The 72,089-nt window shown below is 40.6% G+C and overlaps 1 protein-coding gene and 1 long non-coding RNA gene across 2 annotated transcripts; one reads left to right on the forward strand and one right to left on the reverse strand.

Annotated features, from left to right (window-relative positions):
* Window positions 1-2,576: 2,576 nt before the first annotated feature.
* LOC134072908 (corticotropin-releasing factor receptor 2) lies at window positions 2,577-59,593 on the reverse strand. The gene is made up of 13 exons (XM_062529795.1): window positions 59,562-59,593; window positions 59,346-59,470; window positions 59,134-59,253; window positions 35,082-35,167; window positions 30,927-31,033; window positions 30,429-30,546; window positions 29,555-29,708; window positions 25,757-25,817; window positions 23,887-23,959; window positions 22,977-23,062; window positions 11,221-11,356; window positions 8,323-8,364; window positions 2,577-6,599 (listed from the first exon to the last, which is right to left on the reverse strand). Exons 2-13 carry the CDS (start codon window positions 59,464-59,466, stop codon window positions 6,459-6,461), a joined length of 1,245 nt encoding a protein of 414 aa, XP_062385779.1. The 5' UTR covers window positions 59,467-59,470; window positions 59,562-59,593; the 3' UTR covers window positions 2,577-6,458.
* Window positions 59,594-65,440: 5,847 nt separating this feature from the next.
* LOC134072918 (uncharacterized) lies at window positions 65,441-66,780 on the forward strand. Its single transcript, XR_009937223.1, has 2 exons — window positions 65,441-66,012; window positions 66,630-66,780. It is a non-coding gene; the product is annotated as an uncharacterized LOC134072918 (long non-coding RNA).
* The last annotated feature ends 5,309 nt before the right edge of the window (window positions 66,781-72,089 follow it).

A 72,089-nucleotide genomic window follows, 5' to 3' on the forward strand; every position in this document is an offset into this window, starting at 1 on the left:
CATGTTAGACATCATTAGATCTGACTTTCATAGTCAATATGGCTAGTCTCACATTGCAATCAGTGCTAATTACTCTTGAGCTGTGGGCCAAGCCTCACGAGTCACGCCTGTGTAACCTCTGCTGACTCTAACACGATGTGTCTGAGAAAAGAAAAGTTCCCTAGTGATTTATTATGGACACTTCTGATGAGGATTGGCCTAAAGCTAATTCAGTTATTTTAAACTACTAACTAACAAGGAGCTTGGAATGAGAATTAAAATAAGAGTTCACTGCTTTCCCAAAGTACTTCTAATGACACAAAAAATACTTGCAGCTAAAACCAATTGCAGAATAAGCATGTCACAGCAGCACACGATATGTGCCCATACATTCATCAACTAATGATGTATCATTTTGTCATACCTATCGTTATATACTAAGCTCTTTACAATGTGACATTCTATCAAGGGTAGATTAAAGAACAGCACAAATGATGGCTCCACAGAATCAACAGGGTTATACCGACTATTTTAATGATGATGCTGATTGCTGATGACAAGGGCTAATATTTTATTTTAATAATTGCTTGCTGAAAACAATGATAAAATAAAAAGAAGGTTTTATGTCAATGGCTTCTGTAGATTCTTTGTGACACGGTGCTGAACGAATGAAATGGACAGTATTTATTTAGTAGGATGTCTGGATTCCTGAACAGGATGCTCATGGTTAATGAGATGTGCAGTGCAGATGAGACCTAAGGCACTTGTATGTTCCACCTGAATGACTCTTAAAAAGCGAAACATCTTGACAAGACATGTCAGAGACAGACAGAAATGTTAGAGAGGAACAGCCTAACTACTCTCTTGGATCTTATTGTTCTACGTGTAATACATCTAGCTGCTGAAACACCCTGTCAAAAAACATTATATTCACACAGACACACACACACACACACACACACACACACACACACACACACACACACACACACAGCACGACAGAGTTAGGTTATGGCGTTGGATGTACGGTGAGCCAAAACTGGTGAGGCTGTTGAGGGAAGAGATCAGTATACCAGCTCACAAATCATCCTCACATCATCAACAGGTCATCCTCACAACCTCACGGGTACATTCTATGCGTTGGTTTCCTTCCAGATGATCGCCTGGCTAATTTGCCATGAAAACAACACTGGTCTAAATTTGTCATGTGATTTGGTCTGTTGCTTCCAGAGGTCTGTGGTGTGGAATGCACATGAACAAAGTGCTGTACATGGGTACAGTATGGTATAGTACTGTAAGGCATGGATTCATCTGCATTCTGCAGGGTTTAAGCAGTCAACACATCCAGATCTAAAATGATGGCAAAAATGAGTTGTATTTTCTTTACTGGTTACAGGGATTAGAAACAGCTCAGAGAACAAAAAAAGAAAAAACGGAAACGGAAACGGAAATTACTTAAAACAATTACTTTGTCTTTTTTTGTACTGCTTTCAGTTCTCAGTAAATCCTCTTATAGGAGACCCTACCAAAGGTTCTTGTGAGGACGTACAGTATATTGGTCCATTTCCCCTTAGGAAAAGAGCAAAATGCCTTGAAATGCCTTAGTGTCTTAAAATAAAACCATTATTAAAGTCAGAACACATGCTATCATAGGAGACCATCACATAATCTCCAATCACACACACACACACACACACACACACACACACACACACACACACATACAGTACATATTAGCAAATGTATAGCTTACAATATAAGGAGATGGAAAATGGTATTAACATGCTCACAGAAAAACAACAAGAATATTAGAGGATTAAAATCAGCCATGACAAGTTAGGAGGGAAGCCTGGAGGAGCCTTGCATGCAGTGCGCTGTACACACACACACACACACACACGCACACACAAGCACATGCACACACACACACACACACTCAAACACACAGACACACACACACACACGCACACACACACACACGCACGCGTGCACGCACACACAAACACCCATACACAATCACACCCACACACACAACCTCTTATTGATATGCCCCCAAGATCCTTGTAATTGTTGTGGAAAGTAGATCATTGAGGAGACTAAGTGCACTGAACACTGGGAGCTTTTTCTGCTCCACTTCCTCCTGCCCACAAGAAACGGTCTGAAATCCAATCTACATATGCATTATATAACCTGTCTCTCCTCCCAGGGCCAGCTCAACATACATCAATGACCAACATCTGCACTAATGCCGCAGCGCCGTGTCAGAGCGCTCAGTCCCACCACGGCATTCTCTTCTGATCATATCAGACTTAAGTCTGTACGTCTAGATGTACAGAAACAGCAACATTAATAAATTGGATTAACAACGCTGTTGCACGGCAGAAACCTAATATGTGCAATGATAAGTATGCATATCAAAGAATGTTTTTGTTTTTTTCTGTACCAACATGTCATATTAGTAATCAAAAGGTATCTGTTCACATGATTTCAACAGCAGATCATATCTGGAATTTAATGCTGCAGATTTCACCTGTGGTTAAGTTGACAAAAAAATGGAACTGAAAGCAAAAAACAACACAACAAATTGCTGACCTTATTCATTTATTTGACGCTCAGCTTATATTCTTGTAGAAATTCAACACCATCACATGAATACACAATTTACAAACATTATATTTACAATGTCAAACTTTTGTTTAAGGCAACAATGGCATTTCTATTCAACCTAGATGAGACAAAATTATACACACCTACTCACTGACAAAGACTGACACAGTACATTGTTTCATCTCAGAAAAATGACTGAGACACTTTGTCACAGATACTGTAGTCTATATCATTGTGTGGTACCATTAAAGCAAATGGAACTCTCAATGTGTACAACAGCATACATACAATATTGGACATATTCTAGTATATACAGTATACTGTATACCTAACATCTTTGGTCCAATTACTCCTCCTCAGTGGGAACTCAGTGGTGGCCTTGGGGTGCCCAACACAACAACATCAGAGTAAAAGGCTAGGAGAGTACAAGTGCTTGGTAGTTGTTTATGTGGAGTGACTGTGCATTGCACTAGACTGTCTTCAATATTGCTGTTTTTCTTCTGTTGAAGTTTACATCATGTAGGTCAATGTTTTCTACTTTGTTTACTTGTCTAATGATGTGTTGAGTATCCCTAGGCACCCTTGGGATCCAGACAAACCAAATAGGTGGAATAGTTGATTCTTCATTATCCATAAAAGTGCATTATGTACAGTAACGGTGATCTGAGTCAGCAAGAAAGAAAGTAAGAACAAAAAGAAGTCATCTCATATTGGGGACTCCCATGTCATATCTCTTTAGTTTGATAAATTAAGAAATGTCACACTTCACAGTATTTAGTAATCCATATAAAATAAGAGGTATTATTACATTATGTACAACCTACAGTATTGTCCTGCTGGCAATGAATGGTAGAATGGGCAGAAGGAACATGTTGATCCACTTATCCACAAAGCAGCCCACTGCTGGTAGAACAGTAGGCTACTTACATTTTGATACTACTGTACATGCACCCAAGTGAGGAGAACATTCCATTGTGTCTAAGAGAAGGATTATGGAGGCCCAACACTGCCATCAACTTACATTTGAATTTTATCGTTTTCACGCGATATTTAGTTACTTTATTTTGCTTGAGATCTCAACATTTTCGAAACACTATTTTCCTGAGATAATTCATTTGAAACGCTGAGAAACGTAGAGGCCAACACTACCTGGAAATCCAAAGTTCTTGCAAGAGAACAATTAAACTCTTAGCCAGACCCTAAATCTTTCTAGATTTGGCTCTGGATTTCCAGGATAGGCCAACACTGTTTTCCCAGAAGAAATGAACACTCTAATACTAAAGTTCCAGGCTCAATGGCTCCTGAAATGTATACAGTCTTGCTTGAGAGAAAATCCACACGAGAAACCTTGGGGTATCACAACCTACTGTATTTGGATTGTTTGAAACATCAACCTATATTGGAGGTATTGGGTGATTTCACACGGACCAAGTCAAACACCAAACACATAGCTTTCACTTTCATGATGAGAATAAAGCTAATCAAAGTTTGCTTTAATTCCGCTGTATGACACATTAGAGTAACCTAATCTACTCTCCCAAGGCCTCATTGCCAAACTTATCATCAATATATTCTGTTGCAATGTCAAGCTCAATTTGCTAACAAGCCGTCTTCTTGGCTATACTATACGTCCCTGATATAGGCTACCAAATATAGATATAGAAAACAAAGTTCTTGAGAAACATGTCAAACTCTTGACAAAATGGAGCCATTATATAAGCTTTAACTGATCTCTGAATGGAGCCCTGACAATGTAGGGCTTCCATACACAATGACTTGCACTTGCAATATATTAAATACCAGTAAGTTAGTGGAAATCAGGCAGAGGAAGAATTAAGTTCACTCTTCACTGAGCAGAATCCTTCAGAAATGTTCGCTAGGAGTTTACGGACACTTACACCTTACAATAAAAAAAAAGAAATGATCTAAAAAATCCTAGAGTGATGATGAATTTCTATGTTTACACAATTAGACAAAAGGGCAATGTCTACAAAACTCGTTTGGCTGTTAAGCATTGAATCATATTGGGTTTAAATGAATCTAAACAGTGTGTAGTCTGAGATGGTTCACATGAAACTAGGATTACAAGATCAATACTAATACTGAATACACCAGCTTTTATGCTGGTGTCCATATTCCTTTACTGTCAAATCTGGAATGTAAATGGAATGGAAGACAGGATGATCCATATATACAGTATCTGCTTTACTTGTTGGGAAATACATTAGTAGTATAATTTAAAACTAGAAACATGTTATTTTCCAATCTTCCTTAATCTTAATTGTTCCATTATTGTATTGGGGATGACTACTACTAAAACATAAAGCTTTTTCTGGGATTCCGATATCTGCAAGTGTACTATACTAAATTCACTCTAGTCTGATGAGGACATGCCTTATTGTGATACTGGAGTTCACTTGCATTAAAGCTATCCCCTGTAGTCCACAGCACAGAGCTTAACCTTGACCCCGATTAAAGTCTGAACTATTGGATTTGAAGACTGACAAGACTCTAATCCATCCTTTTTCCTAAATCGCAGACAATCTTGACTTTCTACAAACAAAAAATACTCTTTGTGAGACGAGAGCATTCAGGGCCGTCCCCCGTCAGAAAATCAAAGACACGTTTGTCCAGATAATGGAAACAATACAAATGAAGGGCGGCCTGATTCACGCTGAGCAACTCAGTTAGCCACGTCCGTCTTGCCCAGGGGGCTTTGACAACAAAGAGGAACATCAAATGAGACAGGCAGCGCGGAACTCAGGTAACACTTTACATGAACTCGCACACTCGCCACTGGGCTTACGTAACCCTGCCACGGTCTTGACACGATGACGACAAAAGAGTAATATCAACGGCAGCTGTTAAAAGTTTAGAAGATCTAAGAGCAGCTGGAGGAGACGTTGGCAGTTCTCTTGCTATGTTCCACTGGACCTGGCCTTCCGCCACACCTGTTACACCTCCTGTGTGTGTGTGTGCACACAGACTAATTGGCAGGCAGGTCTTTGAGTCTCTTTGAAGGCTTCCTGTGTGGAGACTGACTGTGTTGGCATTTTAGTTGCTGATAATAGAGCATATGAGAAGGCCAGACACTGGCCTCAGCCAGTGTGCAAAGTCAACTAGCTGAAGTAAAAGAAAGGAAAAGAAAAACGTACACAATATTTTACATGATCAGTGTTTCCTTACAAGAGGAGGAGATGTCATATAATATTCATCTGACGATGGAGCAAAAAGAAAAAAGAAATGGCTATACAGTCCACAACGGCTTTAGTGAAATCCCCTCTAACGTTTCTGTTGCAGTTATCATCGGTTTAAAAAAATGAAGGGATGGAAAAGAATGGAAAAGGATGGATGTTGGGATTCAAACATTTATGGGATGGATGGTCGGCTTGTTGAGAATGACCACAAACACCAAATGGGCACTGATTTCTCAGAACTACATCGGGCAGCATGCCACAGCAGGAATTATACTGGATTGGACAGTCTGAAACAGCACACAGAGACAGAGAACTGTAGGATAAGAAGGCCAATTTGTATTCCTAGTCCTTAATGTTCCGTTCAGCCTTAATCTCAAAAGTCTCGCAGGCAGACACACAGTGCAGAGGCTTTTCCCCCGACCAATCTGCAGTATGGACTCCTGGCATGGACACATTCAGCCGCTCCCTTGCTCGCTCACTCACTCGCTCACTCACTCGCTCTCTCACTCGCTCTCTCACTCGCTCTCTCACTCGCTCTCTCACTCACTCACTCGCTCACTCGCTCGCAAGCGGCGTAATCGCTTTCAGAAAATCTGTGTGAAAGGAGGCAGTCTAGCCGAGCCAAGCGTGGCGAGCGAGCGAGCGAGGTGGGCGAGGCGGGCAGGCTGGCGGAGGTCACACCGCAGTGGTCTGCTTAATACTGTGGAAGCTGATGCGCGTGGGCGACGTGGGGATGGACATGGCACGCGCCACCCGCACCCGCAGCGCGTGGTTGTCTTGCCAACGGTGCCACCGTTTCCGGGCAGCCGAGCGCACCTGTTGGCATGAGAAGACAAAGACAAAAGAGGTGAGAGGTGTTCCATTATAAGAAAAAAAACGTGCCTGATGACCGCCTCCACCCAACACAATGTTGATGGACAGATCCCCGTCTGGGAATACAGCCTCCTCTGCTCCACTCGGGGATTAAAGTGGGCTTGGTCCCTAGATCTGTTTAGTTACTGGATGGCCCTTAGGTCTGTCGCTGGCCCTTTGACCCTCACTAGATTCACTGTCCCTACTTTAGCACGCAACTTTAATACGGCGTGACGAAGCAGCATCTTCCGGAATAATCCACGGCAGAACAGAGCCATCTCCCAGGGACACTCAGAGATGGCTCTAGAGAGATGGCCGCAAGCACCAGGGCTTTAAGAGCAATTTAAAAGACGATTCCGTCTGGATTTAAATAGGGCTACATTAAATAGGCTCCATTCCTCCTCTGCATAGGAGTGTCTTCCATCTTCAAGTCAAATATACTACGATACTTGAATGAGTCCTTAATTGCATTAAACTGCAATCTGTGTAATAATCTAATAGTCTGAAGAGATAAAAATCGAACCTGACAGCTACTTATTATTAATGCCTTATGGCCACAATTAGGGTCAAATAACAACAAAATTCCATCAACATGGTATGTGTACATTAATTTATTTATGCACTACTCTGTTGCAGATTTTCTACCCTAAAGCACTTCTCAGGGGACTCATGCTCTTGCATATCTAATAACATCTGAGTTAGAAACAAAAATGTGAATCCTGCCCCATATACAGTACGATGGCGTACATATAATATTCCTATCACAAGATATTATAATACAATGCACAGTAAGAACAGGCTTTATTGGGGTGGCAACCACGAAGTGAAAACAAGCTGTGATACCAATTTGCTAATATACCAACATAGTACAGGGCACGGAGGAGCATGGTTTCAGTAATATTAGCTTATTAATCAGTGCTTTTTAATATTTAAAAGAGCATGATGGAAGTTGACTTTAAATGAGAGTTTGGTTGTCTTTGAGCAGTTTCACAGAAACGGAATGGCTTTGTAATTTGTAAAAGTCATTTACAGAGAACTTTTTCATTGGACATGGGCACGTCTGAACGTAGGGCAAACCACCCTTGTTTGTGTGTAGGATGATCGTGCACATGGTATCAAATAGCTCGATCATTTTCCTTATCATTAAATTAGCTTTAGTTCATGCGTGACATGCTTTGCCTGCCATGTTGCACATCATACAAAATAGAATCTCAGGTCTCTAATTCAGATGATGATGACTGAACTAGAGTTAACGGATGATAACTTTATTCAGCAATTCAGCTGACACAATGCTTTTTTGTGCCCAAAATGTATCGCTTTTTTGTGCAAATGCATCGCTCTTTGCATGCAACTTGCTGTGGAGGAAAATATCCCAAATGATCCAAAATATATCAAAACAAACAAACAGACAAACAGACAATTAAACACACAAACAAAATATGAAGCCACTTATCTCGGCTAATGTGCCCATAAAGAGGGACAGGACTGGTGAGTGTTTCTCTGCACATTTCTGTTCCAGACTAAATGTCTTCTGGGATAATAATGGGTTGCCCTGCTCCAGCTACAGCAGGTGAGGGATTGTGGGTAAAGGGGCTTTATGTGTTCCACATGTCCTCTTGGCCTTGCTTATTGACAGACCTGCCACCAGGTGAACTCATGCATGAAATTACTCCCACTGTTTACCTACCTCTCCATTAAGGAAGCAGTAAAATACTGACACAAAGAAACCCTGGAAGAAAAACAACAGCAACGGATTATTGCCCATCCAGAGACACTCCACACAGACACCATGTCACCGCAGAGCCCTCATAACCATAGTGGGGGAAGACACACATTAGTGCCCAATCAATCCAGACAATCTAATCACTGTATTGCTCTCACATCATCTAAAGCAATTAAGAAAAAACAATGTGAGATAACACACTTCTCTAGTCATGATTAGATATGGAAATATGACATTTAGATTCATTCATTAAAATCTGTGCAGCTGTAACATCTTATATTATGCATGGGCAGTATTTCAAACAGAACTGGAGCATTCGCGGTGCAGTACAGCATTGACTATCGTAATGTAAGTGGGACACCAGGATGCTAACTTCTGACATGGCACGGCTTAAAAAGGAGAGATTTATTTCTCTCAGCTCTGCTCGGGCGTGTGAGTGAGGCGGAGGCAAACATTCGGACACACGACAACGCCGAGCCGTAAATAATGGGGCCAATCCGGTAAACTGAGGCGTCAGCCCAGCTGGCTGTGGGGGCCTCTCTGCAAACCATCAAACGCAGGTCCGTGAAATGCTTTGAGGGAAAACAAAACTCTTTTCTTTGCACTGAGTAGTATTTTTATTTTTATTTTTCCTTTTTATATGAATGCAGCTTGAACTGAAGAAGGTTTTTGGGGGTTGCTGTGCTGGGAGTGCTGAGTAGCCTATTTAACATATCACATGCCCACTTGAGCAAGGACTGCTCCCACAAAGGAGACCCAGTGAAAATTGGTCTCTTTTACTCATAGGAACAGTCATATAAAAAACAGATGCCTTTAAGGGAGACATTTTTTTTTTAATCTGACAAAAGAAGCAGATAGTGGGCATTGAGCTTAATGGGGTCGGGATCTGCTTTGCAAATAACATATTTCAGTGGAGAATTATGCAAATAACCATGACTGCCAACAACAGTGATGAAAGAGCCCATGCTGCACTGTGGCACCAGCATCAGAACGAGGGGTAGCCTACAGTGTTTCCCCTCCTCTCAGTAAAGAACTGGGATCAGAAATGTTGGAATTCATTCATATTCTCATCAGCGTGACAAGTTCTTTTTCTTTTTCTTTTTCTTTTGGTGGAAAAACGGTCTAAATTTGAAAGAGTGTCACACATCTAGAAAAAAAATGAGCACCAGCGGAGTGAGACAAATTATAGTATTACAGGCCTGAAATATTAACTGAGCTATAAGGGGAAATATTAATGAGGGGTGGTTAATCCTATACGGAAGGGAGAAAATGGACAGCAATGCTTATGCACGGAGCAACAGCTGAATCATTTTGACTTGCTCCACATGAACCAGTCATTTTGTTAAAATATCTCAATTCCTGATCTGAAGGGGAGAATGAGAGACGATATTCACCAATTTAGTCATGAAATGTTGTACAGTCTTCATGTCACACATCAGTAATGTAGCATGATAGATGTGCACAGGCCGTTTCCAGTTCACCAAGAGCATATTTGAAATAGGCTTGTGGCCTTTAGTGTGGCGAACGAGAGCAGATGGCGATCCAAGCACAGGGCTTTAGGGAGAGTAAGATTTAGTTCATGACTGAGTCAAAGACAGTATCAGCATAATGATGCATCATTAAATAGAACTAATCAGAATAGTGTCCCAAGCATCAGAAAAGCATTTGTATTTGTATTTCAAGGCATGTGAAAATCAGGAACAAGATGAGGGTCGTGCATGCTGCTGTGGCCCTATTTTGTTACTAACGTCAGAGAGGGTTAAAGCGGAGCGAAAGGCGCAAACGTTCGAACATTTCCGCGTTCTGTTTTCACAAAGGGGAGGGGGGGGCGCGAAATCTCCCTTTAAGCAGACCTAGAAAGTGACGTTTCATTCGAACTGAACTGCTTGCCAATCTGACAGAGATCGATATCCCACTATGACGACTTGGCGAAACGCCTCTTTAAGCAGACAGGAACTGTTCAAATTTTGCTTCCATAGAGATGCATTATGTTGCTCTATCTTGTCAGTAATGAAGGATCTTTGCTAACGCCTGGGGAACTAGCAAACACCAATATAAGTGCTGGGCACCTTTGAACACTGCTTTGCAGCAAAGATGAATTGTGTCAAGTCATTTTACTCCTATTCTGTCCTCGCAAAATTATGCAGTGCTAACTCTGATGCAGTGCGTTTACATCATAATGGTGCAAACTGTTGTCAATTATTCAGTCTGAATCATCTGTGATGATGTCCTTGAAAGGTGTGTAGGCTATTCAACATGTTGGAGAGTTTTTAAAAGCAATGATGCAATGTACCCTGTACTCGGCACAGACCTTTATCCTACGCATTGTGCATACTGTAAGTGCTCTCTCTCTCTCTCTCTCTCTCTCCCTCTCTCTCTCTCTCTCTTATGCACACATCTTCTCTCTCTCTCTCGCTCTGAAAATAAATAAATAAATAAATAAAGTGAAACTACTGAGCAGTTGCCCTCCCACATGTGTGATGGAAGCTAACTGTAATGTACCCCAGGGTGCGCTGATTAATTCTTACCTGTCACAAGAGTACTAATCACACGCCACTACAGCGCCCCCCTCCCCACCCACGGTTATGATTGGTTCTCTCGGGCAGCATTAACCCTGTGACCACAGCTGGGACATGCATTATGACTGTCTGTGCTTCTCTTTCAATGTGGCACAGTGCAAAGAGCGACAAGCGTTGTGCGCAAGCATCGTACTTCTTAAACAACTTCTTAAACTTCACTGTAACCTGGCATCATTAACTCGTCACAAAAATCATTTGTTTTTTTTTTTACTGTTCACAGTGTTCACTACATAATGATCATACTGTAGGTGGATTCAAGAAGAAAAAAAGGACACAATCTTACCTGAAATGACTGTAAAAATGAATTGAAATAAATAAACACTATTTGAGATATGTCATCTTCTCCTGGATTCACAAAAAACAACATGTAGGTAATTCCAAGTAGGGGCAGGAGAACTAATGTGGCCTTCACAGCTTTCCTGAAAGCAACAGAATGGGGTAAAAGCTTGTTATTTATTAAAGCTGTTTCATTTGAAGTTACACATACAGGCATCCATACATCAGGGGAGTCACAATGATTTGTCTGTCTGCAGTCTCAGTAATAAACATTGAAGGATTGGAAACAAACTGAAGCAAATTGATAAATGGGGGTAAACATAATGCTGTGAAGAAAAATAGCAGTCACAGAGTAAAACTTTCACCAGCCAACAAATGTACCTCTCATAGCAGAGGTGAGGTGGCTGTTAATATCCCAATGGACCTTTTGCACGAAATACTTTTCAGGTAGCTCATTTGTTTCCAGGGGAGCCAGGTGTGTTTGAACCTGCCGCTGTTGTTAATGTAATAAGCGTCTACACAGACCTGGTTGATTGTTGTACCTAGTGAATGTCGCGATGTAAAACGATTTATGCGCTCATTAAATTTTTTATTATTGGGTAAACAATATTTTCATTGTTGGAGTGATTATGTGAGGAGCAGAATACAACAGAAGATGCCACTACAACAAAGTCAACACTCCGCTGGAAACAAATAAGGTACCTTGAAGAGCCGTCCATGCATAAAGGCCATAGGGCTTCAGGATTAAACTAGGAAGGATTTGGAAGATCTGAATCACAACAGCAGAGACTAATGAATATTGTGCATCGAAAAGTGTGTGTTTCTTCATTTCAAGAGGGACTGTGTGAGGTCAAATATCAGGCAAAGCAGCATTTTGAATAAGTCGGTGGTGGCATGGAGCATATCCAACGGATCATGGGCAGCCCTCCTAGAGGATGTCACACTTGCCCTATGCACAGACCACTAATCTCTGGGTGACTAATCACAGTGCCCTCAAAACTGCTAACAGACATAGTTCTGCCTAGCGTGCTACAGGACAGCTCAATGCCACTGCTTGGCATTTACTTGGCAGCTGAAATATGCATTACATGAGGAAGAAGCCCACTCTATTTATATATACAGTACAGTACACGTCGGATCTCGGTTTGTGATGAAAACAAAAATGTTGCTCCACTGAACCCATCTGTTACTATATGCAATTTTGTCAATCAATACAATCACTACTGACACTTACTACCACATGAACTAAAAAAAGCTCCATAAACATCAAGAATTGTGCAGGCCCCAGCTTCCCAGTAACATTGCCTCTTAACATCTTATAAAAATGTATACCTTGCTACTTATCTATTTTACTTAACTTTAAATATTCATTTGTTCTATTTGTTTTTTTATTAAAGAGAGCACAAACACATACTGTATGTAGGCCTTTCTTATCAGTAAGCATATCTCACCTCAACTTCACCGCACTCATGCCTTTTCACACATTCACTTTTTGCCTGTGCTTCCTTTGATGTATAATTTGATTTGATTATTAAATTAGAGTCGGGGGGGGGGGGGCTGTGGTATAACTGGCTACAGTGCCCATATACCACATTCCATGTGAGCCCACGTGTGTGCCCGACCCGGGTAATTTCCCGATCCCACCCCATCACTCTCACCCACTCGCTTCGTGTCGCTCTCGTCATCGCCCTAATGGATTACTGCAAGTCAAGTCAAGTCAATGCTTTATTGCCAGTACGATGGAACATCGTCTGGAATTTGCTTTAGTGCTTGGGCATATTAACCTAATAAATGCAGTAAAAGATAGAGTCGACGGTATGCAGCAATTTTCTAAATGCACAGGTTATACACGCACACATCTATGAACATACCACAATGTTATATTCCTAGCATATAGTGAAAACCAGAGACAGACTGAAATAAAATAACCCAAACAAAGGTAGAACAGTGAAGAGATTTAAAACTGACTTTAGATGAAAATATTGATCATTTCACTATGCATAAATCCAATGATAGGTGGACTCCCTTTTTCATAAAATAACTGATCAAACAACACCAATGGACTTATTTAGACTTATAATTTAACAAGTCAACAGGCAAGACTGGAGAGAGAAAGAAACATGCAGTTTATACTGTGAGAGTTGGAGAGAGAAGAGGGCAACACTAAGAGGAGAGAGACAGAATGTGAGGCTTTCCCAAGTGAGATGTGTGAAATAGAAAAGACTAATGGTCTCTAAGTGACCCTGTTAATCTATTGATCATTTATCCGTAGGCTACGACCTTGATGTTACGCTCTTATAATCTCTCTCAGTCTCCCTGTCACACACTGTGAAAAAGAAGACCTTTTCTTTTCCCCCTTCGACAAACCTCTGCCACATGGAAGAGCTGGAGGTCCAGGAAAAAGAGAAGTTATTTGAAGTCTAAAAAGCTAACCCTTGCTTGCTGTGAGGCAAGGGGAAAGTTGGTCCAGAGTTTTGCAAGGTTGCCTTGTTTGGACCTGTTGCTGAGAAAATTGCCTAGTTTGTTGCCTAGTTTGTTGCCTGGAAGAAGTGTTGCCTGGAGTGTATTGAAGATCCCTGTATATCATGCCTGGACTCTGATCGTGATTCCCTGATCTGCCTGTTAATGGAATAAATGGATTTTTGTATTGAACTGCTATCTGCTGCCACCTCCTTCCCTCAACACCACCACATCCAGTGTCGCACCTCCCACACACACACACACACACACACACACACACACACACACACGTATGCATGCTATCATGTAAACATGCCTATTAGAGGTTTTGTCAGCAATTCTGGATGACGTCATGTCCATTGATATTTGAACAAAACGCCAGAGATCAAACTCATGAATCCCTTCCCCTTCCATTTCCACAGACTCCCCCTCTACCCCTTCTGTGTTGGCAATGCATGGATGGATCATGGATCAGCACTGCAATTTCATGGTTTTGTCCTTGGTCCATTGCTTAACACTGATAACGGAGTGTAACAATTTTTGGAATCTGTGATAACAACAAACCAAAGAAGCTACAGACACAGAGGGGTGAAAACAGCCTCTTTGCGGAGGATTACTTAACCATGATGGCAGCGGAACATCGGTTATTTCACAGAGATTGAAGTTTGACCCAGCAGCCCCACATCTCCAGCAAGAAGGTCACAGTGAGCACATATAAAAATTATGATATTTAATCAAGGGTGGGCTGTCTTATCTGAAAAGGGTTGGAGTAAAAGTTCACATTACATTACAAATCAGATTGCCCAAAACCCCTACACTGTAGCTTTGGACAGCACTACACTATAATGCAAGAGCAAGCCTGTTTGATTTGATCTTAAGACCACCAGTATAATGTTGGTCTAAAGATTGCTATGGCTGAGAGCTGCCGAGAGTGGCAGAGAGCACACTGATGGGGCAGCAGGGGCACTATGTAATCTCCATGCTCCCCAAATCATTATTTGAGCTCACGCAAATACAGAAAGACAAATCATCGGGAGAGGAACATTACAGGAATATTATGGGAATATTGTGCTCTCAGCACAAGTGTGATTGCAGTTCAAGTGAATCGCTTTCCAATGACCAGACAACAACAGAGTGAATGAGTGGGGTGGTGCAGGGGAGTCCAGGATGTGAGTAATCATCATACTGTACCAACGCCTGTGGGTGCTGCCTGGACAACATACAGTGCAGGAGCAAACGCAGGTTGCGGTAACAGACCGACTACTGTGAGTTTACTACATGTGATTGATGTGACACAATAAAGTGATGTTTATTAAACTATGGTTAATGCACGGGTGTGATCAATATATAGTTTGTTTGCTTTTTATTTGCATAAAACACTGTCACACCGTTTATACACAATGCTGATAATACAGGCATTACTGTACCACAGTAGCTGAGCATATCTACTGTATTACGGAATGAGTGAGAGAGTACAGCAGGAGACGCTAGTCACTTTGGTGCTTATCACTGGAGCACAAAGTCAAATAGGAACAGATGGGTCCGTCAGGAGTTCCTTTATCCAGGACAAGCCAGAGACAATACGGAGCACAACCCACTTATTACACCCAGCCAGCCCTGTCTGTGTGCGGCATTGGGCTTGGTGGTGAGACTCAGAACAGTGGAGGATGGACCATGCTGTGCGGCCTAACATTAACTGTGAGCTAAAAAAAAAAAAAACGCACTTTAAGACTCTTTACACAATTAAAGAGGGCTTACCGGTAATTGGCCCGCTTCTCATAATTAAAGTTTCCCAAACTATTCCATGTTAACGTCAAATGCTGTGTGTTTTACGAAATGCTTAGGATTACCTTCACATCCTTAATAGCCATCGTGTATACAGCTCAGCCCCACAGTGGCTTATAATTGCCTTCTTTTACAGTGATTTCTATCTGGGTGCTAACCAACACAACTCTAGCTTTAAAGTCTTTCAGCTTCCCTTGGGCAACCTGATATAGACGCTCTCCGAGGCAGGTGGCCTATTGACTACATGACTACCTGCAGCTTTTGTTTGTATTCCTTGATTAGCTAATACATCTTAATGCTTTCAATATGAGCAATGTCGGTCCACTGCAATTAGTATGAAATTCTACTTCTTCTTCTTCTACTAAAAAACTGTGTTTTCTTACAAACCAAGAGTGTTCAGAATTAGGTCATGGGCTTTAAACGGGATCTGATTATAGACTTGAGCTACTCTTTAATCATATTGCTGTCTCTAAGATGCATGTGTGCGGTCTCATGTTATGTGAGTGAGGCCGGGGACTTTTAAATATCTACCTTTCACATCTAACAGGAGTCCATTAAACACTTGTGATGTATTATACATGGTGGTAATACTAGACCAGAAGCATCTCTGATGTGCTCTATCAAGAGGTCTCACATAAACAGATTAGATCATTAAGACTAATGATAATTAATGCATGACTCAAGAGTACTAAAGATCCATTACCCAGGACAAATATTTTCATTTGCAACACATCACCATGGAAGCATGAGCGTGTATACCAGTAGTGTATGATTATGCAATAAGCACTGAGAGGCGCTCTGCTTCGCGTCGTGCCTAACAACAACCCTTAGCTGTTCGATTATACAGTATAAACCACGGACTCAAGTGGCTTACTGCTTTTCTAAAACGGTTACTGTGTCGATCTAGCAAGATTTCATGAAACAGAATGGTTGCCATGCAACAACGAGACACAGCCACTCTAACTTTTGTGCTAATTTTGTGGTAGCGCATTATAGAACGAATGCGGTCAAGGTGTGAGGTTTGTAGCACCGCATTATGTAATAACACCGCATTATGTAATAATGTAATAAATGTGCACGCCATTATGTAATAATTGCCTCATTTTGTAATAATCTGCCGCATTATGTAATAAACTTCTTGAACGCAATATGTAATACATTTTGCTGCATTATGTAATAAGTTATTACATATTGCGGTTGTTACTACATAATGTGGTTGTTGCGTTTTTTTTTTTTTGCCAAATGTAACAATTGGTGCATTATTTAGTAACCAACCAAAATGTACATTTTCATTGATTAAAAACAGCATGGTAATGTGTATTTTACTCAAAAATGATAAGTAAGGGGACAGTATGTCAACTACTGCTCAGCTTTCATTGTAACAATCCACCTTTTAACTTTGGTTGTGCTCATTTAAAAACACAAGGGGTTCTTTTCAATTAATATTTGCAGTCATATTAGTCATGAGATCAAGTTTGGAGGTAAGTGCTTCTGATAGTTAACCAATTTATAAAATTGTCAAGTAAATCTCTGTCTTTGCTCAAGCAGCAGCAAAGATAAGACATACAGCACCAAATAATTAAACATGGGCTGTGCACAAGATGGATGTGCCATGCATTCTGTTTTCTGTTAACAGATATTATTATATTATTGGCTAAGTTAGCTGGTGTTGATATAGCCAACCATAAGCTAAGCTAACACATATTAACATAAAAGGTTTTCTTTTCAGTTCATTGAGGACAGAGTATCTCAGTCTAAATTCTGATTAGTTTGTAGTACAACAAAGCAAAACAAATTATTATTATTATTATTAATAATGTTATTATTATTATTATTATCAATAATAAATATAGCTGCAAGCGGCGATGGCGGGCCCGGTCATTTCGGAATCTAACAAAGCAATACGTAATTGTTGGTGGGCATGTGCATGAGCAACACACATGCCCACCAAGAAGACACAAAAGGGCTTAGGGCGCTCAGGAGTCTATAAAATTAGTAAGCCTACTCAGGTGCTCTTCTGCTACGGGTGAGGTTAGAATCCAAAGGAAAAAAGGGTTAGCAGAGGCACTCCGAGATTTTTAGAAATATAAAAAGCCTTTAATGATTCATGGCAAGGGTATTTAAAAGCACATGGGCCTACGCGTTACGGCCATATTGGCCTTCATCAGGGCATAGACATATTTCTAAAAATCTCGGAGTGCCTCTGCTAACCCTTTTTTCCTTTGGACACATGCCCACCAAATTTTCATCAATGTATGTGTCAACCACAACAGACAACAGGCTAGGTGGCGCTATAGAGTCCCTAAGCCACACCCTAGGCCAAAGCTCTCTGACTAGCTGCAGCAATAACACAAAAGCCTACCTAATTGTCGTGAATGTATGTGTCAACCATAATAGACAATGTGCTAGGTGGCGCTATAGAGTCGCTAAGCCACACCCTAGGCCAGAGCTCTGTTTCTGACTAGCGGCAGTAATAACACATAAGCTCACCAAAATTGATTCATTTTCGTGAATGTATACGTCAACCACAACAGGTAACACACTAGGTGGCGCTATAGAGTCCCTAAGCCACACCCTCGGCCTGAGCTCTGTCTCTGAATAGCTATAGCAAAACACATGCCCACCAAATTTGGTTCATTTTTCGTGAATGTACGTGTCAACCACAACAGACAACGCGCTAAGTGGCGCTATAGAGTCCCTAGGCCAGAGCCAAGAAGTTCAGTCCAGCCTGCACGAAAACCATGGCGGAAAGTCATTCGCAAGATCAGTGAAAAAGCGTGTAGCCTACGGTAGCCTACTGTTTGATAGGGTAAAGCGGTAACACTTTATATTAAGACACACATATTCACCATTAATTAGCTGCTTACTAACATGTATATTAGTAGCATACTAGCCATTTGGTAGTCATTATAAATCACTAATTAATACCTTATTCTGCAAGACCTTATTCTACCCTTACCAGACCCTTAATTTTGAATTTCCTCTTTGTAAGCTCCTAATTACCCCTTATTCATAGTTATTAAGTAAGTTGTTGCATATGAATTATGACCTAAATATGCATGGCTCAATATGGGGCTTGGAAGGTGGTAGTACCACAAGAACAGATATTCACCCATAATAATACTTATCAAAGATGGTCTATTCAAATGGAAGAAAACACTAAACCACAAGTGCTAATAGTGTGCAAATAACTCATAATTAAGCCGAATATGTTCCCTATTCTAAAGTTATTTCCCTATTCTTATTTATTTTACTTATGTGAAAGACAGACCTGTGAGCACGCCCACTCAAAGTGTTCATGCTCATTCAACATGCAGGTTGATGTTCAGGATGCGTTTAGAGCAGCGGTTCCCAAACTTTTTTCTCCTTGTACCACCCTCTACATCCTGACTTGGCTCGCGTACCCCCCACCATCCAACACATTTCTACAGAAGACAGCAGAGCAGGTGCTTGCTTTGTTCAAGTCATAGGTGAGAGAGATAAAGAGCAAAGTATTGGTGCATATGGTTTGAGAATAATTGAAGACGAAGCATCTCTCTGGGCCCAAGTGCAAGTACAGTACATGCTGGTGATGAGCCATGAAGAATTTGCTGAATGTGAAAGACAGACTCGTGAGCACGACCACACAGTGTTCATGCTCATTCAACATGCTGGTTAATGTTCAGGACACATTTAGAGAGGAAGCAAAACGAGTGTGGTGTGAAAGAAGACACAGCTGTCACAGGTCTCTTCTTTTTTTACCTTGTTCGTCATTTTCATATACTTCTTCAGGCGTATCCACACTTGTGACAGCAGTGTCTTCTTTCTCTAAATGCATCCTGAACATTAACCTGCATGTTGAATGAGCATGAACACTTTGAGCGGTCATGCTCACAAGTCTGTCTTTCTCATAAGTAAACTCTCACCTATGACCTTTGAACAAAGCGAGCACCTGCTGTCTTCTGTAGAATGAATCTATGTGGATCTATGATGGCAATATTGGTTGAAAGGAACATTTTGTGCAGAAATGAATGTTGATTAAAATATTTTTTAAATAACTTTATTCTATTTTACTATTACTGTTTACTATTATATGCTATTTATTATTACTAAATTCAGTGGACAATTGGTGGGGAAGATCAGTTACAATACAGTCTCAAAACAAGAATCTGTTTCTTCACAGACCCATTCTCACAGGCAGTTTATTTGATAAAATTATGTTTTTATTGCAATTCTGTTATATTTATATACATCAACTAACATAAATATGACCATAATTTACGCTGCATCTAACTTTACTCCTGAAAGGAATATAATATTCATTAATGAAATGTCACCCAAACATAAAGGGCTAATCCATACCCTTTATTTCTGAAAAATGCAAAATATCTCATTAACTATGCGCGATATTAGAATAAAATGTATAGTTACTATTACACACTATTCCTATGATATGTGCTACTTTTGCATGGTCATTTGTTATAATTGATATCATTTTAATATTATTTGGGCCTAACGCCATTTACTGATCTACTTACAGCCATATTATCAATATGTTTCTTTATTATGCATTATATACGCTCATGTATTAAAATATGCAAATTATCTCATTAACTATATGCGCAATATAAAAATGTCCCAAGCAGAAATGGATTCTACGCAAAAAAACATTATAGAAGAATCGATTGAGAAAAGTTTGGTAGTGACCTTAATCAGATCGTTCTGGGTTTTGCCCTGTCTAACTTTCTTGGCTCCTGAGTAATCAAAAGTCTCAATGTTTGACCTCATACAGCAGAGCTAAGGATTGAATCACACCAGATTTCTCCTTTAGCATGACACATACATGGAGATTAATAAGTGCCAAATTAATTGTGAATTAAATGTGAACAAAGACCCAACTTTAGAATAGGGAGCATATTCTACATTACAAAGACTTAATTATGAGTTGTTTGTATACTATTAGCACTTGTGGTTTAGTGTTTACTTCCACTTGATTAGACCATCTTTGATAAGTATTATTATGGGTGAATATCTGTTCTTGTGGTACTACCACCTTCCAAGCTCCTGAGCCATGCATTTTTAGGTCATAATTCATATGCAACAACTTACTTAATAACTATGAATAAGGGGTAATTAGGAGCTTACATAGGGGGAATTCTTAATTAAGGGTAGAATAAGGTCTTGCAGAATAAGGTATTAATTAGTGACTTACAATGACTACCAAATGGCTAGTATGCTACTAATATACATGTTAGTAAGCAGCTAATTAATGGTGAATATGTGTGTCTTAAAATAAAGTGTTACCGGTAAAGCATTACCTAGAGGCAAGTAAACATAATAATAACATTAAAAACGAACGTTAATGATGGATTGACAGTTGTTCGGAAAATCCCATCTATCAGACGAGTTACAGCAATGTACAGGATGGCTAATGTCACAAAATGATTAGGAGTCTGCGCAGTACAATGGAAAGTAAACAGATTTTTGTTTCAGCCCCCTCCTATTGAGAACAACGGAGTCTGTTTGTCCATTTCTTTTAGGTCTATGGCCAGAGCTCTGTCTCTGACTAGCAATAGCAATAACACACAAGCCCACCAAATTTGGTTAATTTTCGTGAATGTATGTGTCAACCACAACAGACAATGCGCTAGGTGGCGCAATAGAGTCCCTAAGCCACACCCTAGGCCAGAGCTCTGTCTTTGACTAGCGGTAGCAATAACACACAAGCCCACAACATTTGATTAATTTTTGTGAATGTATGTGTCAACCACAACAGACAACACGCAAGGTGGCGCTATAGAGTTTGAGCTCTGTCTCTGACTAGCGATAGCAATAATACACAAGCCCACCAAATTTGGTACATTTTCGTGAATGTATGTGTCAACCACAACAGACAACACGCTAGGTGGTGCTATAGAGTCCCTAAGCCACACCCTAGGCTAGAGCTCTGTCTCTGACTAGCGATAGCAATAACACATTTGCCCACCAAATTTGGTTCATTTTCGTGAATGTATGTGTCAACCACAACATACAACACGCTAGGTGGCGCTATAGAGTCCCTAAGCCACACCCTAGGCTAGAGCTCTGTCTCTGACTAGCGATAGCAATAACACATGTGCCCACCAAATTTGGTTCATTTTCCTGAATGTACTGTATGTGTCAACCACAACAGACAACGCGTTAGGTGGCGCTATAGAGTCCCTGAGCCACACCCTAGGCCAGAGCTCTGTCAATTAGTAGTGTTACCAATTCCACACATAGCTGCCAAATTTCAAGAGTTTTAGAGCATGCCAAGTTGGTGAAAAAAGGCAAAACGTGGCCCGGAAGAAATGTAATCTGAACAAAAACAATAGGGCCTTGCACCTACGGTGCAGCCGCTTCAGCACCTCGGTGCTCGGGCCCTAATAACTTACGTTTAAACATTGCCTTTCCACTAGCAGGCCTAGCCTAGCCAGTACTGAGTCCCAATCAGTACCTTGCAGGAGGAGCAATATCAAGTAGTGGCTTAGGCTAAGTGCCTGAACAGCATAAATCAAATGGAATTCTGATAGGCAGTTCCCTCCATATACTGATAGTTTGGCTATATGTGTGTGAAATGTGAGTCATGGCCTCTTTTTAACTGTAGGTGAAGAACATTGTTAAAATTCACTTAATTATTCTGCAGTTCCATTGTGTGATCAGTGTGTTAGGCTACATGTATATGTTGCAGCGGAATTGTTTTTCATTTAGTTGCTTAAATACTTAATTGCATCGTTAAATTAATACTTATTTGTAAGCATTCATTTTGAGTAAAATACACATTATCAAGCTGTTTTTAATCAATAAAAATGACAATTTCGGTTGGTTATTACATAATGCACCAATTGTTACATTTGACAAAAAAAAAAAACGCAACACCCGCATTATGTAGCAACAACCGCAATGTGTAATAACTTATTACATAATGCAGCAAAATGTATTACGTATTGCGTTCAAGAAGTGTATATAATATATATACGCATAATGCGGCAAATTATTACAGAATGCGGCAATTATTACATAATGGCGTGCACATTTATTACATTATTACATAATGCGGTGTTATTACATAATGCGGTGCTACAAGGTTATCGTGAAATTTACAACGGCATCGAACGCGATTCAGCCAATCATAATCAAAGACCGGAACTATCCGTTTTAGAATATAATATTTGGAATGTCTACACTCCTAGGTGAAAAAACGTCTTTAACAGAAGCAGTTAGGTGACTGCAGGCCCCTGTACCTCTCCTACAATGCTGAAAAAGTGATCTGGATGTTCATGTAAAAGGACTGTGATATTTGACCTTCTACTTTGTTTGAAAACGGATCAGTAGATTGGATCAGTAGTTTCACAGGTCTGTGACCAGACAGACACACACTCACACACACACACACACACACACACACACACACACACACACACACACACACACACAGAGACCAGACTACAATACCTGAGGGTAATTGAATACATGAAAAATGCTCTTTTAAATTATATAGAATAATGAAATCTAACTTACCTGTACTGTATAGTTTCAGATGTGGTGGATGCTCTCAGTTTTGTCATAAGAATTCTTACAATGTTGAAAAGGAATACGAAATTTATCTAGCACAGAAAAGGGAAGAGTAAAAACAAAGGTCAATTTCCAGACAATCTTGATATATTTAACTGATTACAGTAATACATACAGAAGAGACTAAACCATTGATAGGAACATAAGGAAGTGGTATATATACTAGCAATAGGCAGAACAACATCTACAATATGTTGTTAACATGATAAAACAAAATATTGGAATGCAAGTTATTGCATATTGCATATCTCCACCCAATAATGCTAAGATGCTGTTACAATGCAAGAATTTAAGCAGCAGTCTGTCCATTCAAAGCCACAAGACAATCAATCAAAAATAAAATTAAGTCATAGTTAGAGACACATAAATAACAAACAATAGAGACATATAAATACATATAAAACCTACAAAAAAGAATCAATGCATCTCTGTGACCTACATGTACGCTGATATGCATGACCTACATGTACGCTGATGAAGCAAAAATGAGAGGGCCGCTGGGAGAATAAACAGACAAATAAGAATGAAACTATTTTGAGGTCTACCCATCCTCCAGGCCTCCTCTCTTCACACTGTCATATTTCTGCCACTGTTATCTGCCTCAGCGGCCAACTCAGAAATTGGTCTGTGCTCAGATTATGCACATACAGCACTTCTTCTCACACAGACGCACACACACACACACACACACACACACACACACACACACACACACACACACACATTCTAATGCCTCCTCCACTTGCAAATATGCATGACTGAGTTATGTGATTAGGTTTTCTTTTTGTTTACTTATAGACAACCTACCAAAGAGTCACATAATTAAAAAAAAAAAAGGAGAAAGAGCTTCACTCACCAGCAGAACAAGAATCACAGGCCCTTGGTAAATGTAGTCTATGTATTTTCCAGGTTCCTTCCCAAACCAGCATCTGCATAGAGTCAAATTCATGGCATGAACAACAATAGCCGTAAGATACAGACATTTTCTTAAAGGCTGTTGTCTCTACGTGTCTCCTGGTGAAGCTGTTTAAAACGTCATGTACTGTACCTATACATATGTATTGGAGTGTTACCACTTAGACGATATATGGATCTTAGTTCATACTGTATGTAAAAGATATGTGAAGAGAGATGCAACAAAATACTATATTCTATATCCCTACATTGTTTTAAAATATGGTTACTGCAATCGAGGAGCAAAGAAAAAAACATGTATTCCCTCAACAGTGATGCATGTTGATATATGCCCTTTACTTTCTATTAAGACATTTAGTTAAGAGTCCATTCAGTTGCATTAATAATGGATAAATGCCCTCCAGCACCCTCCTTCACCAAGCACACAGGCTGTTCCCAACTGGTCTGGAGGAAGTCCATTCTAAGTGGTGGAAACCTACATTCACGGGTCTCATCTCCAGGAGAATGCCCTTGCTGTGCCACTTAATTCAAGGGTATTCACTCGGAGTAAGTGTACAAATTCTCTCTCTCTCTCTCTCTCTCTCTCTCTCTCTCTCTCTCTCTCTCTCTCTTTTTACACACACATAGAAACGCCTACACACACACACACACATGGATATATATAGAAAACACACTTTGTGGAGGGGTCTCACATGGTTCGGCACTTGTTATATTTTAAGAAATTCCATTTATTCCCTTATTCAATTAGAGCTCCCACGTCTGTGTGGGAGAGATGGCGGTGGGCTGGGGGGAGAGGATGAGCAAGCTTTTAAATAGGCAAAGACTCCCTCTAACTGCTCCCCTGGGTCTGCTAGCATCATTGTAAATCAAACTGCATTCAGGGCCATGATATAATACAAGGGCAATTTAAGAAGCATTCACAAAAAAAGCAGATCCAATTTGTATCTGCACTGATGGGCAATTTTTTTTTTTTTTTTGCAGTAACAAGATGTTTCTTTGGATTGTAACCGGCAGACTAGACTTGCACAGGATTGTTACCTGCTGAATGTTAGTTCACCATCAACAACAATTTCCATCGATCTACTTATCAACAAGGCCCTGTGAAGCAGGCAAAGGTCCATCACTCCTCTGAGACTGGCCAGCACATGGTGTGGACTATTGATTCAATTCCCCTCTCCAGATTCCACGTACAGGCTTTTAGTGTGAAGTCTCAGAGGGATGGCTGTGCCTCGCAAACTCTAAGTCAAACCATGAACCACTGAGAAGATGACTCAAACTCTGTCATGCACAGCAGGTGTGACTCATACCAGCTAGAAATGACGAGAGTGCCAACGCGTTCTCCAATCAAACGCAACTCCACTCGCCTGATAAATGATTTTACCAGGTGATTGACAGGTGATTCAACATTTATTTTGAATTTTGTTAACATCTTCAGACAAAAAAAATTAGAAGAAGAAGAAGAAAAGAAAAACCTTGTCAATTCTGCAGCTGTTTCTGAGATGACATTCTGAACCCATACAAATTCAGCGCAATAGCGATTTAAGCATTATTCATGACTTTGGAGTGTCTGTGTGACAATTGGCCAAATGAAACTTTAAGTAGATGAACGTCAAAATAACCTACTCATAGTTTCGGTAAAGGAAATCTGTTAAATGGGAACAGTACTCTACATCTCTTCAGTCATGCATTTGTGTAGGCCTGATTCACTCACTAACAAAGCCTGTCAAATGTTGCCAGCGTAACTCTTATGTGCCTTTCCTATCTCTTCATTGAGCCCTTTTAGATGTTCTTCACTGAAATCAAGCACTTACTGTTCATTTTCATTGTACAGCTTCCCTATAGCCCACGCCACAATAATTGGACATGGAATACCTGGAGGGAAGAAAGGACAACAACTGTGTTTTCACCAAAGCACACAAGTAAACTTGATTTAGCAAAATATCCAGTTTGGTGAAGGGGGTATGTGTGGGGTGTTTTTGAAAGAAACTTCAAGTAAGACCAACACATTTTGCTCCTTGTGGTGGACTGAAATTCAATGCAGCTTTGAATGTGTCCTTAGCCCCGAGGCCTGAAAGCATGCTAGCAGCAGTGTAGGAGTGGAGAGGCAGGCTGAGGAAATCCACCGAACCCTTGGGCTGAGGAGCGGCTGTGTGTGCTGAGTGTGTGATTAAGTCCCCTTTGATCACGCTGAGTAAGCTCTAATCATTCGCTCCTATGTGGCTGACTGTATTAGCTTAGCCTTTCCCCATTGAGTCTTGCTAAAGCTAAGCCTGGTGGTTCTGATGCCAGAAGTCCCGGGCCCTGGGCTGGAGGGGGGCAAATGATTATTTCACTTTGACAAGTCAAGAAAAAAAGGCAATGTATTAAAGAGGATCAACGAAACCTTTAACGCCATAATCATTCCCAATTTTGGGGCCGTGCTCACATTTTACACTACAGTCAAGCCTTTTCAAAAGTCAACTGTCAGACCCTATCAACACAAAACATTCACATGAGGAATTGTTTGATATTCAATATCTATTCAAAAAAGCCCTGTGCTTAAAAAATGACTGGCTGAACCTGATATTTCCCGAAATAAACATGTATGTGACCAACAAATATGCCATACATTATAAACGGATAAGCAATACCTTACCTTAACCATCAATCTTTATGACCCACCAATTTTTATGCTTTTTTCCCCCTTTATGCGACGAGTTGTTTTTTCCCTCTGCTCAAATGTCACTGCAGTTCTGTATAAAATCTGTCAGGTTCAAAACATGTATTTCCTCTGGATATTTTGCTAGTTTGTATCATGTTCATATTAGCTTAGATAAGGGGTTTGTCTGTCTTACAAATATAGTGGCTGTAGCTGCCCACTGTTTACCCTTGCGTGACTTATCTCAGGCAAACTATAACGAGTAGGGAGCTGAGGAAAATAGCACCACTGTTAAAGCAAGTTAGATGGGGGGAAATATCTACAGCACATCTTTCTGGACGGCAAACAACTATGAATGCTGTAAACATGGCACTTTCAAAAAAAACAAAAATGCCCCTGAGCCTAGGGGATGTGTTGAGTACGTAAGCCCTGCCAAGAAAGCTGTGGTTGTTCACTGAGTCGAGTCTAAGTGGCCTCACACAACTGTGTTTCAGTTGAGTCTTTAAAGCCCTTCTGTTTAAATACAAAACCATTGATTGCAAATCAGTAGACATGCGCTAATGCAGAAAAGTAATTAAATCAGAGCTAAACAAGGGAAGAGAAGGTGAGTGAGAGACACCTGAACTGAGAGGATTTATCCACACATGTAATTCAACCCCAGCGGTCTGTGACCTTCATGCCCCATTCACAACAGTGGATGGTGAAAGTTCACTTAATCCCAGGATTATCTCTGGACTGACACAGATGTTCCATTTCTGCATCAGGTAATGTGGTGGAAATATTTCATTACATGTAGGATAAGCAAATTAAGTGTGTGTGTGTGTGTGTGTGTGTGTGTGTGTGTGTGTGTGTGTGTGTGTGTGTGTGTGTGTGTGTGTGTGAGAGAGAGAGAGAGAGAGAGAGAGAGAGAGAGAGAGAGCGTGTGTGTGTGTGTGTGTGTGTGTGTGTGTGTGTGTGTGTGTGTTGCACTGATCTAGTTCAAACATGCACTTTCAGTGACCCATAACTTTGAACACATTATCCTGATGATGGAAAAATATAATTGTCCTAATATAATCGCTTTAATATTAAAACACTGTGGATACTGGAATGCTCAATGATATTTATGGGCACAGGGGAAAACAGTAAGAAAAAAAATGGTGTCGATTAAGATATCTAACAGGGGAGCAAGGCAACAAGTGCTATTCGAAACAGATCGAATCTTTTCCTGCTCTCTAAGATTTCTTAGAACTACTCCATAACACACATGCACACACACGCACGTGCACACACACACACACACACACACACACACACACACACTCCTTAAAGGTGGACAGTCAGTCCTGTCCAATAGCACACAGATGACTCAATCCACTCTGACCTATATGTATTTTTTTCTCTTAAGCACTGTAATGCTGGAGATGTGGGGGGCATCTGTGACAGCTGACTGCATAGTGTAGGTACAGTATAGGGCTGTTTAGCTACATGACTGCTTTCAACTTCTATAGAGAAGTCCTTTGGCATGATGACTGACAACACAAGAGTCTTAACTTCCCCTGAACACATTTGCTGGAAATGGACATCTATAATGCATGGGACTGAGGGATATGGGCATCTGTGGCTTCGTGGCTGTAGCTACAACCTCAGATGTGCACATAAAAAAAGCCACACACACACACACACACACACACACACACACACACACACACACACACACACACACACACACACACACACACACACACACACACACACACACACACACACACACACACACACACACACACACACACACACACACAGAAGCCAATACTACTCTGAGATGTGGTCTCTAAACCACAGTCACAGTCACAGACAGAGAGCTACCAGAGGAAAATATACTGTGTATGTATTTTCATTTACAATATAGCTTGGAGTTGATTCACTAACATCTATAATCAATTCAGAGCGCTAAACTGCCTCTATGGCAAGGCATGAGTGCTACTGCTTTCAGAAATGCCAGGCACTGAATTCACATTTCACTGTTGGTGACTTGTGTATGGAACCCAACTTCAGACACATCTTATAAGGGTCATCAAGAAATTACATACAGTATTACATAATCAACACATTATTATGAGATCTTTTTTCAACATGCAGTTATTTTAAATACTCATTTATGCACTATGCTTTCATTCCACAACACCGTATTTCATGATGTTTTTCCAAACTATGTCACTTTATAAGGCCATCTTTCAGGACAGCTACACTGTCAGTTCTGAAGAGCATTCAGTCACTCTCTGTTGCACAAACTGCTGTATATGAGTACCATGGAGGGCGATAAACCAAAGCTTTTATGCTATTATTATAATTATTATGACCCATGCATCACAATTCACATGACTTTTGTTTTATCAAGCACTTGCAATTCCAGGTTCACTGATCTCAATGGCAATTAAGCAGCACTATTTACTGCATTTAACTGAAAAAAATGCAACAATTCATATAATTAATTTAAAGGTACCAACGTTACAACTAATTCCTTAGGGTTGGTAATGGAACGACTCTTCAGTGTAATTATTCCATTTAGTGTGCAGTGGGCAACGCTTTCCAGTGACCCTGAGTGGACCCTGCCTCCCCCTCGCTCCAACATGAAACAATGAGCTGTAGACAGCCTCATCACTGTAATGGAGATCCCCGGGCAATGACATTTCTTTTGATTGGCTGCATCACTACAGCTTTATGGATGTGTGTGTGTGTGTGTGTGTGTGTGTGTGTGTGTGTGTGTGTGTGTGTGTGTGTGTGTGAGTGTGTGTGTGTGAGAGAGAGAGAGAGAGAGAGAGAGAGAGAGAGAGAGAGAGAGAGAGAGAGTGTGTGTGTGTGTGTGTGTGGGTGTCTGTGTCTGCATAAGTGGGTAAGTGTGAGTGTGTGTGTGTGTGGGGGGGGGGGGGGGGGGGGGCAATTAAACATAGCAATGACAAACAAATGTGAAAAAACGCTGCCTACTTACACCATCCAATAAACAGGAACACCCACTTCCTGAGCTTATCTGTGGAGTAAGTCATCACTATGGCAGTGTGGAGGTAGCAGCCTTCCACAAACATCCAGAAGAAATTGGTCACCACAAAGTAGTTATAGATTGTTGTTATAAGGCGGCACCATGGCTGTAAGGAAAAAAATAGCGATAGATTTATATAAATGATACATTTCTGTTCTGTACTGTTTTGATAAAACACGATACCAGACACACCTTTGAAATACATTTCACTGGCGTGACAAACAAGGCAAATCATTATCGACTAGCAAGCATTGATTGTGCTATTATAATCTTGAGGGTAACAGTGTTAAGGTAGAGGTGATGTGAGAAGATCAATTCCAGTGCAGAGTAACAAATACAAACAACTTAGCCTACTTAAGCAATCAGCCCCAGAAGGACGTATGTTATTCTTTCTTTGTTTGTTTACTTTAGAACAGCTAAGGGGTGTTGTTGGCACGACACCAAGGGGAATGCCTAAATTCCCCCTCAGCTGTTAAAAAATCACTGTAACTTACAGACTTGACAGGGTTGTTGCTTTTCTTAAATGGTTATTACATATACCTGGCAAGATTTCATTTATAAAAGCATAGCAAAGAGAAATGTAACAATTTATTCATAGATATTCATTCTTCTCCCAAGAAATATATTTCTTCTATCAGAATGGTTGCCAAGCAATGTTGAGTCGCAGAAACTCAAACTTTTGCACCAATTTGTGACAGCATCGCATATCCATATAGTATGAAATGTGGTCAATGCGAAGGGTTGCACTGAGTCTAACAACAGCATCGAACGTGATTCAAACGTGATTCCAATTATAATCAAGAACCGTACCAGACAGGAATCCTACCTCATTGCTTTCATGAATATTGTGATCAATCAGCTGTAGTAAAAACCACATGACATTCCTTAATATGAAGGTGGTGATCAAGTTCCAGTGGATTATGTTACGAAGGCATCTAATACTCCTGTAGTTAGAGATGAAAAGAACATAGAGCGTTCACATAAACATATGATGAGTCAACATATGATTTGCATTCCTGAAATGAGTTAAGAATATGCATTACTACACGGAGGACAACAGCCTTAATCCAAATGGGTGCACTGGAGTGTAAACAATGTGTAATGAGTAAATACCTCAGAAACAAGAGCACTAATGTGCATACACATCGAACACATGCATATGGTACAAGACGTGCAAATTAATATAGCATGCAGAGAGTGAAATTATTATTTTACTAACTGGGTATCCTACATAAGGGAATGATAACATAGTTGGATATTTGTCTTGAAATAATATTGTCCACCAGAATCAGTACAAACATGTCAAAAGCAGATGTAAACTTGCCTTAAGCAGAGGAACAGTACGAAGGCCACAACTAAAGCTCCCACAGATATACAATGGCCAAGGTAGTTAATGATTAAAGCAATCTTGTAATGCATGGGATATTTTCTCTGAGGGTAGAAAAAAACAGGACAAGATAGACATATTTTACTATAACGTAATTGAAACAGCCCATCTTTAGAGAATCGTACAGGCCATCTTAAAACAAGATGATACTGTACTACCAAAAGCAGTTTCACAGGTCAAATTACTTCAGCTGAACTATAACAAAGTGGTAAGAGATTGTGTCATGCAACCTGCACTGTATTTATAGACGTATTCTATACTGTATATTTACAGTCTGTCTGATTTTAACATAGGCCAACTGATTTTATCATAACGGGTGACATACAGTTATACAAACTACATCCTTTTCCTCTGATTCCCTTAAGGTGGTTCTCTGCCACCTCAATATGCAAAAAAACTAAATCATTCAGGCTGAGAGAACTACAAACTCGTTACCAAACCAGAGGTTGTTTATTATAATCCCATGTACGGGAGAGTCAATTAATTAATAAAAAACACACAATTCATTCACATCACCCTCTCCAATTCAGGATGATAACAGAGGCTAATGAGGCTCAAATGTCTTCACATAACTAATGTGTGTCTTTAGTAATGCCTCATAGGGTCTGCATTCATCTTATATTGGCAATGGCATCCCTAAGCCTCCATTAGGCTCTAATGTCTCTGACTTGTAGGAGTATAAGATTGACTTGTTGATACATGTGTCTGACGGTGAGACAAAGCTCGCAAGCAGGAATACATAGTCTACAACTTTATACACATTCTCAAAATGCTGCACAAAGACCCGTTAACTTGAATTAATCTCTGCAACATTTGGAGGTCTGTTACTCTTTATAATAACTGCCACAAAAGTGTATGAAGTTTCTCCTCTGGTTTTGCAAATATACGTTTAATAAGTGGGATAATTAAGTGTTTACTTTATGGCAAGGTCCGTCCTGTTGAGACTTACAGCATATTCCGATAATGACTTGTTGTTCGAGGTCACCAAGTACTGTCGGTAGGACTAAAATAATAGAGTAGACTGGATTATACTGCTTCTTCAAAATAACTGAGTTAAACACGCATTGTGGTATCCTTTTCATGTTGCACAGCACTTGTAATGATATTTTCAGTCTGTTAAGAGGCACAAACTCAATCTAAAATCTGCCCCAATAGCATACAAAGCTTTGTAACTGCCTGGCTGTGTTAGCCACTTGCAGGATAACTCGAGCTGTAGCAACAAAACAGGCTTTGTTTTTTTTTTCTACCGACAGCACTTGGTAACCTTGAACAACAGGGCCCTATGCTGAAAATGGTCCGAGTTCTCCTTTATGGCAGTAGCCTATATTACGATATTTAAAACTTTGAACTTTGATTGTTTTAAATGTAAGGCCAGCTGACCATGAAGAATGAATGACCTATTCAATGATAATATGATTTTTAATAACATTCTTAATGATGCTTAAGCAGGGCTGTACGCTAAGCTTTTTCACTAGGAGCACAGGTGCTCCTAAATGAAAAAGTTTAGGAGCACAGAAAGAAATTTAGGAGCACTATGAAATTTCCTTGAAAACCTTCTTGCCTTAAGCAGGATACAGATCATTCACAGCAGTGGCAATCATAGTCTCTGCTCAAACCCTACACACACAGAAAATGGCTTGTCTTGTTTCTATTTCATATTTTGAATTCAGAAATTCCGTTCCGGAATTCAGTTCCGGCTCCATACATTTTGTTATCAATTTATAGCATTTTAGGATCTGCATAATTACTTATAGCTTAAAATATTCAGTATTACAGGGGTGGTGTGTAGGTCTAATTGAGTGCCTGTCACTTTAAGATGTACGTGAACATAATTAGGTTTCATTCGGTTTTAGGAAAAGAGTCAAGCATAGTTCAAGGATACATCATGTTTTCATTAAATAACTTAAATGCTCAAAAAACGAACAAAGGTAAAGACAAATATTTCTGGTGTAGGCCTAATAGAAAAGATGAGTGTCCACTGTCCAGTAACGTTAACTTCTATGATTTAGGTAGCCTACCATGGCATGGCATCGTGAGTTGTCACTTTTTCCTTGGTCATGTTTAATTGGCTGGGTGCTTAACTTACTCTACCATGACTCGTCTTGGAGTTTGGTAGGCTATATCTGTTATATCCAATGAGTGACAACCAGAGCTCAAAATAAAACGTTACGGTATTCTCCTGATAACGTTAGTGGAATGGAATTAATGTGAATGTAACCTCCATACAAAGACGCAGAGTGGCTATATGATGCGCACATTTGCAATGAAAATGTTCCGCCTTTTTAAAGCAGGTGTAACCTACACCAAATCGTGGTTAAATCCATCATTTAGACAACAGAATCAGTCGGATTTCTCTCATAGAAGTCAACCAGGCCTATGTCAAATGCAGGCTGGGGTGAAGCTAACACGGTTTCCACACCGTGTTTATCAACCGTGATAATAATAATATTTGAAATGAACACGGTAAATGTAGGCTATATAGTCAACATTCTTATCATGGTTTGCCGTTTCAACGGTAGGCTAATCGCTACAAAGTCACCAACTGATAACGAACAGATTGAAGAAAAAGAAGAATGGTTTTGGAGTGACATTTCTTGCGTGTGAGAGAGACAGCGAGGTTGATGCTGAAAGCGTGAGTTTCCAGCCAGGAGCGTTAGAGTTGTCATCTATGAAATTTGTATACAGATGCACGAAAATTGTACTAGCCTATACTTTGATCTACTTGGTGTGGATTTTTAGGAGCAAAATGCGAATAAAAGGGTTGAATTCAGTACTCGCACCTGTGCTCCCATTTCATATTTTCAAGTAGCACAAATATATATTTCCTCGCATTTGCGACGAGTTGCTCGCAGTGTACAGCCCTGTGCTTAAGGCATACCCTGTTTGACTCTAGAGAGTACATGCTGGTTATGTTGCATTGGATAAACAACTGTAAATCCCCTAAAATAAAGACTTATCTAAAGTATAATCCCATGTTGATTTGATGTAGTTAATGTTTAGTTCAATCTTTTCCCTGATACACACATGCTTAAAACAGTTTCAGTGTGGTTTTGTGCTACACAGCACATCTCCCTTGGGCTGCAGTTCCTGATTTGACCCGACAATATGACTAGCGCTTTAAGATTAAATTCAGATGGTGCCGGTCAGTCATTTCAGGAAAGAAGTAATCTATAAATAGAGCACATGCTATAAATATGCTTTAATCCCAGGCTATCGTGTGATAAGTAGGCCAAAACTAATTATATTAAACACATTTGCCAGTCAGATAATTTGGCCTCTGGTTCTGCAGTAATCTCTGTATGAGCCACATCAGAGGGACATAAGATATTTGTTACAGCAATGCAATCCGTATCACTGGGAATAGTCTTCTGCATTTTCTTCCATACTACATCACATGTGTTAATAATTCATAATAGAAATAAATGCATTTTTTGTTATTATAAGTCAGACATGCCACCCAGATGGCGGTCAGAGCCAGAGCATTGGGGCCATTGTGTGCTGGTACACCATGTGTCCACAGCAGTTCAGACATGCTGGGCTGTTGTATCACTTTGAGTCTAATTTTGTCATCTGGGGCATAGATGGTTTTCATTGGCACAGAAAGGTTACGTCAGCCTCCTTACAATTAACGCAGCAAGGTCACAACACATGACCAATACAGGGAGCAATTCTTACTGATAATTTTCAATTACTCTGAAAAGCTTGAGTTGCGTAACTATAGGATGCCGCTGTATGGGATGCTGCCGTGCTCTAATCATATCATCACACCAGTGCACACAGCCTCTCAAAACCATGCACTGCAGGCTATTCTGATTCAAAATGTGACCTCTTACAATAAGACTTACAAAATAGCATATCTGAGCCAGTCCCCTCAGAATATCCTCTGATTAAATCTGAGTTCAGGAACAGGACAGAGGTGTGTCTGTGAGCTCTAAGTTCTGAACCTGGCAGTTGGCAAAGAGAGCAAACGCCTCACTGGCACAGAGTCACAGGACTCAAGCGTAATATCCTGCACAGGCACGGACTTCTCATTTTGTCTCATTTTGTCACGTCAAGTGTAAGATTTTTTTTACAAATTTAAAGCACACCCACCTTCTCTTCCAAAATTGGCTCACAATTTGAATAATTACTTCTGAAAGCCCAGGTCCCATTCTCCATGCATTCTCTGTATGCAATTCCTGTGAAAAGAAAACGCACAGTGTCACCTTTTCTTCTCTGTCTGCCCAAAGACCTTGTACCTAGCAGTGCATGGGGTCTACATCATGACATTTGCCTGAATTGCTTCAACTATTTTCTTTACTTTTTTTTCAGTCAGAGAGGTCATATAATGGATAATGTACAGTCAGGATCCACTTTGTGTCAGGACAGTCATTTCACTGTGTGGATAACGGCTGGTGAGGTGTCCTGACATATGAAAATAATGGAGGAGGTGGAGCTTAGAGCCTGAGTTCCCTTTACCTTGAGGGTTATTATTTCTCTCATAAAAAAAAAAAAAAAAAAAAACAAATGTCATACAGTGTTCTTAGCCTCCCACTACTTGCATTTCTTTGTTAGATGTTACACATTTGTTTCACACAAGTATATTCCAGCCTGTAATGCAAAGGCATACAAAAAAATGCCTGACGGAGACATACAAGGGAAAGACAAAAACACAAACATGGTGAAACTCACGTCTTTAGTGGATCAAGTTTTTAAAATGGCATCTTCATTGTTAACCTTAAGGCAATTTACTCAACCTTTAATGAAAACAGTTACAACCCTTATCTCTTCTTTTTCTCTAATTCCTTGCCATAATCTTTCCTTGAGGGCAAAGCAATTGCTTATATCGAACGGCCAACACAAATGATTAAAGTGTGCCTGAGCTTGTTACCATAATTCGTCTTTGTAGACAGTATACTAAATTGACCTGCCTATGTTATGTCATTGATAAGCTGTTTCAGGTGTCCTGCAGGTTTTATTTGTTTTAGAAAGAACTTATAACATTTATCAGTGTGTGAACTGAATGTGAAATATGCTGTGCTGCTCTCAATTTGCGTCATATTGTTATGCATAGCTGTAGGGTCCAAAATGCACAAAACTGCAAACTTTGAAACAAAATGAGAATCTACTTACAAAACATGAATACAAGAAATGAGCAACACCACATGTGAACACAAATGCACAAACACAAACAAAGACAGAGGGGACATGAGGGTTTAAGAAAATTGGGACAAACAGCACGCAAGTAAAAACTGTGAACCAATAATCAGGGCCAATGAAATCAGGAAGAACCAAGGATCATGAGCTGAGATACAACAGGACACAAAAGCACATGGTAAAACTATAAAGTAAACAAAGAGCAACAGGAAGCACCATGGGGAGCAGATACAGACAATACAAAGTGCAGACAGGGAAAAACAGGAAAACAGAACAGGGCTCCTACATATCAGTGTTGGGCATCAGCATACATTGGCAATGTTGACCAAGAAAGGATTAAAAGTACACAATAGTAGGATTTTTTAAGTGCAGACCATGTTTCAAATTCAAGCTCCGCCACATATTAAGTGGGAGACCATATGGTTTTTTAGTTAACGGCAAAACACTTTTCAAAACACCATTCCTGCTTGGGTTGAACATTAGCAATAATGGTCGGGTTTCCCAAAATTGTTAAGAAGCTCTTAAGTGCTGAGAACTTCTTAGGAGCGTTGTAAGAATGTTCTAAGAACGCTTCTAAGAAGTTCTTAGGACTTAAGAGCTTCTTAATGATTTTGGGAAACCGGGCCAATGTCAGTAAATGTTAGACTAGCAGTGCTTAGCCTTAGACAGTGCTGAAAATTAACCAGACTGTGATTTCAACACCAACGTACATACTGTATCAAATTGTGATTCCGGCCCTACAACCAACTGCTCCATGTCGTACCTCATGACATTCTCCCCAGCTGTAGCCTTGGCCAACTGAAATACAAAGCAGCCTCCAAAAGGGGAGTCAGATGTATCTTGTAGGACCACAAACCACACCGTTGAGTCTGCACACAGGTACGGCTATTCCAAATTACAGTGACGGCATTGTTCAATGGCAATTGTATGTGATGGGACAGAGTCCCTTGTAGGCAGCCTGTTTTTTATTGGTATTCAATACAAAATGCGTGCATTTGTTTGTTATTGGTGGTTTGCTTATATTTGTATATCACATTTGATATCTTAATTGTGCTGAGAAATGCCTGTGCTTATCTGCACATGGGCATTGTTGATTAGGACCCAGTCCGTCCAGCTGCACTGTATTTGTGTGTTTGTAGGTTGTTTTCTTATTTGACCTATTCATGTCAAATTTGTGCCTGAACAACACTATAAGGTTATTATTGCTTACTGCATGCTTAAATGCTTGCGGCTGAGAATGTTTCACTGCAAGAGTCAGTCTTCTTCGAGGCACTCCCAAACCTCAAAATAAGTGATCCTCAAAAGCCATGACCCAGCTCACACAACACACAACACCCCTCTCTGATCTGGAAGTCCAGTTCATTCAAGTCCTCTTGCGGGTGACCCTGATAGTGAAGCAGGGATGGCAGTTTTTGAGAAATAAATATATAATACTGCTCAGAGCAACAGAGACGTTTGGCAACCTTGGTTTTGTCAAGGGCCGGACACAGGTGTCTCTGAAAACGACTTCCATGGTTGAAAAGACAACTTTTGCAACAAAACAAAATGATCGTATTTGCAGCCCTTGTGATTATACTGTTAAATCACACACAGGATGAGCTCACAGCACACGCTGATAGCATTAGTGTGGTCTTACTCCACACACTGCTTTTGAGTCCAATTTAACAGGATGTCAAGAGAATGCATCTGATAAGGAAAAGTAGGTCACACGCTGTAAGAACATCTCCAAGTAAGATCACACAAACTGGGATAAAAGGAAAATTGACCAATTAATAGATGATGGAAATTCAACATGTAACATAGTTGGGTGTATTAGGGTATCAAACAATATTGTATTTGAGTCATTGCTTGCCAAGCTTGTAATGACTTCCCACAGGGGCTAAGCATTACAATCACACACATTAAAATGCAGCATTTGGCATTACAAATTTGATAATATTGAAGTTGGGTGGGAGCCACCATCAGTAAACCTGATGTTATACGAAAGCATATTTGGCATTGGGAACTGAAAAGCTAATATAATTATCATCTGAAGACGCATTTTGATATAAATACACAAAACAATTAACTGTACAATAGCTTTTTAGACGGATTTACCACAGATTTACCAGGTTTACCATAGTTTAGCACAAGCTTAGTATCCAGGCATCACAATGGGCTAGTTCATTCTCTCAGAATATAAAAACATACATTTACATACATACACACATCAGTAACATATAGCAATAGCACTGTGGAAGGATTTCTTCTCGTAACCTAAAACAAACAAATATATATCTTCCTAGTGCCACTGACCCATGCTGCCAGCATGGTTCCTGCAAACTCATTCCCATGTAAATGTGGCCAGCCGCGGGGAATGAATCGTAAGCACCTCAACTCCACCACCTGTGCCCGTCATGTATGTCTGTCAGTGGTGGGAGAATCACAGAGTGGCAGAGATGGGCAGAGGAGTGTCAGGGTGCCAGCGCGGCAGAGCCTCACCTCGCAGCCCCTGCATGACAGCTGTGACGGAGCGAGCGCACAGGATGCAGCGGCCGCTGTCGAACTACTGAGACACAACTTCACAGGCGTAGCGCTCTCTCACACTCAGAGCATGGCCTTGGGCCAGGAACTTCATTCTGCACTGAGCTCAGCAGGTTCAACGATGTACACCAATTCAATCGCTTCTTATCAATTTTTGAAAGGGAAAAAACATTCATGAAGGCGGATTTACCAAGCCTCTTATTCCTGGAGTTATTTGCATTTATTTAATACCTCTGTCTGTCATCAGCTTTGAACTGGAGTGTCCTCTTTTCCCATTTTCTACATTTCACGGTCCTTTTTATCAGCCTCCAAGAGAGTTCTTGCAGAATGTAATAAATTAGATTTCTCCCCAGAATCCTCTTAATTTCTGAATTTCGTTATTATGTCCATATCACTCAAGCCACTGAAATTAAACAAATATTCCTTCTGTTCAGTTGACACTGGCACAGTTATTCATGCAATGTCAACCAGATTTAGATAAAAACTGCTACTTATTGCCAACACTGCCAACAACAATAACACTGACATTACTCAGCCTTCTGCTATGCATTGCAGGCCTATTCTTTAGCAAACAGCATTTGAAATGCCTGTGTAGTAGATCCAGGAGGTTCATGTAACACTTTAAAAACGTATCCACCCAATTTCAATATTTAGTGCACCTTGAATTGAGATAAACTTTGTCGAGGCAAACAATGCAGTAAGATGCTAGGGGCATGTGGTCAACCCAGCTGAACCAGCACCAATATTGTGCCACAAGATCACTGATTGCCTGAAAGTCTTTCCACTAAAGAACATCCACCGTTCACTCTACATTTCATTGAACTTGAAAAATGCAATGGCTGAAAAACAATTATATGACACTTTAGATGTATCAAAACAACAGCAGAGGCTTCCATTACGATCAATAACTAATTCAATACTTCTCATCTTCAAGGTTGTCCCTAAAATACATAAAACAATTCCGTAACATATTTGAATTTTGAATTCCCACTTAGGTTCTGATATCCTTTATGTCACCTGCAAGATGTGTGTGTATAGCCCAATGACACCAAACGCTTCCCTTTACTCTTGGAAGTGATCCGTTTGCTATCTGTTCCTTGATGGTGCAGAATATTTTCAATAAACAACCCATCTCTGTGGGAATGATGACTCATCTGACCATATGTGCACATCTTTTGATCCAAGGATAAACACTTATGACAGCTGTACAGTTCCAGTGACTATAGACTCTCGCTGATGAAGACGTTTTTCTCCTAGAGCACAAAGTCTACATCAGTTAAGATGCATTTCCCTGATGAAGTATAGCAAGCAGTCAGGAAAGCTCATGGTAAATGTCACCGAGGTCTTTTTTTAAAGGCACTTCATTTCGTATTTATGTTTGCAATACTAGGTCATAAAATATATGAAGTAACGATTATATAAATGGTTCCAAATGTGGTCCATCAAAGCTCAGCAAGCTCCTTCTCTATAGCGTCAACACTGCTGAGGAAACTCGGGCTATCAGGAGATCCCTTTGCTCTTACTATGAGGAATACATGGCCTGTTGTTGTGGGCTTTTCTGAAAAGCCATGACTAATTTAATACACAGCTGTGAGAAACAAGAGCTTGGAATTTGTCACTTCTGTCTATAAGCCTGGCATGTTGCAATTTAATCAGCTACGTTGGGTATTACATAATGCATAATTAAAGAATTCACCACTTTCACTTTCTCACTGAGAAATTACAGTAAAACACAACTACCAGACTGAGACATAATGTAGTTTGACCAGCAAGTATTTCTCTGTTTTTCTCTGTCTTTTTCTGCTAAAAAGCAAGACAACATTGCCTTGTCATTCCACAAAGAATCACAGACTGTCTCGACAACATAACTTATTGTCAATACAGTCATGTGCCGTACATACTTTTTTTGTAATGAGTCAACCACCTGAGTGGAATCTGCCTTCCTGGTTATGACCTAGAAGATGCTGAAAGTGGGGCATGCCACTGAATGTACTCGAGGTCCTATGCTGCTGAAGGGTCTCTGGCATGTCTTTTCAAGACAGCCATGAATCAGGGTACAGCTGTCATCATGATGGCAATTCGAACAAGCACATGGACAACAGGAAGACACATCAGAGATGTTTTCATGGGATTAAAGCCTTGATAGTCCAGGAGGTCAAACGAAAACTATCTTCCGAATGATGGCTGCACATAAACAGATGACACAAATAAGACACTTTGATTACTGCTTTGATGTTGTCCTACAAGTCAGAAAGAATGGCAGCATACTCATTTAACATGGCATGTCAGGCACTTTTTTTCAGGGGAGGTGGAGGTGGGGAGAGGGAGGGGGCAAAACATCAAGGGAAAGACTTTGTTACTCACCCATCAGGGGACCTACTTTAAAGGTCTTTTCAAAAAAGCTTTTCAAAACCTCCTGTTTTTGGCATCGAAAAACAAGACTGCACAAAACTGAAAAGCTTTTTCCACCCCCAAAAATGCCTTCAGGTAAAAGTTTAACTTAAAGTGTAATGCTATAGACCAATGCAGTTTTCTGTTCTGCCACTGCTCTGATCTGTGCAATGCTTAGGTCACACTACTGTATATTTGAAGGGGTCTACATGAGACTGATATACTGTAGCACCATCTAACCACTTGTCATGAACATTGAGGAACCTTTATCAATGTTTATTGATAAAGATTTTCATTTTCACTGCAAAACCTGTGCTGTATCATGTAGCCACTCTGCGTCTTTTTATGTGTCCACATTCAATCTATTCCAGTCATGTTGTCAGGAGAATACCGTAGCCTAAACTTTTATTTTGAACACTTACTGGTGTCTTACTGGATCCAAATAACAGAAATAGCAAACTCCAAGTCATGGGTAAGTTAAGCTTTAAGGACATACAACTAAACAGGACCCAGGAAAAAGTTAAAAGAACAACACACAATGTAACGGTAACATTATACCATGAATTAAGAACGCCCAGCTCAACCAGGTTCATTTGTGCAGTCAGCCTATGAATGTGAACAAAAATATGCCCTTCACCAATAGCAATAGGCCACCTTAAAATGCATTAAAAAGCACCACAATAATGTAATCATATCTACTCAGTAAAAAAAATGGTTCCCCTCTGCACCCCCTCTGTGATAACCCTCAGGTGAAAATGAGTTCCAGCATCCCTGGTTAAAAGCTGCCATTTTGATAAGGTTATTCCTATATTTTTGTAATACAATAAACACTGTCACATTTTTCAAAACTATTTCAGTTTGTGCAGGCCTATCAGTGCTTTCTGGACATATTGAACACACTTTTAAACATTCTGTGATAATACTGAAAACAGTGATCATGATCGTGATCATTTTAGTCAATATAACCTGTGTGTGTGTGTGTGTGTGTGTGTGTGTGTGTGTGTGTGTGTGTGTGTGTGTGTGTTTGTATGTGTGCGCGCATGTGATGTGTGTACAGTATGTGTGCCTGCAAACGTATGTGCACTGCTGATGTGCCAGTGTGTGTATACCTCTGTGTGTGTGTGTGTGTGTGTGTGCGTGTGACTCCACCCTGCTACAAGCAAGCAGAGTTTGCTACACTGCTAACAATGCAGTTTGATTGCCCAAGGAGAAACTGTTAATGTGACGACAATAATAAGCCATGTAGTACACCTAGTGGGTCAATATCGTACAACAAGTTTTAGCCTACCGATTACTGAGTACTGATTGCCCAGTCAGAGTTTACTTTGTAATAATGACCAGCTGGCTGTGAGCATTATCCCTTAGCCTATTTATTTAGGTCACTGAGCAGGACAGATTATTCGTTGCCTCTGAAAAAAAAAAAAAGAAAAATTGGATAACAATTTAATTGACTATGTTTGTACAGGAATGAGAAGGATTAGCTATGGCATCCCATTCTTATTGGGCCAGCTGTTAGCTCTCTATGCACCCATAATGTAGCATGAGGCCAGGATGGTTTCACGTTCTCACAGTGTTATCACGAGGAGGCTCTCCAGGGTGTGAACTGGGGTTGACATCACGATGGGACGCCATCATTGTGGTGCTACACAACCACACACTGCCAGAAACACACTAATTCTGTAGACCCTGCTTTCATGAAAACTTTACGAGGATCCCCCTAGAAGTGAACATAAAGTACAAAACTAATGCATCTGCATTAAAGACTGTCAGCCAGAGAGTGCAAAAATTAAGGATTTACTAATCTATGTGAAACTACCGTTTTATACAAATATGATCCTAAGAGCTCCAGTAATAACATGGTAACTGATGTTACTAATATTCCGCTGGATGGTGAACCACACAAGTGTTCATGCAGATTGGTGGTCTGTCTGTTTTGCACAGATTACACTGGAGCAGATCTTGCACACAACTTTGATAGCGTCTCTTGGCTGTCCACTTTCAAGAGGTCATATACTGTATAGTGTATATGTTGTGCAATTTTTAATTGTTAATTGTTCAAATGATACATTTATTTATGTACAGACATAGCAAGAAGTGTTTACTATACTTTGCCCCCCCCCCCCAAACCACACACACACACACACACACACACACACACACTCACACACACACCCCTTCCATCACTGTGACAATGTTTTACACATTCTCAAATGCCAATTCTGGGGTCATCGCCCAACCCTAGACCACATAGGAGACAAAAACAGTTTCATTATCCATCTGTACAAGTAATGGATGAAATGAAGCCGATGGTGCATGATTCACCAAATTCATGTGAATCATTCATGTGCAATCACCTTAAACCGACTATTTCCTGTCTGTTTCTGATTGTGTTCATTTCCCCAGCACAGGGCTCAAATGTACATGCTGATAAATGTATGAATCAGGGACACCACCTAAACTCTGGGTAATATGTAACGACTCATGGTTCATTTTGAAGGGCTTTTAAAAAGGATGGATGAAATTTGAGTGGGTGAACTGTCATTATTCAACAGCCTCTGAGACTGGTTGAGTGTGTGTGTGCTGTGTGTGTGTGTGTGTGTGTGTGTGTGTGTGTGCGCGCGTGCGTGCCTGCGTGCGTGCGTGCGTGCGTGCGTGCGTGCGTGCGTGCGTGCGTGCGTGTGTTTGTTTTTCCTACCATTGCCATGGTCCTGCAGTATGCTCTCTAGGCTCAGAGGCAAAAGGCATGTTGCACGGGCTCTGAGACCGACATGAATGGCCTGCTAACAGCTATTCCCTTGAGCAGCTTGATTTTAAGCACAGTGTGTAAGAAAGTCAGAGAGCGCAAAATCAAAAGTGACATTTCTCATGCCTCTGAGGTGCCTGATCTAATGAATGGCATTTGTGGCTTCTGTGCACAGTGTTTCAGGAGAGGACAGGAGACATCGGAGAGCACACACCCACTCTATTCAAAACCACGAAGCCTTTTTGAGGTTGTGGTCAATTGGACACGCATCTGATTGTGGTAAGCACTTTAATTTCTGCATGTTTAGCAACCGCTGTGAGATAACAAACAATTAGCTCCCGGATTAAGCCGGCGGACGGGAGGCGTAAACATCGCAGCATGCTAACTTCACCCAAGGCCCTTTCTCACAATCACTTTTGCCTGCTGTTCCATCCCGACCACACACACACACAGGCACTTGCCCAAATATATACACAAGCAGAAACACACAAATACAAACTCTCGAGCTCGCTTTTCCTGTAAGGCACAAAAAACCAAGACACACACAGACACAGACACGCACACACACACACACACACACACACACACACACACAATTTGTCTCAATGAGTATCTGCCACAATAAACAGCCTGTGCCTGTGTGAATGTAATTTGCTCAGGCTGACGGTGGTCACGCTCAGGTGTTCCCTGTATGCCCCTGAGAAACAGCCCTAAATGAGCCAAACACACTTTTCCTGGCAACCAGAACTCATAAACATTTCCGACTGAGACTTCTGGTGAGAGTAACTGGTTTTTACATCATTGCCAATTATCTCCAACGTGTATTTAATGCATTTAAAACCATTCAGCCCTGTTATAATTCTGAATAATATTTTTCTATGAAATGATTTGCTGGTACAAGCATAATCCATAATGCATAGCACTGAGGTGAAGCCTATCTTTATTGCTCAGACCACACAATATGATGTCCCAGCTGCAGTCTAGATTAGTTCCAGGCCTGACACTGATATTATAGTTTTAAGAGAAACACCACTCAGGAAATCAGTGTTTTGAAGAGAGGGGGCACCCTGCTGAGGAGCGAAGAGTGCACGCACCTCACAAATGACCTACTTTGCCCGCGTGCACACAGGGCAAGTAATGTGTGTCATAAAAATTCAATGCCTCCACGTGGAAGCCGACAAAAATCAGGGGAGAGCGCGCCTGTGTGATGATGTGTCACGGGAAAAGTGTGACAGGACGAGCTTGGACGAAAATCTCCCTATTCTGCTCTATTGAGCGCGGAGGAGAGGAGCTGTGACATCTGTCCTGTAATTGGACAAAAAAAAATCACAGTTCACATCCAGTGTCTCCATGACTGAAGCATGCAAACCAATTAAGACATTCCGTTTCAAGGGCCCCAGACGTTGTTTGGCAACACACGAGAGAGAAGATAAAAAAAAAACCCTGAGTATTCGTTCAATAATGAAATATTCAAACCCCACAAATGTTTTTCCAAGTAAACTGCTGTCAAAAAAAGCCTAACAACAACCTTGGTTTCAGTTGCAGGCTGTGTCAAAGCAGCACAGACTTCAATGACATTAAAAATGACAGAATGGAAAACCGTTTCTACCTTTGGCTCTGTTGAATAAGGAGAGTTTGGTGCATGGCCACAAACCAAAACCAGAAACACAGTTGTTTCCCCCTCATATGGATATCAGAACCGTAGAAATGACCACTAGAAAATAGGTGAAGCCAGGCTGACACCCATCCAACAGCCATCCTTCAACCATCCCTCAAATCGCCGCTCCTTCAGATTCTCCACACATTACATTACCACTTCAGGTAGAAGTCGCTGGAGCCTAATGTCTTTGGCTGCAAGGCAGTGTCAGTTCTTGTCCCAGTATACAAGCAAGAAGTGTGACTAAGTGCTACGATATGCCCTCTTTTAGCTTGTTAGTATTGGGCTTTTTCCAGTTGACCTGTTACTGTATGTCACAGACCAAAACAATTGACAAACAATCTAGCTTGCGGCAAAACAGGCCCCATGTCAAGCAGTAAATTGAACACCTTTACAGCTCTGTACTTTTTGGTACAGTACATGATTTAGTTTGTTTAGTTGTTTTACAGATAAGATGCAGAATGCAAAATATCCCTTGTGATTATGGTGTTATCTGAAGGCAGATTCGAATGCAAATTCAAAGAACTTTATTTTTCCGTTAGGAACTTCACATGTGGAGGAGCAGGGCACACAAACAAAAATGCACGCACGTGCACACCCACACCCACACCCACATCCATATTAGACACATGGTAGGTAAAAAGCTAGCTAAGCCTAGTAAATAAACAGATGCCACTGCTTACTTCCAGGTCAAAGCCCCGTGAGAAAATGAAATAGCATGCGCAGAGCGCCAGTTTGGGTCCAATTGAATGTTTGTATGTTAGTCCGAAACTTTTGCTCAGACTAAATTGTATATATTTTAACAGTTTAACTTGTCCTATCCATCAGCACACACAGACGTCCTTTAATCTTTGAACTGTCCCCTGTAACTTTGACTCCAGAAGTTTAAAAGTCACAGAATTGAGATGCTATTTTGAGTTTTAATTTGGCAGATGTCACTCCTGAAACACGGCCAGAGATATTCCAGGAGCCTCAGTGGGCCATTTTGTGTAAGATAAAACATAATTACATAATATAATAAACACACTTCACTATGGAGTTCCAATCAACTCAACAAGCTTTTAATGTCAAATGGTTAATTATGAAATCACCTCGTCTGCTCACTAAAGCCAGTTTAATCCCTTCTTGAGAGTCAAAAGGAGTTAGGGCTGAGAATGGGATAAACTGTTCCTATATTGCTCCTTTAATAGAGGCATGCCAAGTACCTAAGCGCTACATTTTTCATTATGTCTCTCTAAGTGTGTCTTCCAGATGTCCACCCTGGAGTCAATGTTATAACTTTCTGATTTGATTATTTTACTGATATTATTCATTGTATTCTTGTCTACTTGTAGACTGAACAGGAACTCTAAAACATAGGCATTTGTACTGATCTTTAATGTGTCTTTTCTATGCCGTGCTTGCAGTTCAATCACTGCATCTACCTCATCTACCTCACCCGAGTCATGCTCAAACGCCAACGTTTTGTTTGTGTGTGCTTTTGTTTTTCACAGCATGGCAACATTGAATGCCACCTAACAGTCTTGCTGAGATGCATGAATATGCACCAAATGCATCGACTCATGTGCACTGAGTGAAAAGATATCCAATCCAAGTCCACCATCGCCCTATTCATAACGCTCCCTGAATGTGCATGACCTAACCTATATCACTGACCTTATTCATTCACATCCAGCTCCCATCTCTCACGTCTAACAGCTAAGCTCTATTTCAAGCAAAAAGGTGACAGAACCTTTGCAGTCTCTGCTCCACAACTGTGAAACCAGTCACCACCTGATGTAAAAACTGCCTCATCAAACTGCTAAATTACTGCTTTTAAATCTAGGCTTCAATAGACATACTCATTATAATGAACAGTTTAAAGAAGTCATATAGCCTTAAAAAGGCTAGTAATAGACTTAATATCTCTAACAGAATAATGACAATAGAAAATTGTCATAAAAATCTCTTAACAATAACTACAGTAAAGACATCTTAATGTTGAGAGCAGGCCCACACGGCAGGCCCTCATCAGAGGACCGCAGTGGGCGAGAGGAGGGCATATAGCTAGAATGTAGAATAGAACAAAGTGCAGATTAGGGATGTGCAATATATTGGCGGCTGATAAATGATTGGGCGATAAATTAAAATATTATCATTGTTCCGATAACCCGTCTTAAGGGTTAGGGTAGGGGGTTAGGGGTTAGGGGTTAGGGTTCATGTGTTCATGACAGTGTTTGCATACTGCGCTCTGAACAGCTGCATCAAACTTGACGGGGGTCTGCGGTCTGGGAGTGCTTTTCAAGTTTTACTTGTCCTCACTGTGGACTTCTGCGTGTACCTTTCCTCAAACGACCCGTGTTTTGTCTCATAGTGACACTAACGTTGCCATTTTTACTTTATCAACGCCACAGTTTCACAGCATATGAGACACAGGTTTAGAACTGGCTGACGAACGCTTTGGTCCGTCCATTCATCTTTTAAAGTTCGGTTTTCACCATCTATTTTTCGCATTCTTGAGCAAGCCTCATCTCATCTCCTCTCTCTCTCACCCGCTAGGTCTATTCTCTGTTGCTGAAAGGTAAACAATCGAGCTGATTGGCTTGGCTACTGATGCTCTTTGATAATAGGCTATTAGGCCGACCATTTTAACGGGTCCAGACAGAACCGTCACTGGGTCCGGACCCGGGCCGCGGTCCGCCAATTGGTGATGACTGAACTAGATTATGTCTAATAATAATAATAATAATAAATTACATTTATATAGCGCCTTTCAAGATACTCAAGGTCGCTTAACAAGAGTAGGAGTGGGGAGGGTGGGAGGGGGTGGGGGGCTAAGAGGGGTAGGTCAGAGAGAAGAGGTATGTTTTCAGGTGCTTTTTGAACATTGACAGGGAGGTGGCAGAACGGATGGGAGATGGTAGGTTGTTCCATAGGGTAGGGGCAGTTACACAGAAGGCCCTATCACCAAAGGTCTTTAGTTTGGTGCGGGGAATGGTGAGTAGATCCTTGCCTGTGGAGCGCAGGGACCGTGATTGGGAGTAGGGGTGGATGAGATCAGTAATGTACTTGGGTGCAAGTGAGTGTAGTGATTTGTACGTGAGGAGGAGGATTTTGTATGTGATGCGTGCTTTAACAGGGAGCCAGTGGAGTTTCTTGAGTATGGGGGTGATGTGCTGCCAGGGCTTGGTGTGAGTTAGCACCCTGGCAGCTGAGTTCTGGACGTACTGCAATCTGTCCAGGGCCTTACTAGGCAGCCCAGACAGAACACCATTACAGTAGTCCAGGCGGGAGGTGATGAATGAGTGGATGAGAGTCTCAGTAACTGAGTCGGATAGTGATGGCCGGAGTCTTGAGATGTTGCGCAAGTGGAAGAAGGCAGATTTGGTGATGTTCTTGATGTGAGACCGGAATGAGAGGGTGGGGTCGATGATAACACCCAGATTCCGCGCCTCTGGTGATAGGGAGGTCTAGCACTGTGTCAGTAGGCTTTTCTACTTTACTGGCATTTAATGTTAAAACATAAAAGTCACTGCCCATTTAACATAATATCTACATTATATCTTAGTCTTTAAAAGTTTTATAAGTGACACTAAAATGCTTGATTTTATCTCTTTACTGGGAGTTTAACTGCAGTCATCACAAACACTAGATCTGCAAACCACTACAGATTAATGCAGTGTTAAGAAATCACAAAGCATTAAGATTCTCCACTTAGATAAGTTCTCTGCTTTCTCTCAACAAAATGAAATGCATTTCAGAAACAAATTGTTCCCTCTGTGCTGCACCTGCTGTTTTAACATTCTGAGCTATCTACTCACCGGGGCGTTAAACAAAAGACAAATCTACTTGCTTCCCACTCCAACTGTAAATATTCCAAGCATTATTTTTATAGTCTACACTTCTGTTCCTACATTTCCTCACAGTGGGTAATTTAAAACGGTGTTAGGACTAGGATTACAATAAACAGGTTGGTTTTGACCTGAATAAGTCGAATCCTTCAAATATCATAAGGCGGTGAACAAATGCAATCTAGAAACATGTTTAACAAGATTCCACTTAAAGGCAAGGGTCTTTGATGACAAGTATGTGTCCTGATTCCAACAAAATGAAATCAAATATTTTCCTGTTCTGTTCGACTCAAACATTTGTTTTAAGTGCCATAGAGTCGCACCATGCAAAAAAATCATGCTTCTTGATCTGTAGTCAACAACATCCTTTGCCTTTTCGAGACACATTTCAGCATCGCCATCAGAAACCCTGAGACCCGTAGCTGACAAGTCAATGCAGACCTTCAGACCTTCGACTGAGCTGCTGCACAGAATAAAGGCAAACACCTCCCACATCACAAGAGGCAATCAATGAGAAATGCTGAGGGAGATGTGGCAGTTGTCAAGCTCTCTATTTTCTTCACTCTGTGAAAATAATCCACTCTAATGAAACTGTTAGCCATGACAGAATGGAAAATAGTGTATAATGTATTAACCAGAGCAAGTCTGAATTGCAATCATCTGAGTCACAGTGAGGCGAGTCATCAGTTGCATACTGTGGGGTTCCTATGCTGAAAGAGATGGGAAGGGCTAACTGGGTTGAAAAAATGTAGCCTACTTTCTGTCTGCAGACAAGTTTGCTATGCCACACAAAATGAACTCCCACTCCCACTCCTTGGAGTGCTATGATATGATTATTTTTCCAGTGTAAAAAAAGTATGTGGCATTTGGGATGCATTTTGCATAAATGAATTAGAGCTCAAAGCATTAATTTATGCTATCCCTTGTCATGGCCTTTTCAACATGAGCACAAACTGCAAGTGACTCAAATTAATCAACAAGCCCTTCATTGCACGGCTATTCGGCTCTGATAATAGCTTTGGGCCTCTAAAGTCTTTAATTACATTTTGACATTTTTGACACTAAAGCACAAGGCCATACTTAATGTGTACATTTGCATGCAATAGATATGGGAGAGTGTAGCATTAACATTTTTCAGAAGACATTGTGCATTATACATTGTATCATAATATTATCTACACAGTATATAAGGATACTATTTATTGGGGTTTTTACAAGTGGGCAGTCAACTGAGATTCATACAGTACCCCCTCTCTCTATTGTATAGGGAATATGCTGCATAGTATCCCGTTGTGTTACAGTGTAGGCTATGTGACAACTTACAGAGACCAAACATGCTGTACATGTATACTGTACCTCTTTCACTGTCTGCTCTTACACACAAACACGCACACACACACACACACACACACACACACACACACACACACACACACACACACACACACACACACACACACACACACACACACACACACACACACACACACATACACACACACACACACACACACACACACACACACACAAGTTTGGATTAAAGGGAATAAAGAATCTTGCAAAGGAATGAACTTCCTCGGATGAAATCTGCACGACTGTCAATATGCTGAACACTTTAAACCAGGGGTGTCAAAAATACCTGGGGGCCAGACACAGCCCACCAGGACCTTGGGGATCAATAAAGTATCTATCTATCTATCTATCTATCTATCTATCTATCTATCTAATGCAATTCAGATAGAATTGAGAGTTGGATGGAATTGGATGGAATTTAAAAAGAAATACATAGAAATCCAGTTCATGTCACAAATTTGGATAAGATAAGATAAGATTTCTTCAATCAAGGAATAAAAACCTTGCTGAAGCACGACAGAAAAACATCAATAGCAATCTAACAAAAAAATTGTAACATAGTTACAATTTTTTACAAAGTTTTAGAAAGATAAGGCACCATTAGGACTGCTGTTGCCTTTTAATCAGTAGTACCTTTGTCGTTAATACTTTTGTTGCTGTTTACTACTAGACTATTGACACTGAGTGACTTCAGTGTAATCAATTATATAGATTAAGGGTGTCTCAGTAATCTCTCCCCAACAGTTGAACACACTGACACCGGCGGGGATAGGGAAGTGACCTAAGAGTCTCAGAGCAAGAGAAACATTCACAGCTCGCTCAAGCTCAAATTTATTCACCAAGGACTAGAATTGCTCAATGATGACAAAGAATGTGATCAACCTAAAATTTTCATGAAGTTGCGGTGGGGTCAAACATTCAATTATTATTTTGGAAGCATAAACGATGACTTCATAAATTATGGAATCTATTCTACTCTCGGCAATCAGATATAAATAGGCCTGCAGAAAGAAACTTAATGCCCTTCATCTAGCCTAACAATATCCGCTGATGTGCTTGCAAAAGGAGGTGAGTGCAACTAATCCACTGTAATGAAATTTTGTGTCCAAGCTTCACCAAGAATAGTGAGAATAAAGACAATAACCATTCATTCATTAAACTTAAAATAAAAGTTACAATCATTTTCATCGCACATTTGTCACACTGTTCATACTATTTCCTCACTTCATTTAAAGAATGTTATGAGTCTGTGATTGAAAGGTTGTGAAGCTCAGCTAGTCACATTTCTATCCTTCCTGTCCATGTTTCTAAAACAACATGTTAATTGCCTGAAACAATACAGTATATCTATTGCTTGGTCCGATACATTGTTTACTTCCTATTTACCGAGGAGCAATTGGCTAACCAAAAAAATGCATTTGAAGTAGCAGATTGCAGTTTCACAAGGCTTTTCCTTTTGCTTAGCCGGCATGACAAATAAGAACATGTTCTTAATGATTTGCCGGATTAAATAAAATAACATAAATAAAAAAGATTTTCCCCAGGAGTACCCTGAATACTCGGCATAAGGGAAAAAGCCATATCGCGTTGATATCCACCTCAATGTTTTAACGGCAGATGCATGACAACAACTATCATCATAGTAGCGTAACAATCAACGTTATGACATTGAAACTTGTTGGTATGTGTTTGTGAACAGTTGTAGTATGATATGGCATCAACTTTCTCCCATTTCAATCATTACAAACAGACCAGGACATTTTTAACTTTCATGTCCTCCAACAAGGACATCGGGATTGAAATGTGTGCATACTGTAATTTCATTTTTAGTACATATTACATTGGAACTACTGTAAAACAATAATGGAAGTGAAAGTGTGGACATGGACATAATTGTAATTGTGTTTTATGGTAATAAAGATCTCAAACGAGGACATCGTTTTTCTCAAAAAACTACTTGCTGTACAGAGGTTTTGTATATTTATGAAGCCCTATCAAGCCAAAATAAGTGGGAGAAATAAAAAAAAAAAATGCATTCAAATGTATACCACGGGTCTCAGGAGGGTATAACAGTCATAGGATCTACAGAGTGGAGTAACTGAAAAGGTACCATAATTGGTGAGCGACTTTCTATTTTTTTTCAGTGGATGATTTGTGTGCTAACTTCCATATAAAATACTTTTTAACTGAGTTGTAAAGAAGAGAATGTAAATACCTCTCCTTTTCCTTGGCCTTTGCTATGAACTCTAATAATAATCTAACTTGCATGATATTTCTTGGACCGCTGAGTGTGATGACAGGAGGTTTTCTCATGTCAAGTGCCGTGGTCTGGAAATCTGCTTTAATGGCAAACACCTACTCACTGTGTCCTTCATTACAAAAGAATGTGGTGGGCTGAACTAGTGTTCTAGTACATGGAGCAGAATTCTGATTCTGATGCTGATTAAGTAGATGTGTGGTCCCTGAAACATGAGGAAGCAGAACATCTGCATAATGTGGCCTTCTCATCACTTCAAGTGCCACTTTTCTTTGTTCATACACATTTGTCATTGCCGTCATGGTCTTCCATGTCTCTTGGTTGACAGCAATCGTCATGGACAGAGACCCTGAAGAATTTGTCAAAACACTTCAAGGGTTTGAAGAGATACTTGAAACATGTCAAATTCCCCAAGGCACTGCATTTTCAAGTTGAAGTCTGTTGAAACACACTGTCCTAAGCCCGTGGCAAATCGTTTCATTATAGTTATAGCCGCAGGGGTAGCTTTCCATTCATGCAGTAGAACATGTGACAGTGTGACAATGGAGAACCATCACCACACATTATCGTCTGTACATCATTAGTGGCAATTAACGTGATGATTGTGGAAGAGCCATGACTAATGTCAACATGTCAAAAAAAGTGTTGTCAAATATGATGGGATCTAGAAAAACCCATCACATGGTGAAATCAAAAATTCTTGATTACTTTTCTGTTTCAAAACTGTCTGGTGAAATTTCACCAACTTAACCAACTTCTGATACCATCCTAGCAATATCCTTGATAGCATCCTAGCATAGTGTCAGAATTGTACAGGGGATTTTTTATTCTTAATTTCGCCATGTGACCTTCTTGACGCATGCTGCCAAGAAAAAACTTCAAAATAAAAATGTATATTCCAGAAAATGATTAACCACATCGCAAATCAAAGGCATTAATATGACTAGTAAAATACATCAGAATGCATTAAGCTTTTCTCAACCGATGGGTAAACATTCTTCCTTACTTGACTATGAATAGCTAAATGCTGCCAGCATTGCCTGAAGTTTTCATGACAACTGACAAAACAGTGTTCTGTTTGGCTTTGCTTTCTCTACTTTTGGCCCTGTATGTAATGAGAAACACAAGTGACAGATCCAATCCACAACCTCCCAAGAGGTGGATGGGGAGTGCTGACAATTTACGACGATCAATCCAATAGAAGCCCTTTTGGCAATGCTTTCATCAGCCCACTGAATTACAGCAGAGGACACAGGAAGACCTGGGGAGATATTGAACCATAACTGTGTGGTATTTTGCGTCGAACAAACTGTAGGGGTGCTGCACAGAGAGGTGTTAATATTTTTGGCCTGAGCAAGACTGGGCACGCCTCCCTCCCCAGAGACTGCAGCGTTGCTGACTGACATACGTAGCTAGGGACAAACAATGAAGGACCTTGGGCCACCTCCAAGAACCATTCCATACAAGAGTAAAACAGACTCTAAATCAAGCATACGAAAGGATAAACACAGGCTGAAAAAAGGATGGACCGTGTCTTTAAAAATGCATGCGGCTCTTAAGGAACCTCTTTGAGGTCTTTGTAATATTGATGTTTTGAGGACTGATGGCAAGTGGCTGTATACAATGGCTTACCCAAAAGATTACGCATTTGAGGCAGACCTCCGATTACTGTTGAGAATCTCAACAGCTTAATGATGTAATCATTCCAAAGAGAATTTTCCTTTTTCCAAAAAGATAACCATGAGAAGAGCTCTGTGCTTGAACGTTTCTTGTATTTTTCAAGTCAATTACTCTTTGGACATCCCTCACCTGAATGCAAAGGGCATGGCGTCCTTTGCTGAAGGAAACGATAATCAGTTTAAATAAGCTAGATTGTTTAAATCTGTCAGAGTGTCAGAGGTTACTAATATCTGGCATTTTCCAATGTGAGGAGCATCCCCAGTGACCTCTCAGAAAGATTACATAACTGAATAAAGACACAAAGGCTACAAAATTACTTGTTTAAAAAATCTACTTTAAGAAGGGGTGTTAAAATTAATATAGCACCTTGGTCTGTGAAAGTGATGTCAGAGCACTTTCTCGGCAGCAGATGGGGGCTGGATACTAATTTTATAAACCTCATGAGTTTTACACCTCATAAATGAAGATGTTCCAAATTTATACTGCATTGCCATTTTAGGAACTGGAACAAGAGAAATAGTTAGGTGGCTGCAAAAAAGCCTCAGGAAATGTGTAATGTACCTCACGCCAAACCGATGTGAAGCACGCGACCACTGAGCGTGACGGCACACACATAGTGGACTGAAGCTCAGCTGCCTCTGCCCAGACTTGAGTCCACTGGGGATGACAGCAAAGGTTCACGGGGGGTCGTACGCCAGCATAGCACACCACTAACACCCCCCCCCCCCCCCCACACACACACACACACACGCATGCACACGCACACACATGCACACGCGCACACTCACGCACGCGCGACGAGGCGGCGACCTAGGCGACCCCACCATGTTCCACCCTGCTGGGTCCAACCAGGATTACAGACCGTTCTGAGCACAATTATTTTCAACAACCTTAAAGCCTTCTTCTGCTGGATGTGTTGACAGACACACAGTGATCATAGGCGGCGAGAGGGTGGACACAACAGAAAAATGGGAACAGTCATTTTCCCTAAAACACAACACATTCTTAACGATTTGTCCACACACACACACACACACACACGCACGCACGCACGGACGCACGCACACACACACAGCGAGAGTGAGACAATGATAACAAGAAAGAAAGAGTCAATTTGTGAACTGTGGTGAATTAAACACCAATAAATAACTCAGTATAAACAAAGTTTCGAAGAAAAGAAAAACAGTCTAGGTCAAAATTCAGTATCATTACATGCTACATTAAGCAATGGAAAATGGGGAAGGGGGGGGGGCAACACAGCTCACACACTAAAACACATAAAGGGAAAAACGAATGTGGAAAGGCTGTAGAGGTTAGTTGTCAGTCTCTTCCCATGCATAACAGATTACAAGTGTGCTGTCCTGTCTAGTCCTTCGAGACCCTGCTCTCCCACTGAAGGCTGAAGATTAGGATTGAGTAATTGAGGATGGCTGAGTGATTAATGCCTTCTAGGAAGGAGGAGGGGCTAGGACCACTCGATAAGGGCAACCTCAAGTGCAACGCTGCAATGGGTTCTCTTCACAACCATGAATACTGAGCCTGGACAGACTCACAATCACAGACTACTCACACCAAGCGAGATATATTTGGTACTTTAACAGGCGGATGAACTTGCAGGTCTGAGAGGCTGTTTGAAGTTTTTTTAAGGTCTAGAACAAACTGCATTAATCAAAATGACACCAAACCTTGGAAATGTAAACCTGGCAGGTACTGTAACTCTTCACTTTCAAAAAATAAAGAAAAACCCTTCCACTTTCTTTACACTATGTGTTTGTGAGACTGATATCTTGCTATACTGTCATATATGCAGATACATGAATTGATTCATCATGCCTTCAGCCACTGGAGAGCAAAAAGTGTTCTGTTTGGCAAACAAACACATTCCTCCAACACCCAACCAACAGCAGGATCAAGAGGAAGAAGAATAAGACATCTATCCTGAGAGAACACTCACCGAAGATCTAAATTGAATAATGTGGATTTAGAAAAATGAAGCCTTATATAAAAATGATGAATCAAATAGCAATGAATGAATTATTCACGTGCTTCAGTTATAAATATCCTCAGACCTCCCACAAGCACCCACCTCAACCACTTGCTGAATATCATTATGGGAATAATACAAGCAGTCAAACAGAAATGGATAATCTCCCAAAGCCTGATTTAGAAAAACACTTCCATATGACTGATGGCCTTAAGAATAAGCCTGCTGGAGACATGACATGGCTGTTAGGAGAGATGCAGCCTATTGACCATGAAATGTTTTATATATCCTGGAGCGTGTTATTGGCCCATTAGCTACTTAGCACAAAAGCCTATGCAACCATATGAATTTACCAACACATTGAGATATCTGACAGTGCTACGCTTGCATTTGTTTGTGACTCGCATCATGCATCATCACAATATTGCATGTGATAGTGTCTCTATTTTAAAATAGCAGCCAGGTGGGGAAGTTTATATTTTGCTGTGGCAAATTCAAAGCCCTCCACTCAAACACCTCAGTGAATTTGGTATTATCTTCTCTGGAAATTATTTTCCAACCAGACTGTATCTAACTGTTTGTTAACCAAAAGATCATGTGTCTGTGTTTTTGCCCAGCAGGATGCCGGGGATGCACACTGAGATCAGGGATGACAGGATCCAGACAGAGGCACTGATCATTTACTTCAAGCACAAGCCTAGTTAAAAATGCTGACAAGTCTTTGGTAATACCACTCTTACAGTAACAGGCTAAAAGTTATTGATATCATTTTTTATCCTATTAAAAACTCGAAAGCAGTTCCTGTTCCTGTTTGTTCTGGTGGTTGCTAGTATCCATCAATACTGTTTCACATAGTTTGTGGGGTAAAGTCCCAATCACGTATGGAAACTGTAACATTGCCCAGTAACGACAGTATGGTAAAGACTGTCTAAAGCCATTGCCACATTGCTCAGGAATTTCAAGGCATGTAAATTCACCCACCACACCGTAAGCAACATAACAGTTAAGTCGCTTAGCATGAAACAAACGATCACCCATAATGCAATGCGAATGTGAACGATTAATTTTAGAATTTATGTTAAATGTTCCTATTGTTCATATGAATTTCACAGTATCCACTATGTTGTGTCTCTGTAAAAGGTCCTGCCAGCTTGCCATGCTGTACCAGTCTGACTGAATGTGATACAGTAATAGCCATGGCAAGCAAACCCTGACTCTTCTGCCATCACTACAATAACTACTACAACAGATAATGGGGAGTTGTCTCAGAGTATGCCTAAAATCTACATTAAATAACCAACTGACTGCTCCTTGTCTTCACAGACATGTTCATCAGCATATTTTGCTATTTTAAATTCAGATAGTGATACATTTAATAGGAATGATACTGTAGGTGACTTTATGAATCAAAACTGGCATGCACTGACTGAGACAAAAAAAATGTCTCCAGAACTCTCCTGGCTCCTGCAACTGAGAAAATGCAAGCTAAATTTAGTAGACTTTCAAAGTTAGAAATATCTCTGCTTGCCAACCAATTAACTGGCATGTGCACTACATTTTGCTGTGGTACAATCAGATGACTGCGATGGCTGTCTGGAAGAGGTTACCTGTAATGCTACTTATACTTGCTATTTTTACAGAGAAATGGAGTATGTCTATCTCTATTCCCTGAAAGTGAAGGTGCCTTGTTGTATCTTTAATGAATAATAACGTTTGTTGATCATTATAAATTTGACAAACTCACCAAAGCATAATGGAGTAAAGTTTCTAACAAAATCGTCTATTGCCCCATCGCTTATAAACACATTCAATTCGTTCCAGTGGACAGAATACTCACTGAGCCAGCTGAGTATGCTCTCTCTACCCTGACAACACACTGACCACTAGACTCCCATTTCAAAGGTGAGATAATGTCTCAACATGACAAAAATGAAGAGACATGTTGGAGGAAAGGAAGGACTTCAAGACCTTTGCAGACGACCACATTCAGGTCATGGCTCTTCATTTTTAAACCTAGCCGACAGGCCTAAATGAGACAATTGAGTTCACTTTGAACAAGCAGCCCAGACACACAGTCTCGCACAAATGCAATGCCACCATGTGTTTAAAAATGACTGCTAACTGAAAAATACGTCTGTGTTATGTGTTAATGTCATTTAGATAATGCTATTCACGCTAGTGATAGAGACGCCTTCATATCTAGCCTACAACAAGACAGAAAGGTCAAAGCCTAGGTTACTGAACATTTTGGGAAGTTTTTTTTTTCGTCGTCTCGGCTAAGTGTTGGTTACTCTCCTACAACCAAATGTTAACCAAAATAGCCGCATATGTCGTATAGCTGAATGTAGACGAACTAGACCTACATAGCATTATACATGCAGAGGAACATGCAAAGTCCGACAGTCAGTTGTACCCCAGTGTTTAATAGGCTACCCGTCTAAAAGGTGAGCTACTTGAATCCACACCTATCGTCACTTATGCATGTAATGTAATAATACCGCTGTCTGAATAGCGTCTGATCTTGTTGCCATTATCTAACAGACAATAAGGTGACACTAAGAAGTTGTTTATCTAAAAAATATTCACTTACTTGTGGTGTTGTATTTAACTCCGTTGATGTACTCCGGACATGGTCGCTCCACAATTCGACCCGAGTTGCTCCTTGGCCAGCAAGTTCCGATCTCATCAGTTGTGGCATTACAATAAAGACCTATAATACACAAAAAAGAAATGAAACACCAGTAGAAGTAATATCCTCGTATGGGTATGCTGGTGATAGAGGAGGCTACCCCGGCACCGTACCGTCAAAATTCATTAATGAGAAAGATGCATTTTCATAAAAGGTGTCCTGAAAAGCATCCATGAGACTACAGTTGGGATCACCAAACTCCCCAATGAAGATCTGAAAAATCGTGGCATCCATGTTTCTGAAAATTAAGCGGAACAAAGTCCTATCTTAAGTAGTGTTCTGCAGTCTTCTTCCTCAATGTAGCATTTGAATCAGTTTAATCCACGCACTGATGGCAGTCGCGCTCAGCGTGCGCGCGGGTTATCCATTCGTCCAATTGAAAGGCTGACAGGAGAGCACTAGAATGACGGAATGTTTCGTTTCACACTCTGGATCCATACATAAGAGTCAATTTTATGGTTTAAGGACGACAACCGATTCGGTTGTGCAAAGGGATACTGTTTGTACCCTGAACATAAGTTTAAAATACTATACAATTCAACATTTTTGTCTGGCGGGGGCTAGGCTATTAAATACATTTCACATTTCCACGTGCAATCCACCAGATCAAGCCAGCAAATGGAGCAAAAGGAAATAGCCTTCATCAAGCGTCTCGAAATTGTTGTGTTTTTCCCTTTGTGAAACTGCCTGGCAAAGGATAGGGAACTTACCCATAGCCTGCCCAAGGTATAAGCAGCCCACTTACAGTGAAATAACCTAATAGACAAGCGACACTGTTCAGTTTAGTTTCAGTTCAGACAACTATTAGAAAACAATAGAATAGAAACAAGAAAAATCATGAACTGTTTCGATCGTTATGTATTTATATGTACATTTCAACTAAAAAAATGTATGTAGTCATGGCACTGTGAATTGCCTTGCGCCTAGACAGAAATGTCAGTACACATTGGGCTATGAGAATGTTGAATATACATAATAATGCTGGATGCTTTAATTGCCTACCTAAAACTATTAATAGCATAGCTAAATGTTAATGCATTCAGCTGGGTTGTGTTCATCGAAGAGCTCTAAAAAGCTTAGCAGAGTGTCTGGATTGGGTGTCTCAGTGAGATCTGTGATCATTATCAACTACCAAATCACTGTCTATTTACTGTTATTACTTTTGCAAATTCAGCACATTTCAAAAAGCTTCAATATTGTATCGCAGCATAGGTCTTGATGAAGAACTCTTTTAAGTAGAGGCTCTGAAAGTTACAATGGAAATGCCAGTTACAATGCTGCCAATATCAAGTCAGTAGTATACAGGTACTTGGATTGTCATTATGTGACATTCAATTGTCAGGTTAGATAAAGAGCACATGTATTTTATTATAATTATAGATATGAAGTGCTTCAACTGCTTTGAATGTTGTCTTTCAAGGCATGACACTATACCTGCCCTCTATCCTTTTGGCACATTTGTAGAATAAGCAAAATTATAAGCCTAGCGCAATCCATAGTCATCATTTCACTGTCACTTAAATGCTGTGCTATACTTTCACTTCAATGGCCTGACTATTCAGAGACCACAACTGCAAAATCCAGTCTGGGCCGCTAGGGTCTTGAATTACAGAAAAAAAGAACGTTACATCAGAGTTGCACGGTTTAGAAGATCAAAAGCTTGCAAATATATGACTGATCACAGAGCAGTCCTGAGACCCTACGGCTGTGAACTAGAGTCTGCAAAGCTTTCACAAGCTTGCATTGATGGTAGGATTTTTCTCAGAGGTACTGGGTCATATGTAAAAGGAAAAAGCAACCACACGTCTTAGGTTACACATCATATACAGTATGGTACTTCGGCAGAGGTGAAAGCCAATACAAGTGTCTGGCAGATTACCTGATTGAACTGTTCTTTTGAATGCAAGTCAACAAATAAAGGGCCTTAAAACAGGGCCTTTTGGGAGCAAGTGCTACATGAAAATTAGAAGGCAGCGAACCAGTGTTGATAATTAACAATGTCCTCATTGTCCTCTCAAAAGCAAACTAGGTGACGAACAGAGAATGCCCAATTAATTAGAAAGGAAAACAGTGTGCCGTGATTTCTCTCTGTAGTTTACTCAGTATTTTATTCTGTTTAACTGCTTCCTTAATTGTCTTTGATGAGCACCAAATTGTCTATTCTATTATATCCACATACTGTACTCTAAAGGTTGAGGACATCATAAACAAAGGGACTAGCTCAATTGTTTAGCATCTGAGTCATTCAATTACACTGAAATAATAAATAAACAGCACTACAGCAAAGTCTATGTAGAATAGGATATGATACATTCATACAAGAGGGAAATAATATATAATAATGACTGAGATAAATAGCTTTAATCAATACTACACATTTTTACAGTGGGTGACTGATCCAATTGATTCCAAATTGATCAGATCCTTCAGTAACATGCAAATTGGAGTGTAGGTCCAGAACTGAGAGGCCAAACACATGACTTCACATGGCACAAACACTCTGCCAACATAGCTACAATTCCCACATTTCAATCTTATTTCAAATATCATACACCCATCAAAGCTTTTATGATGATATGGACAGTGTGAAGGTTTGACTGACCTTACAAATGGTTATGGTTATGGTTATGGTTATGGTTATTTAGCAGACGCCTTTGTCCAAAGCGACATACAAATAAATAACAATACAAATTAAATAACAGTGAACAATTACAAAAAGGGAGAATAGCAATATTATCAATAAAACAATCAATTAAGCACTAACCTAATGAGAAATAAAACAATGAAATGAGAATAGCAATCAAATAAGTCACTCAGTTAATTATATAATAACAATAACTATAGCATGGTATGGCTAAATTTAAGGACAATAGCAAAATAAATGTCAAATTCTAACAATGGACAAATCATAACAAAACAATACTATTATACAAACCATAACACATAACAAACGCTCAAAAGACTAAGTGCATATTAAACAAATATGCCTTAAGACCCCTCTTGAAAGATCAGGGGGGTGTGTCCACTTGAGCATGTGACTGCGTGCAAATATTGTCATTAATGTGTTGTTTGGCAAATCAGTACTAACCAACTGCATTTAAAAAAAAGAAAGAAAAGCATGTTTTCGAACATGAGTTGTATGCAGGCAAACTGTGTGTAATCACAGTTGGATTTATTAGCAGGATGTGAAACTGAAATTTTTGAAAACAAAATTCACACTGAAATTTAAAGCAGCCAGGCCAACAGATCAATTACCTAGTAATCTGCCAAATTACTGAAGCTAGGCAGGTATGGACTTGTTTACTGTAGCACTGGATCATGTGAGACCTGGAGAAAGTTCCTTCTAGGAGAGGTGTTTGGCTAGTATAGGTCACAATCCTCCATCTTGACGAACATCAGTCGAAAAGGCCCCAGTGCAGTGACAGTGTCATTGCACTGTAGGAGATGACATCCTTTGCATGACACGTCAAATCAGAGCCCTGACTCACTGTGGTCATAAAAGTTCCCATGGCACTTATTGCGAAGAGCAAGGGTTCATGGTACAATCCTGGCTAAGTTCCCAACCTGACTCATTCAATCTGGCACCCTAATAATCACCCCCCAGTGTAATTGGCTCATTCGTTCATTCCCTCACTTTCTACCTCAAGCTGGTGCGGTGAGCATTCTGGTGTATAATGGCTGCCGTGCATCACCCGAGTGGGTGCCACACAAATGGTGGGGGTGACTTCATTTTCCCCTTCACTTGTAAAGCCCATTTTCACAAATTGAAGTAAAATGCGATCATTTTTTTACTCACAAAAAGCTTGTTTCTCTCTGTTTTTTGCTCACAAATTTCACATTTGTTCACAAATCTGTGTTCATGAGCACTTCATCATAATCTGTATCACATAAAAAGATGCTGATTAAAAAGCGTGTTTTTTTGCACAGAGGTCCCTTGGAGTTGTCGCAGTGAAATTGCCGCTTCAACATGTGCCATTTTATCACGTTAGTGAGTTATTTGACAAATATATATGGTTGCAACAGCTATGTTCACTTGTCAAGGAAACAAACTATTTGTTCAATAACCATAATCACAGACTGACACCTTTTGTAATGAAGATGAGGGCATGGAGGGCCCAGACAGGGAGGCATTGCATATGGAACATAGTGTATAACACAGGGGCACTGATGTAACACGTTTGGAGGGAGCGTGCAACTGGCACACTGACCGCAGGGATATCCTCCACAGCGGACGTCTGTGAAGTGAATGTAAAGGGGAGGTGTTCTCTCATACCAAATCTCTCCTACCTCTTCCCTCTTCTCTTTTACCACATGACATGTTTGAACCTTTCGTATGTAAAAAAGAAGTCTTAGATTGTTTAATTCTGATTGTTAAAACGGGTTTGAGAACTAAGGCGTTCTGTTTATATTTTTGCTCAGTATATGTTGCTGTGTTCAGTGCTTCGGTTAAACCACATAGTCAAACCATTTCTGGTGTGGGGCATTTTTTGCATTTCCTATAATGCTTCAAATGTTAATTGAAATGTATTGATTCCTTTTGCTCAATTGCTTTTGCACAGATGACCGGCAGGCTGGTGTCATTAGGCAACACGTCTGCCTAAGCATTTTAATGAGTTGATAAAGCCATCACTCCATGACCTTGCCCTGTCCTGTTGTGCTGATGCTCCCGTTCGTTAATTACTGCTTAGTAATGTGATGAGGCCAATGTTTTTATGTCTATACTTAGAGAATAGGGAACCTGAAAACAACTGACAGCTTGGGTAAAAGGGCAAAACTGAGATGCATTGGCTATGAATGAATGAATGAATGAATGGATAGATTAACGCATTAATGAGTTAGTGAGTGGGTGAGGGGGTTAATGAATCAAGGAATTAGAGTTGGTTTCCAATTACATGGCTACAATATTCTCTTGTCTAATCAACCAAGTCTGACAAACCCTTGACGTTTATAAAAGTCAGAACCGCAATAAAGGCATCCCTAGTAAGCCTGTCATCCAGATGACATGCAACATTGTTAGCTACTGTAGGTGGGGCTATGTGCCCATCAATGATTAGGTGTGGTCAAATGGACAAAATGAAAAATAAACAAACATCTAAAGGATACACAAGTTCGTATTGCCACCATTGTACTGACTGTTGGGCCTACACAACTTAAGTATCCAACAATTAATCACCTTGACATCATCAGTAATATTGAATATTGTGTGATCATTCAAATCAGTGGCGATCTTATAGATTTGATTGACCTTCCACACACACACATACAAAATAACAAGTCAAAGAACATCTTTCTGGGATCATAATAGAGATAAGTATCTCCAAATGTTTCTGTCAGTATGGAGCAGCCTACATAAACAGAAACAGGAAAATGTCTCGGATCCATTGTTTATTGCAACTGCAAGATATAACTTACTGTAAGGTAGCTTAATTTACAGTCAGTGACATGGTAACTCTATGTGACTACTATTCTGTCGTGCTATATGCGACTGTCAGTGCTGCCCACCCCTAATCAACATGATTCCTAACCTTGGTTACAGAAGCTAGGTTTAGCTGTGACAATATCCTGGGTAACAGATAGTTAATGCTATTCACAGTAGGATCCACATTTGAAAGCCTGGTCATGTTAGGCTATAGCAGTTGCCAGTTTGTGTGGCTAGTTATTTTATACTTCTCTGCATAATGAAAAAGCTATGTCCCTATTCTTTGGTGGCATGTAGCTGATCTACAGAGCACAAAAAGGGGCAAAAGTGTACATGCTGAATGAAGGGCAAAGGGAATATTCAAATGTTTTACATGTACACTGGCCTTTTTTGGGTTAAGTATTGGTAGACAACCCTGATAACTTAGACCACCAGACACACCCACTTGCTTGTCTGCCAGTGCCACCTTGACACTCTTGTGCATGTCAGATTACCACCCGTCAGTTTCAGCCAATGACAGTGTTTCTTTTACTGTCGTCCTGGCCGTCGGAATCAGTCCAAATAGCACAAATTTGCTAAAATATTGGTGGGGAAAATGTTGTCATCTCAAAATATTGATTGAAATATGGACTAGTGCCTATAGCCTCCCCCCTAAACCTACGCCCCTGCATGTATGAGGGAATCAACTGTCATGTGAGAACATGTTGACTGGTATCTTGCAGACATTTCTGTTCATATGGAGTTTCGTTTGTGCCAAAAAGTTCAAACAATACTTTTTCAAATTCAAACAAAAATCAATTAATCAAAATACCAAATACAAAATCTAAACAAAAAAAATAAAGTCGAAAAAAAAAATCTAAACTCGCAAACAAATTATTTGTGTAGTTGCAAAAAAAAACTGTTTGAATAACTTGTCTTTTGGTTTACAATAACAACAGTCATTTGCAGCGACATCATTCGTTTGTTTGCTCCTGGCTTTTTCAGTTTCGATTCTGGCTCTCGCGTTTGCGCTGCCTGTTTCTTTGCTTGCGATTCTGGCACAAACTTCACATGTGGGTGGGTGTCTGTGGGGTGCATTCCTATTGGCTGATGCGTTTTGACTGACAGCTTTACTATGGATTCAAGCGCAAGAGCTACCCACCTCCCCCCCAGGTAGTGGTGCAACGCTCTTTTTGGCCACTATGTACAGGTATATGCGATGTGGCGCTATTGAGCACAGTATGTCAACCGCCATATGAAGAAGAAGAAGATATTGACCACAGTAAGTAGTTCCGTGGAGCTAGCTACACCAAAGCCATCGATGGGCTACACGCGTTATGGACTCAAAACAATGGGTTTTCCTCACTACTCATTAACCCAAGGTAAGAAGTGTAATCTAATTTGTTATGGGTCTAATTTTCACGTTTATGTGGGATGTTATGGCGTAGTTGTTACAATACTGACGCTGGTTTTAAGGTATCAGATGGCTATCTTAGCATCGTAGGTTTGTCCACATCCAAACGAGGCTTTTGATGAAATGTCGCACTACAGTAGCCTAAATTATGAATTCATACCATGTATTTATTTGTTCAGAAGTATATTGTTAATGTCCTCGCGTTATATAAGCGTATGTGTCCGATTATGTCATGAAATATCGCTATGTTGTCAACGGTAGTCTAGCATAGTATGAGCGCGATGGTGCGATCTATCTGTGGTCAGTTCATCAATGGCCCTGGCGATCTCTGGAGGTCCACTCTTTGTGAACGTTTGGAGACCACAGACATAGTGTAACCTTAGTTAGAGTATTGGTTCATTTGCCTGAGAAAGACCCAAGGGTCGAAACGTTACTTTTTGTAAACATGGGAGCTCAAGCAGTGTTGCCAACGTTACCTTCTTCTGTTACATCTCCCCAGGAAATGTTATTAAGCACTGTGACCAGCTCTGTCTTTTGATTAGTACATGTAATTTGTCTTTTGCTTGTGCTTGTGTGTTTGTGCAGAACAACTCATCGTGATGGAGCACCTGTACTCCCTGATACAGCAGGATCTGAGGGGATTCCTCAGACAGGACGCAGATGTGGATTGACAACATCCTGCAGTTTAACTTTATTAGAATAAGTGTTGTTTTGAATAAAGAACAATAAAATTGTACTACTTACTACTTACTACATACTACTTACTGTATGTTAACCTGACTCACCACTTGAATTTCGTTCCACCTAGCTCCTCACATTCATCTGGAACTACTCCATTGGAAATGTATTTCAGAAGGCAGGGCCTTGTCAAAACACCTTTCATATGATTGGATAAACTAATTTATTGACATGCTACTACAACAGGGGTGGGCAAACTAAGGCCCTCTGCTCTGTTTCATGTGGCCCGCCATGAAGTCAAACACATAAAATTAAATGTGGCCTGTTGTTACATAAACCTGATATACATCCATCACACAGCATGGTTTCATAACTGATGTGCTATGTTTGTCAATGAAAACAAGAGAACAGGCCGCACTATGCATAAGCAATCACCATTTATTCACACAGACGCGTTTCGGCGCTCTGCCTTCCCAGTATGTTTGTCAATACCATCATCAAGCTGTACTTTTGGGAACTCTGACTGAATAAATACATTTTTTTGGAAGGTAACATCACTTTTTCATTGCTTAATTAATCATAGCATATAAGCTTACCATTCTTAACATCCATCTACTTGGTAACTTTCTAATGTAGCTTGGCATTTTCTGCCTCTCGGATGCGCGCGCAGCCAGTATAGTTGGTAAACGAGAAACCTATGTATATCAACAATAACAGCAATATCAACAGTCACAACAGTGTCCACGTCCACTGGGTGTGCAAGGGACCAGGCAGAGTCAGCTAGTCATGTGCGGAGCATAGCTGTGTTTTTTGGTTTGTAAAGGACACAGCAGGAGAAGGGTGAGCTGGGTTTGTGGCGGCTGGAAGTCTGCAGGTGTGCAACGGACCGGGCAGAGCCAGCTGGGTGTGTGAGGGAGAGAGCAGCGTCTGTTGGGAGTGTGAAAGCCACAGATTTCAGAGCCACCCTGAGGGGCTGGGCAAAGCCTGCTCTGTGTGTTAGAGACACAACAGGATCTGTTGGGTGTGTGAGGGATGGGGTACAGCGCATTGTGTATGTGAGGGACACAGCTAGATCCATCGGGTGTGTGAGGGATGGGGTACAGCGCATTGTGTATGTGAGGGACACAGCTAGGTCCATCGGGTGTGCGAGGGGTGGGGCAGGGCAGAGCCTGCAGGTACTGTGGAGCAGAGTCTCTCAGGTATGTGAGGCACACAATAGGATCCACCAGGTGTGTGAAAGACGCAGCGGACTCTGTCTGGTGTGTGGTGCTGTGCTGCAGATGGAGAAGAGGCCGTCAGCTGTGCTGTGTTGTGCTGCAGATGAAACAGGGACCGATGGTTGTGATGGCAATGAAGCAGAGGTTGACCAAAGACTGTGTGGTGTGTATGGGACAGAGAAGAGGTCGGTTGAACAGGTCAAACTGCAGGATGTTGTCAATCCACATCTGCGTCCTGTCTGAGGAATCCCCTCAGATCCTGCTGTATCAGGGAGTACAGGTGCTCCATCACGATGAGTTGTTCTGCACAAACACACAAGCACAAGCAAAAGACAAATTACATGTACTAATCAAAAGACAGAGCTGGTCACAGTGCTTAATAACATTTCCTGGGGAGATGTAACAGAAGAAGGTAACGTTGGCAACACTGCTTGAGCTCCCATGTTTACAAAAAGTAACGTTTCGACCCTTGGGTCTTTCTCAGGCAAATGAACCAATACTCTAACTAAGGTTATACTATGTCTGTGGTCTCCAAACGTTCACAAAGAGTGGACCTCCAGAGATCGCCAGGGCCATTGATGAACTGACCACAGATAGATCGCACCATCGCGCTCATACTATGCTAGACTACCGTTGACAACATAGCGATATTTCATGACATAATCGGACACATACGCTTATATAACGCGAGGACATTAACAATATACTTCTGAACAAATAAATACATGGTATGAATTCATAATTTAGGCTACTGTAGTGCGACATTTCATCAAAAGCCTCGTTTGGATGTGGACAAACCTACGATGCTAAGATAGCCATCTGATACCTTAAAACCAGCGTCAGTATTGTAACAACTACGCCATAACATCCCACATAAACGTGAAAATTAGACCCATAACAAATTAGATGACACTTCTTACCTTGGATTAATGAGTAGTGAGGAAAACCCATTGTTTTGAGTCCATAACGCGTGTAGCCCATCGATGGCTTTGGTGTAGCTAGCTCCACGGAACTTACTGTGGTCAATATCTTCTTCTTCTTCATATGGCGGTTGACATACTGTGCTCAATAGTGCCACATCGCATATACCTGTACATAGTGGCCAAAAAGAGCGTTGCACCACTACCTGGGTGGGAGGTGGGTAGCTCTTGCGCTTGAATCCATAGTAAAGCTGTCAGTCAAAACGCATCAGCCAATAGGAATGCACCCCACAGACACCCACCCACATGTGAAGTTTGTGCCAGAATCGCAAGCAAAGAAACAGGCAGCGCAAACGCGAGAGCCAGAATCGAAACTGAAAAAGCCAGGAGCAAATAAACGAATGATGTCGCTGCAAATGATTGTTGTTATTGTAAACCAAAAGACAAGTTATTCAAACAGTTTTTTTTTTGCAACTACACAAATAATTTGTTTGCGAGTTTAGATTTTTTATGCGAGTTTAGATTTTTTTTTTTCGACTTTATTTTTTTTGTTTAGATTTTGTATTTGATATTTTGATTAATTGATTTTTGTTTGAATTAGAAAAAGTATTGTTTGAACATTTTGGCACAAACGAAACTCCATATGTTCATAGCCACACAGACTCACCAATGGCAAGTTGTGAAATCAAGCTTGGGCAAACCAATAGGCATTTAAGCTCTAACCCGCCCATTCAATACGCAATATGCAAAAGATGTCTATCCATGATTGTGGTGACTGAACCGTTGAAACCATATATTTTGTCAAATTGTCAAAAAATAATTATCCAAACAACCACATTTGACTATGTATACCTTTAACTGGTCATTTTCATTTTCACATCTCCAGGTGCAGGGAAGGCCTAACTAAAACTCTCTATGAGTCTACAAACAAAGACCTTATCAAATGTTTCACCTCTGTTAAAGAATCACCAAAACATGTTATGCTATTTAAATTAGGCAAGCTAGGCTACTATGTATGGAGTTTCGTTTGTGCCAAAAAGTTAAAACAATACTTTTTCTAATTCAAACAAAAATCAATTAATAAAAATACCAAATACAAAATCTAAACAAAAAAAATAAAGTCGAAAAAAAAAAATCTAAACTCGCAAAAAAAATCTAAACTCGCAAACAAATTATTTGTGTAGTTGCAAAAAAAAAACTGTTTGAATAACTTGTCTTTTGGTTTACAATAACAACAATCATTTGCAGCGACATCATTCGTTTGTTTGCTCCTGGCTTTTTCAGTTTCGATTCTGGCTCTCGCGTTTGCGCTGCCTGTTTCTTTGCTTGCGATTCTGGCACAAACTTCACATGTGGGTGGGTGTCTGTGGGGTGCATTCCTATTGGCTGATGCGTTTTGACTGACAGCTTTACTATGGATTCAAGCGCAAGAGCTACCCACCTCCCCCCCAGGTAGTGGTGCAACGCTCTTTTTGGCCACTATGTACAGGTATATGCGATGTGGCGCTATTGAGCACAGTATGTCAACCGCCATATGAAGAAGAAGAAGTTATTGACCACAGTAAGTTCCGTGGAGCTAGCTACACCAAAGCCATCGATGGGCTACACGCGTTATGGACTCAAAACAATGGGTTTTCCTCACTACTCATTAATCCAAGGTAAGAAGTGTCATCTAATTTGTTATGGGTCTAATTTTCACGTTTATGTGGGATGTTATGGCGTAGTTGTTACAATACTGACGCTGGTTTTAAGGTATCAGATGGCTATCTTAGCATCGTAGGTTTGTCCACATCCAAACGAGGCTTTTGATGAAATGTCGCACTACAGTAGCCTAAATTATGAATTCATACCATGTATTTATTTGTTCAGAAGTATATTGTTAATGTCCTCGCGTTATATAAGCGTATGTGTCCGATTATGTCATGAAATATCGCTATGTTGTCAACGGTAGTCTAGCATAGTATGAGCGCGATGGTGCGATCTATCTGAGGTCAGTTCATCAATGGCCCTGGCGATCTCTGGAGATCCACTCTTTGTGAACGTTTGGAGACCACAGACATAGTATAACCTTAGTTAGAGTATTGGTTCATTTGCCTGAGAAAGACCCAAGGGTCGAAACGTTACTTTTTGTAAACATGGGAGCTCAAGCAGTGTTGCCAACGTTACCTTCTTCTGTTACATCTCCCCAGGAAATGTTATTAAGCACTGTGACCAGCTCTGTCTTTTGATTAGTACATGTAATTTGTCTTTTGCTTGTGCTTGTGTGTTTGTGCAGAACAACTCATCGTGATGGAGCACCTGTACTCCCTGATACAGCAGGATCTGAGGGGATTCCTCAGACAGGACGCAGATGTGGATTGACAACATCCTGCAGTTTGACCTGTTCAACCGACCTCTTCTCTGTCCCATACACACCACACAGTCTTTGGTCAACCTCTGCTTCATTGCCATCACAACCATCGGTCCCTGTTTCATCTGCAGCACAACACAGCACAGCTGACGGCCTCTTCTCCATCTGCAGCACAGCACCACACACCAGACAGAGTCCGCTGCGTCTTTCACACACCTGGTGGATCCTATTGTGTGCCTCACATACCTGAGAGACTCTGCTCCACAGTACCTGCAGGCTCTGCCCTGCCCCACCCCTCGCACACCCGATGGACCTAGCTGTGTCCCTCACATACACAATGCGCTGTACCCCATCCCTCACACACCCGATGGATCTAGCTGTGTCCCTCACATACACAATGCGCTGTACCCCATCCCTCACACACCCAACAGATCCTGTTGTGTCTCTAACACACAGAGCAGGCTTTGCCCAGCCCCTCAGGGTGGCTCTGAAATCTGTGGCTTTCACACTCCCAACAGACGCTGCTCTCTCCCTCACACACCCGGCTGGCTCTGCCCGGTCCGTTGCACACCTGCAGACTTCCAGCCGCCACAAACCCAGCTCACCCTTCTCCTGCTGTGTCCTTTACAAACCAAAAAACACAGCTATGCTCCGCACATGACTAGCTGACTCTGCCTGGTCCCTTGCACACCCAGTGGACGTGGACACTGTTGTGACTGTTGATATTGCTGTTATTGTTGATATACATAGGTTTCTCGTTTACCAACTATACTGGCTGCGCGCGCATCCGAGAGGCAGAAAATGCCAAGCTACATTAGAAAGTTACCAAGTAGATGGATGTTAAGAATGGTAAGCTTATATGCTATGATTAATTAAGCAA

The sequence above is a fragment of the Sardina pilchardus genome, chromosome 2 (genome assembly GCF_963854185.1).
Source record: "Sardina pilchardus chromosome 2, fSarPil1.1, whole genome shotgun sequence".
Taxonomy (NCBI): domain Eukaryota; kingdom Metazoa; phylum Chordata; class Actinopteri; order Clupeiformes; family Clupeidae; genus Sardina; species Sardina pilchardus.

What these genes read in the sequence shown, in the direction of transcription:
- LOC134072908 (XM_062529795.1), bottom strand. Translation starts at nt 59,466, where the DNA reads ATGGATGCCACGATTTTTCAGATCTTCATTGGGGAGTTTGGTGATCCC. An exon ending in CTCATTAATGAATTTTGACG is followed by an intron (nt 59,254 to 59,345) that starts GTACGGTGCCGG and finishes TGTGTATTATAG; the next exon opens with GTCTTTATTGTAATGCCACA. An exon ending in ATATTCATGAAAGCAATGAG is followed by an intron (nt 29,709 to 30,428) that starts GTAGGATTCCTG and finishes TTTTCCTTACAG; the next exon opens with CCATGGTGCCGCCTTATAAC.